General features: G+C 49.6%; 3 protein-coding genes across 4 annotated transcripts in view; 2 read left to right on the top strand and 1 right to left on the bottom strand.

Moving 5' to 3' along the window:
* Positions 1-3,085, top strand: part of FCHSD2 (FCH and double SH3 domains 2) — a 159,453-nt gene extending 156,368 nt beyond the window's left edge. Inside the window, exons 18-19 of the mRNA XM_010576632.1 lie at positions 48-130; positions 2,083-3,085. Coding sequence (XP_010574934.1) covers positions 48-130; positions 2,083-2,166 — 167 coding nt within the window. The 3' untranslated portion in view covers positions 2,167-3,085. The remainder of the gene's footprint in view (positions 1-47; positions 131-2,082) is intronic.
* A 21,006-nt stretch (positions 3,086-24,091) lies between these two features.
* Positions 24,092-30,409, top strand: RPS3 (ribosomal protein S3). Of its 2 annotated transcripts, none has more exons than XM_010576630.1 (7): positions 24,092-24,189; positions 25,077-25,207; positions 25,465-25,558; positions 26,735-26,829; positions 27,694-27,881; positions 29,155-29,351; positions 30,338-30,409. In XM_010576630.1, the coding sequence occupies exons 1-6, from the start codon at positions 24,160-24,162 to the stop codon at positions 29,346-29,348; spliced, it is 732 nt and encodes a 243-aa protein (XP_010574932.1). In that variant the 5' UTR covers positions 24,092-24,159; the 3' UTR covers positions 29,349-29,351; positions 30,338-30,409. The 2 variants fall into 2 exon arrangements, with proteins under 2 accessions (XP_010574932.1, XP_010574933.1); XM_010576631.1 differs by having other exon boundaries at positions 29,155-29,355; positions 30,338-30,401.
* Positions 30,410-35,627: 5,218 nt separating this feature from the next.
* Positions 35,628-38,023, bottom strand: SERPINH1 (serpin peptidase inhibitor, clade H (heat shock protein 47), member 1, (collagen binding protein 1)). Its single transcript, XM_010576629.1, has 4 exons — positions 37,406-38,023; positions 37,124-37,222; positions 36,477-36,709; positions 35,628-36,297 (listed from the first exon to the last, which is right to left on the bottom strand). The coding sequence occupies exons 1-4, from the start codon at positions 37,986-37,988 to the stop codon at positions 35,995-35,997; spliced, it is 1,218 nt and encodes a 405-aa protein (XP_010574931.1). The 5' UTR covers positions 37,989-38,023; the 3' UTR covers positions 35,628-35,994.
* Between the last annotated feature and the right edge of the window lie 31,273 nt (positions 38,024-69,296).

The following is a 69,296-nucleotide window of genomic DNA, read 5'->3' as shown; positions in this document are numbered from 1 at the left end:
CAATACTGAGTGGCTTGTTTGTGATGGGTTGTTGCTTACTCCTTCAGAAAACAGCTTCAGTTCAGAGTCCCCTGCATTCTCACAGCCTCCTCGAATTCCTCCGGAAACTTCATATGGCAAACTGCGACCTGTAAGTTAAAACCAAATGCTGCTGTTTTTATTGAAGCTACAAAGTCATAAGGCCAAGCCTAGGTAAATCAGGATAGATACATTCAAAGCAGGGTGGTGATAGAGCACCTGATGATTTGGCGCTCTGTGTTCTGCAAATCCAATTACTACGTATAAAAAAAAAAGCGGTATCTCAGATGAATGGCGCGGGGAAAGGTCTGTTTACTCTCCGCTTTGATAATACCATAGATGTGTCAAAAAGCTATAGAACGTGAGAGCTATTTGAGATTAAGTGAACACTAGAACAAAACAAAGCTGCACTTGTTTAAACAGTAAGTCACTTTGTTTAAAGATGACCTTGAATCTTATCCGTCCCCTATGCTTCATCTAACCTGCCCTCCTGTATCTGCCTTCATAGATGTAATACCTGCATGTCTCTGTGTGAGGCATATGAATCATGAAATCTAACCATGGGAGGCAATTACATCTATAATGATAGTAAAATAGATGTTAGTCAATAAACTTATACTGCCTTTTCAGGCACTGGGAGGTTTTTTCTGTTCTTGCCACATGTAATAACCCCTAAACAGAACTAAAAAAGAGGTGGTGAATAAATGCCAGAACAGTTTAATGATATGATTTGTACAACTGCTTCTTCTCCGCTGTGCTGGCAGACAAATCTGTTTGCCAGCAGTTTGACGAAATATGCAGTCCTTGGGACTGGGTTGCATTTAGTGTTACAGTTATTTCCAAACCCCTTGATATAAGAGTTTTGGATTAAAAGTTCTTGACAATAAGATCTATGTATTTGGTGATGTTTTTGCTGCCTAGAAAGAGGGATTTTGCCAGAAAAGGAAAGGAAGAATTTAATCACTTAGAACTTGCAAAATCCATCTCCTCAGATTAACTTTGAAATCAAGTTTTGGGGGTTTCAAAGTCCTAAACGAAATCATATTAAGATGTAACTTCTGTATTTTCCTGGCATTCTCAATGAATGAGGTTGCAGAAAAAGAGCATTTTTGGATATTCAGAAATTATATTCTGAATATTCCAGTAGTCAGTGAGTTAGCCTTATCCCTTGACATAGGCAAGGCAGAGGTAGTACTGCATCGTTGAGTATTTAAGTATTGAACAGAGAAGTTCCACATTGTCTTATTCCCATGTAAAACCACACTGATTCAGCTTTTCCATTTTGTAGATTTATGTTTTCTTCACGAGTTTCTTGCCATTTACTGTCTTTTCAAGATAATACTACAGTGTCAGGCCTTAATTGAAAGGATTTCTGTTAGCATTGCATTTTGAATACGCCTGGTTTGAAAATATCATGAAGTTTGTTATGGTATTGCTCCACAATTCATGTTTTCCATAGCAAGTCGCTCTGGTTTATTCTGAAATCATGTGATAAAAACCCTGCTTCATGAAATGCTGTTAGCGCTTAAGGTAATCTCTATCAGGAGCATGAATAACTTTACTGATGTGGCAGAGTGTAAAAATAGCATCAGATTCCAGCTGTATATTGTTCAGGTCAGTGATTGATTAAATACGAGTAAGCCACATAGATGCAACAAGGCGTTCTTGTAGTTTCCAGTCCACGTAAGTTCCAGGCAAGGGTGTCAGCAGATTTCAGCATTTGGTGTAAAGTCCAAAGTCTGTCCCAGGTTTACGTACTGGATTATCCACGGGTACAGGCAGAATAGATAAGTTATTTTACTCTGTGTGTTTGCCCCGTCATGACTGCTAGTCATCCTGGAGAAAAAATCACCTGAGAGTGGTGACAGGTTATAAGGAAGAGCCTTGATGGCTTAATTGGAGACTACTGGACCTGAATTCAGCTGGTTACTCATTGTAGTTCTGTTGATCTCAATATATTTGCATCATCTTGAGGTATGAGCCCAAAGTTGCAGTTTTAGTCTATACAAATTCTGAAATTTTGACAGTTTTCTGATAGTTACAGGCTGGTTCTGGCTGTTGCAGGTGCGAGCAGCTCCACCACCCCCTACACAGCATCATCGCCGGACAACAGAGAAGATAGAGGACGTGGAAATTACTCTGGTGTAATGATTGGACTAGTTAAGTAGTAGTGCTACAATCAAGACCAAACGCGGTATTTGGTCAATCTCGTTTTTAGGCACCTTTGCATGATGAAGACTTTTACTATAGAGCAAGAGATAGGGAGGATTTTATGTGACACTGACATGGTGGATTCCTTCCCACAGTCATGAATATTTTGTGCCTTTTTTTTGGTTTGATTTATATACATCATTCTTCCTCTCTTAGCACAAACCAAGACCGGCCAAACAGCGAGCAGAGGAATTGCCTTGGAGCAGGTTTCTCTCTTGGCTGAAGATGGTCAATTTTTGTACAGAGGCTGAGGAAAGAGCCTCATTCATGCAACTTAGTCATAGCATACTTCGATCACGTGCATTAGTACAGTATATTACTGTTGCCATAGGAATGTGTTAAAGATTGTCAATTCTTCAAGTAGCATTACTTGTCTGATTAGGTATTAATCAGATCTTGTGGAATGAAAAAGGGAACTGAAAAATAAGTATAAGGAGAGGCTGGCTCCTCTTTAATCCCCTTGCAGAAAGGAAGAAACCGGAAAATAATCTTATAGATAAGGAAAACTGATGCAGATCATATGGCGTTAATTACATTAATGCACACCTCTTCAATAATTAACAGTTAAACTGTTATGTTCTTTGTATTAATATTTATGCAGTACATTTAGTAATAGAGTATCTAATATGGAGGTGCTGAATTAGTAGTAACATCTTGTTCCATAGCATAAACCAACTGGTAGAAAAGTAAGTGAGATTTTGTCTAGATCTGGAAATTGAGCTTCATTTTTTTTCTTAGCAGATTTTGGGGGATTTTTTTTGGTTTTTTTTTTTAAAGTATTTGGGTCACTCTTATCCCAGTTATTGCCGTGTACTTTATTATCCAACATTAGCAGTGTATCTTTGTCATCAAAACATCTGGCTAGAGTTAGAAGTTACATTTAGAGTATTTACATGCATTATTTAGTTTTTGCATTGGATGGTCCTGTAGCATTTTCCCATGCGAAGCCCGTTAACTAGCCAAAGCCGGAGAGCCAGGAAAAGCTCTGGTTTCTGCGAAGCCTTCAGCCCGCCTTTGTGGCCAAGACTGTGGTCTCAAATTACTCTTAGGCAAGAAATAGAGAGTGAAGGAATTTCAAAACTAATTTTCAATCGGAGATCTCTGAAAAGGGAGATTTTTGTTGTTGTTGTTTCAAAGAAAAGGACAGAGGATATTCTGAGGTTTAACGTGGAGAGAAATGGTCAGAGGAAAGGGAAAAACTGGATGAAAACAGGTTTTTCTTTGTGTACTTAATAAATTATTTTCAGCAATCTCCGTCAGGTCAAAGTTTCAGTTAAAAGGCATCACAGGGTTGGTTTTTTTTGAGCTGTTATATGGGTTCTATTGAATGCGCTCTTATGTCGTCTTTTTTTTTTTTTCTAAGCCAGTAAGTTTTCTACTTTTAGTTTACTAACAAGGGCTATTTTTTGAGGCTGCATTTACAAAAAAAAAAAATAATCTAACAAGATTTTATCATAAACTTTGCACATACTTGTAAATCCCAACCCAAGCTGGGTCTCTGAGACATTTGTGTTTGCCAATCTCCTTTCCCAGTGGGATCTTTAACCAAGAGTGGGGCTGTTTGAAGAAAACAATTCATGGATCAGTTATGAAATTGGTGACTGTCCAATGAAGTCTTTTCCATATTTTTCATTCTTTTGCACCTCTTGTCCTGTTGATCTGTTTGAGGTCTTTTTATGTGTTTATCAAACTTATTCTTAAGTTTAAAAAAAAAAAGTTTTTAAAAAAGATTTAACTGTTTGCAAAAATTTTGAAAGCTTCACAATGCAGAAGAAAAGCAAGTATTGCCATAATGTTCATGTTCAATTTCTTTGGCCAGTTTTTCTGTGTCCTTCATACCTGGACTTTCAAAATTCAGAAAGTGTTATTTAAAGTCTCTTTAGTTGTATTTTAAAATATTTTCTGTAAGAGCTGCTAATTTTATTTAAAAAAAAAAAAAAGAAAAGTTGTAAAAATATGCCTCCTTTTTAACTATGATTTCTTCATACAGGGCATGTATTCGACGTATCATCGTGTACAGCGTCAGTACACTGAAAGCATAGGTGCAAATGCTTTCTTTATATTGGCTGTAAAAAGTTTGTATTTATTATGTATAAAAAGTTGAATAATAAAAAAGTGGAACTAAATCCATGATGTTATCTTGATATAGACACCGCTGCTATGCCTATGGCAAAATGTCGTTAGAAGATTTCGGCGTAGATCTGTGACTACAGGAGAACCTGGCATTTGGGGATAAAAATGTACATTTTCTTGGGTATCGTTTTTATGGTTTATGCTTTTACACAGAAATTTGAATCTCCTGCTCAGGAAAACACTTATGCCTGTACTTAAAGCGATCTTTAAATATCGCTTTAAGGTGGTATTTATATGAGGAACAAAACTATGCCAGAAATGAAGAGCCAGTAACAAAGCTCCAGTTATCAAAAGAATTGCTTAATAGCCTTTATGCAGTTAGGATAATTGCATAAAGAAAGCAAGGGAGAGTGATTGATAATAACTCTTCAGTGTGATTGTCCTTTAACAGGGTTGATTTGCCTAATTGTGTGAGGAGTATTTCCACTGCACCCCAAACCTCTCTAGCTTTAGGATCCCTGTTTGCTCTGGGTTTCCATGTTGTATTTTCTTACTGGCACTTGGAAGCCACCCTCTGGTGACCAGCTCCTCACTTGGCTAATTTCAGTTTCTCAAAGGCGAGTGCTTTTTACGTTAGGTGCTAAGTGATACGTGAGCTCTGCGTGCCGATTTCCTCCCGATTCTTGCTTTCAGCTGTTTGGAGTTGAGACTATTTTACCCTGTTTGAACACAGCTCGCTGCACGATCAGCCGCTGGGCATTGCCGCGGTGTTGGGTTAGATCTTTAATCTTTCATTTCCACTGTTCACACAGAACTGTTACACAGACTTTCATCAGTATGTTTTTTTCCCCTGAGCTCCTGCAGCCTCTTCCTTTGAGAAATCCCATCTTCCCCTGCTTTTTATACGCATTCACGGTGCTCCTCCAGAAATTATTGTCCTGGCTTGCTGCTTTGACCGCTTTGTCCTCTTAGCTTCTTGCTCGTTGCATGTCTTCTTTTCTCGCTGCATCACACACAAACGTCTTTGCTTGAGGTTCTTTTCACCGTCAGTATCGCTTATAAATGATGTTAATCCTTCAATCTACCAATGATGCCAGTTTTCATTTCTTCCATTTTTAACAGGCCGCCTTCATGCCTCTACTTTTTCTCCTTCCCCCTCCCTTAAAAGCTGTGCTGTGACAAAACAAACCAAGCAGATAATGCCCGTTCAGCAGGTGTGCTGTGATTGCATCATTCTTGCCATTAACATGAGCATAACTTATTTCCATGAAAATCTCTTCACCCTGAAGTGCTTTCCCAACTGAGTGGCGAGCCCCCGTTGCTGCCATTTGCCTGCAAGTGGGAGATGGCTGTGATTTTGATAGCACGCAGTGGCCATTTAGAGGCAAAAGTAAGGTGCTGAGGGAAAACAAAAGCTCCGTGGTTATATATTCTGCTTGGGATATTTAGAGAAAGCGGTATGGGGAACTTGCCCAGCGCAGAGGTTGAAATGTTGGTCTCTGGAAGCCGGCAGTGGGACCATCGCTGGCTCCGTTAGAGCCGGGGTTTCCTCTGATGGCTCTGGTTCCCAGATTGTCAAAAAGGATAACGAGACTGAGATTCGACAGAAGTGGAGGGGGTAAATGATGTAATGTACCTCACAACAAATTCATTGTGCTGGGCTTTCTTTTTGTTTCATTCATGGCAATATTAAAACAAACCCAGGCACGTGGGTGAGTTCTCTTTCCATATAGCACAAGCATCTCTCACTGTCAGTAATTAAAAAGGAGAACAAAACCCCCACCTTCTTCTCCAAATAAAGGATCTTTTGCTTCTCCGCCTGTAAGGTGGAGGACTGGCTGCTCTGCAACTTGCACTTTTTTCCTGCTTGCTCTTCCAGCAAGGTCCCTGTAATTAATAACCTGTAAATCTCAGCACAGCAGAGGCAGGAGGAGCAGGAAATCTGCCTTAATCAGCCTTTCCTTCCCTTCAGTCTCCCAGGAAGCTTGGGAGGGAAGATGCTGCTGCCATGGGAAGAGTCCTGTCTCCCCACATTTTCTCCGTTTGCAGATCTGCTGCCCTATGTATAAATGATGGGAGGGAGTACGCTTCCCCCTTCTAGCCTACATCTGGCCGGCTCTTTTCAAGAGGTGAGCCTGGGGATACTGAGACTTCAGTTCAAGGCGCAGGGGGAGGTTGGAGAAAGCGAGGGATAAAAGGGAAGAAAACTTAACTGAAGTCAGGGATGCAGCGAATGAGCCAATAAAAAATGCAGCTAGGAAAATGCTGACGTGCTTACTATACCAAGTAGTTTCCTCCTCCAGGCATTACCCAGGAGGATTGAGGATTACCGATCTCAGGAGGGATCACTATAGCAAGTGAGCCTCTGCATTGCAGGTCATTTCATCCAGAAAATAAAAGCACTGCAGTGATACTAGGGCTGGACTGGAGAAGGTAAGAAATCTCTGTGGTTAGTGGAGTTGAACACCAGACGTGCAGTGAATAACCACCCCTCTGTTGGCAGCAAGGAGAGGAGAATGATAACGGGTTTGCTTAAGTACAAGCGCAGTCGCTCACCATTTCAACACAGCAGCGTTTGTGTGCGGAGTCTGGGTACAATCATATTTCAGCTGTACTTTCTTACACAAGCTGAAGAAAAACTGCAGGCAGCAGAGGCAGCGTGTCGCCAGGCTGTCGTTTACCATGCTGGAATGTGTTCTATGTCCCGAGGGAAAACTCAGCCCTCCCCCCCTCAAAAATACACCCTGGAATTATTTTTATCTGTAGTAGACCATGATTTAGTTTATATCACATACAGCAGACCCAGCGGCGGATAAAATTGAGATGGGCTGAGTGAAAGAAGTATTTCCTAGTAAATTATTAAAACTATTTCTTGTATACAGCCATCACCAAGTTTTCTGTCTAAGTATATGGAGCTGCTTTGTTTGAAAGCTGATGAGATTGTTGTCTGGAAAAGGATCACAGAATCACAGCCTGGTTGAGGTCAGAAGGGACTTCTGGAGGTTGTCTGGTCCAACCCCCCATGCTCAAGCAGGGCCACCCAGAGCCGGTTGCCCAGGACCGTGCCCAGATGACTTTTGAATATCTCCAAGGATGGAGACTCCACAACCTCCCTGGGCAACCTGTGCCAGTGCTCGGTCACCCTCACAGTGAAAAAGTGTTTCCTGATGTTCAGAGGGACCCTCCTGTGTTTCGGTTTGTGCCCATGTCCTGGTCCTGGCACTGGGCACCGCTGAGAAGAGCCTGGCTCCGTCCTGTTCACATCCTCCCTTTGGGTATTTGTATACATTGATGAGATTCCCTGGAGCCTTCTCTTCTCCGGGCTGAAAACGCCTTTCTCTGTACTTCTCTGCATGCGCTCCCTGCAAAGAAGAACTTTTAAATCAGCCAGAAACCTTTCAGAAAGTAAGTGCTGTGGACTTGGTGTTGTCTGTGGATCCCAGTTTGCTGCTTCAGCTGGTCTGGAGTCTCCGAGGTCCGACACAGAGAAACTCTGCGTTGAACAGTGTGTTAGGTTGGGTGCTGTGCAGTTGCCACAAAGACTCAGAAATGGGATTACAGGATCGAGGCTTCAAATTGTACCTCCTTAACGGTCCACAAAACAAAATGTTCTGACATGGCCTTGTTTCTGTTCCCAAAAACACTTTGGAAAAAAACACATACTATAGAGACTGGCTGCTTTGTACATTGGAAATGGCTTGTGGAGGCTTTCAGATCCCGAGTCTGGACCACATCACCAGTGAATGAGGCATGTTGCGGTGTCTGCCAGATCAGTTTGCAGCCCCATCTTGTTCCTTTTCTTCCCCGTTTCAAGTTTGCTCCCTGCAATCAATTTTCCAGCCTATCGGCCTATCGCGAATGTGTTAAGCAGCGGTTCTTCCGCCACTTTGTTTAAAACCCTCTTTTGCTGTCTTCTGAATTTCACAGCCGGTATCTGAAGGGGACACGGTGGAGGAAGCAGGCCTGGCAATCTCCATCCAGCTCTATTGAGCAGGCATCGCCTCTCACGAAAACCGTCCCTGCTACTTGACAGCCTGGGCGGTGGCCAAGGATTAAATGCAACTTAGAGAAAGCTTTGGGTTCTCTTACATCATTTCACCCAACAAAAACGTAACCACATGAATGTCTTTTAAATGTTCTCCCGAGTCATCCAGTATTTGCTGTGAAGAACAGGAGACATGGGTAAGCTTGCCTTTTTATTCCACTCCCAAATTTTTACCTTTTTTTAATGGAGTGGGTTTTGGTTTAGATTTTTCATTTCTAATGCAGATTCAAGAGCAGTTGCTGTGAGGTGTGCTTCTGCTCTGGTGTAATTAGTTTTCTCTACTGTAATTGCTTCTCCTTTTTCCATTGTTTATTGAAAGACAAATGAATTTCCAGGTCTAGTTGCATTGGGAATGCTGACAGCAGCTTTTTAAAATCCCACAGCACAGCTATTTGTCTTTTTTACTGAGCTGAATCCTGCAGAGTGGGCCAAATTTGGCTTCACCTCTGTGTCCCGGGCAAATTACTGCACTAATTAATTTCTCTAAGACTGGGACCTCCTTCCTGTTTAACATTAGGGGAGTGATGAAGTGAGGGCACCGTCTGCAGGCATCAAGTGTGGATAGAAAACAGCAACAACTTGCTGAGTAAACTTGCATGAAGAGACGTGAGAGGCTGATCATTTAGAAGTAAGCTTACAGGATTTTTAAAAAATACATACTCCATTATTAATTTCTCATCCTCCTTCATAAGAATATCTTGGTTTCTGAGAAGTGAGGTATGATCCATTGCATTGTGTGGTTTTCTGTTTATGCTCCCTTGGTTTATTGCTGCAGGCATTGCTGTGGAGTGAGCAGAGTTTATTTTAGAACGGAAGAATTGGCATTTTTCTCAGGAATGAGGTGACAAACTATTGCTGCTCCTTAAAAAGGAGAAAGGGGTGCTCCGTATGGCAGCAAGAGAAGAGACAAAGAGGGGACTGTGGCTGAAGAACGTGCGTGGTTACTGAGAACATCAGTAACGGTGGGAGACAGCAAACCGAGTGGCAGAGAAGGGCTGCTCGGCAGCACCCAATCAGCCAACGCGTTCGGATGCCAGAAGAGAAAGACTTCGCAGAGGGAAGCTCCTTCGGGCAGAGCTTTGGAAGAAAGAGGGAAGCAGTGAGTGCTTGGACTTCCCAGGAACTTCAGTGAAAGGATCTGAGCACTCCTCTTGGGGGGCATGAGCCAGCAGAGCTGAGACTAAGCCAGATAATAATCACTTGTTAAGACGTGAAAGCGGCAGGAGGCTTTCTGAGGCCACGGTTCAGTGATAGAGTAAATCCAGCTTTAGGACACCTTGTGCTAATCCAAGAATGCCATGGCCCCATAAGATGGAGCGCTGGTCCAGATAAACTCCCTCTGCCAGCTCAGATGTGTCCAAAAGGCTTCAATAACTTAAGTTCTGTAGCAGCAGGCTGGGTTTTATCTGTCTATGTCGCTCTAATATGTCAAATCAGGTTTTGCACGTCCTCTTGCAGGCAGCGCGGCGAGGGAAAGCTGGCGTGAGTTCTGTGCTGTGGGTTGTAGCTGGTTCAGCAGAGACGAACTGGTGCCGGGGCTGGTTCCGCTTTGTCTTGGCGGACACTGGGACGGGTCTTGTTTCTGAAACGAAAAAGCAAACTGGGAAAAACATTAAATTTTTTTCTAATGAAGCAGATTTCGTTAGGAAATGCTGGTTTGGCAAAACCTTTTAAAGATTTGTAGCAGTAAATAAACAGAACACTTCACTGCTTCAGTCAGTTGTGTGGAAACTTGGGAGAGGACCACCCCAAAGCCTGGTGAGCGTTGCTGAAAAGCTTTGTCTCCTTGTGGATCTGAGGCTCACGAACCCCCGAGTCCCTGCCCACGCTCCAGTCCCCTTGGGGTCTCCCGGGTTTCCATTGAAGACAGGCCTCCCTACCAGGGTCAAGGAACATTGCAGCTGCAGACTGCCTGTGGGGAGCTGGAAGCCGATGAACAACACGTAGAGACAAGGACCGGCCGTGTACAGAGCCAAGAAGCTCTCAGTGCCTCGTGGGGCTTCCCTGCCAGTAACGGGGACCCTCTTTTGGGTCATGGCATCTGGGATTCACGGAATCTGCCTCCAGTTTTTCCAAAACAGGTGGGGTTTTTTTGCCAGAGTTTTGACAGAAATTTCATTCCAAGTCTTAAACTTCATAAATATCTATTTTTGACACGTTAGTTAAACTTCTGAGCAGAACAGACGTGCCACGTTTTGAGCATCCCCCTGGCAGTGAGCCTGCACAGGTCTGAAGTGGAAGCCCACTGCAATGCAGGACACAGCCCCAGGAGCTGCATGGTTGTAAGATTGAAAGAGGGAGTGCTGAATTCTTCGCTCGGAGTGACATTTGAGGGATTGCAGCAGAGGAGAGAGGTGGCTGGAACCGAGAGGTGCGTCGGTAAATCCGCTGTTGTGATCTCCTTTATCCCAGCTCTCATCTCTTGAACGTCTCGTACTAGTTGGCTTTTGATTGCCGTTGCCTTCACGAGGCCAAGTCTCCCTGCACCGTAAATCAGCGTAGCTTCCCTCGACCGGTGTTGCCGCATCCCGGCTCTTGCAGTAGAGAGCCACGCTGGGTATGAGAAGGCTACATGCCAGGCAGTTAATGTTCCTGGAAAGGAAACCCGCATCACAGCCGATTCTCAGGCTACCGCAAATTGTTGTCGAGGTCAGTGCAAATTGTTACCCAAGGACACTGGCAGAGTGTGATTGTTCTCGGATAACAAGGGGGATCTCATGTTAATTCAGCTGGCAGAGCTGTTACCACTAATAGCGGGGAACTGCTGCCGCTGCTTTCGAAATTATCCATCTGAGCTAATCCGAGGATGAGGAGACGATTTATTGATTTGAAGTCCTAGCCAGACATAGATAGAGATAATTCTAGGATGTTAGGGGTATTATTCCCACAGAAAAGCAAGCTTGGTAAATACTTTTCATTTATTTATTAGCCCCTGCAAAACAGTTGTGTTGTATTGCAGATTGAATGTTTTATTTAGAGATGTGAATAGCTGAGATACTGAAAATAAGAGCTTTCTGGATGGCAGTCATTTGATATTTTTGCTGAAACTGCTTGTTTCCTAAAGCAAATAGCCACTCAAACCACTAACACTGGTTCGAGCTCACCCTTTCTTTAAAGCTATTTTTAAAAGATAAAAAAAAAAAAAAAAGGTGTTAAGTTTGCAGCTCTGCTTTTGCATTCTGGTCAGGTGTCTTTTCGCTCTTCATGGGTCTCTTGCAAGCTGGCTTCTGAGGACTCGGGTTAATGTCCTAGAAAATAACCTTGTGCTTAGACTAACAGCCATTTTATCCCTGCTGCTCTCTTGCTGTCTCTTGGGGGTGGAGAACTGCCTGCGGGAGCAGGGCAAAGCGAGAACCAGGTTATTGCCAGGCTGCTCATCAACAGCTCCGGTTCTGCTGCCGCACCGTCGGTCCCGAGCCTGAAGCGTTCCTGGCTGACCCGGGGTTTTCACCGAGCTGGGCAGGCTGGCAAACCATGAGTTAGAGAGATCAGATGTACATATTGTGAAGGACGAGCTCGGACCCCGAGCCTCAGCTGGCGATGGGACCTCAGAGAGCGTTCTGCCCCATTAGTAGTCAGTCTGTCCTCTTGCCAGCGGCCGTTAGAAGGAACCGCAGGATGGAGGTCAGCCAGCGCTGGATCAGAAAGCCTCCCCGAGGAGCCCTCGTGTGGGATTACAAGTAAGGATGCCGCCTCTTTGATGCCTTCATCTTCGTTCTCTGCATTGCAAAGTAGTTTTGCTTCCCCTAGCCCAAACAGGGAGGCGACGCAGCTGAAATCTTTTGAGGCGCAGCTCTAGGACCAAAGGTCTGGGCGTCGAGACCTGCCCTTCCACTGACTCCTGCTGCAGCCCTACCAAGTCACTTCACCGGTACTTACCTCCAGTTCTCTTAAAATGTTTTGAAGGTGCCATCCTCCCAGATGGACGGCTCCATGCAGGAGTGCAGTGTCTCGGAGACAGAGCAAACGTTGCTGATTTCTGGCCCTTTTTAGCCTTGAGTGTTATTGCTCCCCACCTGGATTCTTTCACCTTCAGTTTTGCTTTCATTCACCCTATCGCAGTCAGGCTGGGATGAGCACTGCTCCTCTCTCATTCCCCCGAGTAGGGAAAATCCCACATTCTCCAAATCCCCAGACTCCCATAAAAACCCCCAAAATCTCTTATCGCTTTGCAGCATAACAGATTTCACGTTCTTAAGCGGCATGTCCTCTGGAAGGTGGCTGCATGCCTGCTCCAGAGATGAGGGCAGCATTGAGTGTAGGTGTTACATGTTTATAGAGAGACCGAACTGGCAGTTAAATTGAGTACGGCCAACTTAATGCCCCCCAGCCTCAGTGTCTGCTGTTTGATGGCCTCGTTATACACAGGCTGTTGATACGGCTGTAGTTTTATTCAGGGCGTCATCACTCAACCGTAATAGTGTGAAAATAAGGAATGTTTTTCTGAGTCTGTGGCCAGCGAGGACTTCACAAACGTGAGTGCAGTGCGGTGCCGATCTGCAGCCCTGGCCCGGCGGCTGCTGTAGAAGCTGCTGGCAGCGTTTGGCTGCCCGTGGAGGGCTGCAAGCTGCACCGGAGGAGATAAAAAGAGGGAATGTTTGGAACAGGCCCTATAGCACCTATAGCAGCGCTGCCGGGTCCACAGCGACTGATCGTGGCCACAGCTGGGGTTGCGTGAATGTCACCAAGGGGCGGCTATGCAGGAGGAAGCCTATGGATCCAGCGCTCCGCAGAGCTGTGCCAACTGCTCTGCTTTGCGCTAAAAAGAGAAAAAAGAAAAAAGAAAAAAAAAGAGGCCAGTTGAACCATTCAGAACCTGATACCGGGGCTCCCACCTGACACCTGCGGTAGCAATGGGGTTCAGGGCTCGGTGTGCGCGTTGGCTCGGACACCCCCGAGCCGCCCGCCGGTGCCACGCACCGAGCCCAGAACCGGGGCGGGCTCGTGATCATCCCCAAATGACGCAGCGCCGGCGTGGGATGTCAGCGGGCGTCCTGCGATTCTCCCATTGGAGCTGGGGCCAGTGCTGACATTTTCCATTACCAGAAGCATGGGCGGGGGAAGGTGTTTTAAGTGTATTTATAAACCTGTGCTCTTAATGCGCTGTTGTTTCCCAAACTTTGGGTGAAGAACGGCAGAGACAGGGATTCGTGTTGGGCCATATGGCTACTGGTGGTTAGGAACAACAGGAGCACGACTCCTGTTTGGGAGAAAAGGGGAGTAATACGGGCTGAGCTGATTGCAGTCGGTGACGGGGTGCACGTGGGGAGGCGTGGGGAACGAAGCACCGGTGCGGTGGACGAGGCACCTGTGTCCTCTCCTCCACTGAACCGCTGCAGCTCCGTGTGCGCTCTTCTCTTGCCTGTCCCCTTTCACAACTGTAAAATAAGTGACATTTCCATCGCAGGGGGGTACACGTGCACTAGGTAGGTGTGGAAAACACATGCCGCTCTCTGAGCCCAGGGCAGAGAGACCTGCGTGCCTGCAAGCACATCACAGCCAGACATTCTCCTCCACTCGCGTGCAAGAGGGAAAGCGTTTGTGTGCAACGCTCAGAGATCCCACCACGATGTTTGAGCCTCTGGACTGTTAGGAATGCTTGCTGGCAGGAGGAAAAGCTCCTCTGCAGTTAAGTCTCCGGTGTGGCACGACATCTTTGTGAAAAATATAAAAGGGGTGTGATTTTTCTGGCGCTGTATTTCTCCTGCTGTAATTACTGCTTTTAATCATCTCATTACCTAGCAGAGAAAGGAGCATAAGGCTGTAGGTAGCAGCGCAGTGGGGACAAGGCACATCGAGGTTTCAGGCTGTGTTTTTTCACTCTGTGCTTTGGGGCATTAGTATTACTTCCCTCGAGGACCAGCTTCCCAGCAGAAAATCAAAAGCTGCATGAAGAGGTAGCCCGAGAAACACAGCAGCAGCAGGGAAGAGCCCTCATCGTCTCGACGCTGCCACGGCTGAGATTGCCATCAGCTCGGGAGGTTTTGTCCAGACGAGCTAATGAGGCATGAACATCCCTGAGCGCTCCAGACCACGCTGCCGAGAGCAGGCACCACGTGCTGCCGTGGATTAGGGCAAAAAGCGGTGGCAGGAACCAAGGAGTCTAAAACTTGGTACCACGGCACTTTACCACTCTCCACTTTTTTCAGTCTAAAGCAGCAAAAATGCCTCCTGTGGGATCCATGCTGGCTGGGGGCGTAGCATACCTGTGCTGTTCCGTGCATGCTGGCCAGAGGAGCAAAAGCAAACCCTTCTCCCTTGATTTCTCCCCATTTTGTCCTCATATTGAGTGCATGCTCCGTGTATGCACACCCACATCCATCTCAACAGAGTCCTGGGCTCTCCACGTCCTCCTGTGTCATGTAACCACAGCAAGCAGTTAAACCATGAGCTGCCATTTCAGGGAGTGCACGGAAGAGCAGGTAACAGCCTTATCTCAGTGCCTCTGATACAGATGCACCCATAAATCATCGTAAAATGCAGCATGCAGGGGAGAGCAGCCACTTCCTGCCCTCTGCTTATTTCCTGGAGCTTGAAAGCTGATTAAGAACCACTTACTTAAGCTGATGGGTTTCAAGTGATACTACCAGGGCAAACTGCTCTCTTCAAAATGCCCATTAAAGTTTCAATTTACGTACCTCACACAGAGCCGTAAGGCCAGGGTGTGAGCTGCTGGAATGACCTCTGTTAGCAGCCAGTCGGTTCATTAAATAGTAAAGAGCCGAACAATTTCTAGCTAAATAGCACGCTGAGTGTCCTTATTTCATTTCCTGTTTTTAAAGGAAGTATAAATTATTTACTAATGTGCTTAAAGTCCTTTAAGTGAATCCAGGCAGCGAAGCAAAATCTTGTTTACCAGGGCAGATGCCCAAAGGAAAGTGTCAGAGTGATGGACCCATTTGTGAACAGCCATTAAAAAGCTGCCAACAATTTATCAGATTTAATGGAGGTAATGGGCCAGGATTATAGTCGAGTCAGGCTGGTGGGTAGGACTTCTGCGCTTCGGTAATGGTTTGGTGATTGCTGCAATTTGTGGATTAAGTCCAGAGAACTTCTGGTGCAAAACTTCTAAGTTTGCCCATTTGTAAGTTCAGGGGTGTTGATTTTCAAGCCTCCTCATTCAAAAGCTTTAACCACGTTCTCACACGTGTGAAGTCTCCTCCTGGAGATTCACGCACACTTTTCCAGAGCCGCATTTCGCTAGACCACAGTTACTCGTCCTTGGCATAGACCTGAGCAGTTTTCTGCCCCAGTTTCAATCCTGGCCTTGGATTCTTTTAGCCAGCTGCAGGGAAAGAGACAGGACTGGGGCAGCTGAATGCTGTCTCTGCCTGGAAACACGGTGCCCTTTCCCCTCTGTGTCCTGCAGGATCACGCCACCTTCCACTGCTGCCGGAAGGTTTGCTGGACTTATTCCCCCATGTTCTTGCCAAGCCAAGAAACAGTAAATCCTCCTGCATATGAAATGTTTACAAAATTTAGCCTGTGAACACGGCCCTGACTCCGGCTCCTCTCGGCCGTGTTTCCACTCCATCTCGCCCTGCTCCGACGGCTTCCTCGGGCTGCTCCATGTGGGAAGAGGCTCAACGGAGCAAGGCTTGGGCTCCCCATAAGGCAACCAGCTCCACGGGGGCAGGACACGTTTCTCAGGAGCTTTTCCAGAGCTGCCAGAGAGTTGTGAGTAACTTGGTGAGGGGATTTATAACAGACATGGCAATTCAACTCCAACAGTAGCAGCTGCTCCAACTGCAGCAATAAACTATAATACTGTGGCTGTTGCAATAAAACTCCCGTCTGAGTCAGACTTTACAAATGCTTTACAACTGGTGCTTGCAATTCATCATATCTCTACTTGAATTACTTTCCAGCACCAGTATCCATTCATTTAATGCAAACTATCTCATCTTGTCCATCTCTACCCTGGGTTTCATTTTCCACAGCCACTTGCTGGGAAAATTCATTAACTCTGTGGTGCGTCTGATGAAATTGCTGGTTGTAGGGATGGCGATTTGGATGTTTTTCTTTTCTAGGCCTCTGGCTCCTGTACAAAAAGGTGGTGCAATGTAGGCTTAACTTGGTGCATTGACCTTGGTCTTGTTTCTTGGTGTCACAGCAGGGCTCGGGAGCTTTGGATGGGGGTTAGGCTCTCGGGAGCGTGGGACAGGCAGCCTGTTCCTCTGAGGATGGTGATGGTGCAGTTTGGGGACCCCTCACAGGCCGTGTGAAGACAGCAGCATCCTACAGACACAAAGTTGGGTAGCTGCATCAAGCTCTTGGGTCTTGTGTCCTGCCCTGGCACCCAGCTCTTGCCCAGGCTGGGCAGAACTGACGGAAACAAGTCTGAATGATGTGTCTGAACAGATATTCATCCAAGTAGGTATTTCGGGTTGCTCGGCACCCTCCATTTGGGAGGTGAAGAGAGCTTCTGCCCTTGGCTTCTTGTGTATGTCATCCTGGTCCCCTCCTCTGGTCCTGGCAGCACTGGGCTGCCGTGATGCAGCTCCTGGCCCGCAGCGGGGCCTCGGCTTTGGCTGAGGTTTCTGCTCCGTCCTCCATTTCCCATAGCAGACGTTCTCCCCTGGGACCACCCCATTACAGGAGAGCTTCCTTGCCACTGAGAAATGTGGTTGGGAGCTGACTGGCGTAAATGCCTTTTTTTTTTTTTTTTTTCCTTCTTTATATGATTTAGTTATTCCTGTAATAGTAATCATCAGATTTCTTGCTGCTGGGGGCAGCTCTTTTCTTGCAGGGGCCATGTCGGTCTTCCACAGCTCCTCCTTGCCGTTCCCCAGGTGACTGGGGTCTGGTGAGCCCCGTACTGGTCCTCGGTCCAGGAGTCTCTGCCCCAACAGCATGGGGTTGTAGTACACCGTCCTGCTGGGGAACAGCCGGCCCTGGGGAGCCCGTCTGTTAGAGACAAATCTATTGGCCTCAGTCAGTAGATTTATATCCAGACAAATCCCTCCGAGCAGCCACCCTTTCCTTTAGGACCAGCTCCATCTCCTGCTGCCCACAGCTGCAAGGAGAAAAGCTCATCTGCTATGAAAGGGGTGATTTTAGAGGCAGGAGCGACATCCCTCCAACACCCCAAAAAGCTTTTTTGGGGAAGGTGGTGCGTCCTCAGAGCCAGAGCCCAGAAGAGAGCACGTAGTGAGGACTTGCTCTCGAGGGGCTCTTTCGGGGTCTGCCGTGAATGGAGACAAGGTCTCTGCTGAGGCTGTCGAAGTCCCCCCGTAGCATGGCCCCAAGGACTGTGCCACGGCTTGTTTTTGCAGGGAGAGAAATCAGAAGAAACTGGCTCCTGCAAGGGAGGTTTCTGAACTCCTCGGGCATATTCAGAGAGGTGACGGGCCCTGTCCCGTCCTGGATGGGGACCCAGCTCGTAACCCGAAATCCTGCAGGTGTCGGAGCTTGAGGGACCACAGGGCGGAGGTTTTACCTCACCTCCCTCCCTCTCATGAAATTCAGTTTGCATCTCGCTCTGTGAGCGCAGGTGGAAGAGGCTGGATCTGGCCGAGGCTGCCCCGTGTCTCTGGGGAATGGCTGCCTCGGCCACAGCAGGAAGGGACAGGCCCCGTGTTTCTGCCCGTATCAATTTGTCCGGGTGCGATTTTGATGACCCCCAGGCTGTTCCCTGATGCTTTCTTCCTTTGCAGAGCCAGCACGGTCCTTGCGTGCCTGCAGGATCTCTCTGCAAGCACTAGCATTTTATTGCCACGTGAAAGCAGCAGCAGCAGCAATGGCAGTCGGGGACCTTCCCAGGCAGGACTTTTGCTCCCAGTGCCACCTTTCGCTATCGCCCGGAGAAAGCAGGGGGTATCCCAAAATCCAGCATGCCTGCAAGCCGGAAAAGCTGCTGGCTGTCCTGGCCCCTTCACTGCAAAGGGCTGCCAGCCCCTCCTGGATGCTCTGAACAGGAGCCAGGTTCCTGGGGAGAAAACGCAGGGATGCCGGCTTAATTGAGCCTGTTCAATGGCCTTCGGCTGCCATAAACCATGTTGCTGTCTGGGCAATGAAAGGAGCTGGGAGGAGGCAGGAAAGCTCCCGATTCCCGAACCTGCTCTAAGCCGGCATCCCCCACAGCGAGGAAGCCTGCTGCTGACCCCCCAGCTCCTGCAAGGGGCCCTCGGCGGGGGCACAGGGGGGTCCCTGGTGCCACCAAATGCCACGGCCGGGGGTAGCGTCCCTCCCGTGCACCCCCTGTCTTTGCTCCTGCCCATGGCGGCGAAAGAGAACCTGTTTCGCAAGTGCAAGAGGAGATCCAAGTGCTGTGTGCCAAGAGTGGGGGCTTTTAATGCCAACTTGGGGGGCAGGTGGGATGTTAGGGGTGCCCATCCTGTGCCTGGGAGCCAGGCGGAGCGGTCATGACCGGAGCCGGAGCCGGTGCCGGTGGCTGCATCGTTGTGGCAGCCTACAGGGAGTAACCCCCGGTCCCGGGCAGTGGAGGGGGGCCAGGCTCTGCCGCAGAGCTGGGATCGCTGGCGCCTTCCTGACCACCCCAGTTTATCCCGCTCCTGGAGTATGGGGGAGCCCCGAGGCAATGCTCTGGGGATGCAGCCGGGGACCTGTTCCTTTTGCTGCCGCAACCCCAAGGGTTTTTTCCATCCACCCAGGGCCCTGGGGACAAAGGGAGCTCCTTTCCTTGGGGGGGGGGAGGCAGCCCCTGCCCTCTCACGGCTGGTTCCACGCAACAGTGGCAGGGAAAAGGGGGACAGCCGGGCTGCAGTCCCCAAGGGTGGCCGCCCCTTCCCCAGCTCCCTTCGGCCCCAGAAACCCGAGCAACAGCCGCTCCTGTCGTGGGGTTTACGGACAGTCCTTGGCCCGCTGCGGACCCAAGCCACCAACTGGCCTCACTGGGGCCGGGAAGCCACCAGGGCCCTTTTGCTTTGTTGGACCAGATTTGAGCTCTCCAAGGCGAGGGCTTGCGGGCACGTCGCAGCTTTTTCGGGATGCTGCCAGCCTCCGTTTCAGCAGGGATGGAGCGGAGATTAGTTCATCCCCATTTGGCTGCAAACAGCATCTCAGAGCATCACCACGTATCTCTGGGAGCTGCGCTGGCTGGCTTGGGCTGCAGATGGGGATGGCCGGAGCTGAGGGAGGAATCCCACGTTGCTATTTGTGGAAGGGACTGAAATGTTCCCGGCTGCGAAGGCCGCAGCTTGGAGCCCGCTGACTTAGCTGGGCCACGTCTGGGGGGAGAGGGGACATTCCCTTGCTGCCGAAAGCCACCGAGGCCCCTGCTTTGTACCAGGGTGCAGCTTGACCCCGACTCCGGTTGTGGATGCTGACCCTGAAATGCTGACACAACACATAGTTTCTCCTTAATAGGGCATGGAAAAGGCGATGCACGTCAGGGCCAGGCTTTTTGCTAATGTCGTGCCTTTCCCTGTCTTTATATGATCCAGAAATATATTGGTTGAGCCCCTCCTGGGTAAGCTCAGCCCCCCAAAAAAAGATGATCTTGGGCAGATACTTCCTGCTGTGGAAGTATCATGGTCCCAAGCTGGAAATCAGCAAACAGAGTGGGTTTTGTGCAGATTAGGAGGGTCTTAAAAATTGTTTGAGACCCTGGTTAATAGGGTCTTGGGCTCAGATCCCTGCACAGAGACATCTTCAGCTCCTGGCCACTTCTCCAAAGCCAGTGTCCGATGGTCTGGTGTTACCCTGGGGTGAGGACCTCAAATGCAGATGTGCCCTCAACTTGGCACAGTACTGGGACCGTGGGTTCCCCAAGTGCCACCCCGAACCTGACCACCTTTGTGGTCTTTTGAGCAAGATGTTCTTGCCTGGCCTCATCCCCCTGCCGCAATTTGCTGCCCTCTCCTTGGTGCCCACAAGCTGCTGTGGAGCTGGGCTGGAGCAGGGAAACGAGCAGGGCTTTAAATAACCTCCTCCAAAATATATGTGTGTTTGTGTTGGATCGTTTCTGGGAGCTGGTTGACAGCCGGGCTCCAGAAACAGCAGGATGGGCCAGGGAAGGGGGGAGGAAGGGGCAGGGGTGAGGGAAGAAAGATGGGAGCTCCTCTAAGCCTCTTCACTGCCAGGGAAAATGCGATACTGCACCATGCTGGAAGAAAAAAGGAAAGCTTTCCTTGGAGCTGAGATTTCTCCTGCTCATCTCCTGTCTCAGTGATGGGCTGGAGAAAGGTCACATGTGCACTCAGGCTTGTTTGTATCCAGTGGAGAAACGCTGTGTTCGTCAGTCCTGTGGTCCATCCAAATGGATGAGGGATGTTCGAGGTACATCCCTGGCCTGGTGGCTTTAGTATCTCCTCATGAGGTGGCTACCCTATCCCCTTTTCCTACCTGCTTTAAATCCTGGGCACCCTCCTGAACTCCCCTGCAGCTCTGCCACAGCTCCGTGCAGCCCAACGGCCCCAGCTCCTCCAGAGGATGAGGCTCAGCGGGTCCCTCTGAGGGGTCAGTTCAGAAAGCACGGTGAGGAGCAACCTGCAGGCTTAAATGGGGGGGACAGAAATTAGGGTACCTTACACCCAGGCCAATTTGTTGCAGGTATAGGCTTGGATGGAGTGTATGTGGTGATTTATACAGCACTAGGAAGGGATCAGCACCTCTTTTGCCATCTGGATGGGAGCTGGCTTTGTCTCATTGTGTCCCCAGGGATGCAGATGGAGAAGAGCACCAGGAGCTCACCGAGTGCCTAAGCAGGTATTTCTGTCCACACTACGTCAGCCCAGTCTGAGCCCTGGTCCCTCACTGCCCCTCAAATCCATCCGTGGTCAACCTGGCTCCATCCTGGCCACAGCCTCAGCCCCTGGGGGAGAGATCAGGAAGAGATTGGTGGAGCTGTGGCTCCTAATTTTGGCAAAGACGAAGTCCCCGTTGAGGACAGCGCTGCTGGAGTCCGTGGACAGTAACTGGCACTTGAGGAGCACGGAGATGAAACCAGAGGAGGACCGGGCTGCCAGAGAGCCCGCTGAGGTCAGCATGTTTTGGCAGCCCAAGAGCGGGGAAAGGGGGATGGGGGCGAGGGACGGTGTCGCCTGCTGAGTCCCTTCTCTCTGGAGAGATCATAGCTCTCTGCAGAGAGTGGGGGGAGAAGTCGAAGGGTGGAGGGTGAAGGACAGCTAAGCTTGGACAGGCTGAGAGAGAGGGGAAGGAGTTGGCTGAGGGCAGGGTGTGATGGTTGGACACAGCAGGAGTGAAAGAAAAAGGTATTTGGTGACAAGAGGCGACACAAGTGCCTCACCGGCAGCTGCCCTTGCAAAGTGGACCGTGGGCTGCTCCAGACAGGCTCTGTCTCACGATGTCTCTGTCATCCCTCAAATTCTGGACGACTGAACCCCCGGGAAAGGGGGAAGAGGGAGGAGAGGCACGAAGCTTTTCCCACTCTAGAAACCGTCTCCACTGACATCTAGTGGCAAAATAGTCCTTTCCCTGGTAAAGAGGAGAGCTGGCTCTTCCAGGTGCTGCTGCTTCCCCGCTGCTCCCCACGGGCGATGCTGGCGTGGGTGTTTGAAGCAGGGGTGTTTTACCAGCGCTGCACTGGTCATACTGGTAGTCCCTGCACGGTTTGCCCGGCTACGTCTCAATGAGGCAGCAAAGCGGTGCCAAAAAGAGACGGGCCTCAAAACACCGTCATCGGCGCAGTGACGCTGTTCACGGGGCCCTGGCGGGGTTTGGCCCAGGAGTTAGCAGGTGCCAAACCGCAACAGGGGTCTAGATGTGGCCACCCTGTTTGGGAGAGAGCTTAAACAGCCGGAGGAGGGCTGGGCCACGTCAGACACCCTCACCCACGCTCCCGGGTGGATTCGGTGTGGGTGGCAGAGGTCCCACTCCACTCTCTGTCCTCCCTTTCAGGGTTGGTACCACTCCAGAGCAGAGATGTTTTCTCCACCTCACTGTTTCCAGAGTGATGCTGATTGCTGCCCAGCACATTTATGGGGACTACTCTTTGCTCATCAACTTTGCACGATCTAAGCGGTCCAGCCCAAAAGCAGAGGCAGCGTGGAGGTGGCTGCCAGGCAGACCAGCCGGTGGCAATGCCTCTTGGTGGGGACACGGGGTCATCAACTGTCTAATTGCGAACCACCGCTGGCCCTAACCAGCAATCCGCTACTGTCAGCTACCTACAAACAAGAAAGCAGCCATGCTGGCTCAGAAGAAATCTAGTCCAGCGTTTCCTTCTGTAGCCAAAAGCCCAAAGAAAACTGAAAATATGACAAACCTGTTTGCAGCAACCACCCAGCTCCCACTGCCTTCATCTGCTCTTCGTGGGAGAACCGCGAATAGTCAGACCCTGCCTGTCCTCTCAAAGCTTGTGTGGGTTGGTAGATTTCAACCACATTTTATCTTTCCCAGGTTGAGTCCCAACCTGCACAGCTCACTTCACGCAGAGGTGCTGCCAGACCTGTAAGCATCCCTGCTGCCCTGCTCTGATTCTCTCCTGAGTCTCATTTACCCTTTTGGAGACACAGGATCAGATGTACCCAGTGGGCACACCACAGAATTATTTACAGAGCCATGAAATGATGGTCTCCCATTTCTTCTTTCTTTTTTGATAATTCTGACGTTTCATTTCTTCTTTTGTTGCACAGACCCCTGCAGCATGTAAGCTCCATGTAAGGAGCAGAGTTGTGCAATGCCCCTGCCTTTGCCCATGGCCACTCAGTTTCTGTAAAACCTCTGGCAAGACTTTCCAAGAGAAGCCTTACAGAAAGCCAAGCCGCTCATTTCAACCTTTTTGCCCTTATCCCCTATCCTCTGGCTCCCTTCTGGGAGGTTTGCAAGGCAGGGCTTCCCTTTGCTGACTCTTCCCAAACAGACCATATTTACACGGGTATTTTCATGTATCGATTCTGCCCATTATTATTATTTCTAATAGAAATGGCACAAACAAACCCTTGTAATCCCCTACGATCCCTAAACCACTTCCAAAAAAAAAATTGCCACTTTCCCCATCTTTGGCAGAAGTTTCAAGCGAGAAATCTCATCCTGCTGTTACTAATTTAACCCAATGCTTGGACTGGTGAGGTGATGATACCATCATAGGAGTCAAAAAAACCCACAGAAGATCTGCCCTGGAGCCACAACTGTCCTGTTTATTGAATCATTTGTCTTGCAGCGAGGCATAGGGACTATAGCCCTGCTGCTCACGATGTTGCACACAGAGTAGGGAGGACCTGCAATAGCTTTAAGTTTACAGTTAGCGATCATCCTTATTTACAGTTAACAATAAATAGTTAATAGCTACTGTTAAAATTTACATAAAGCAGCAAGTGAATGGATAACAGTGCAGCATCCTTTGGCAGCAAAGACTCTTGATGTTTCCCTGGAAATAACCAAACAGCCTGTCTGTGATTTTCAACCCTTTTTCCTGATGGGCCTTTCCTTCCTCTGTGACTGCCTAAAAAAAAGGTTAAAACGACAGAAGCAGCAGCCTGTTAGATGGGCTGGCCCTCGAGCTGCGCTCCCCTCACACCTGGGGCAGCCAGCCGCAGTGCCATGAGGGGAGGGCATCTCTACCGCCAGAGCGGGCCTCCAAGTAGCAAATCGGGGTGAATGATCTTGCTGCCAGCTCCTGTGCCCGTTTATGCCGGTTTTATAACAGTTTTAATGGAGACCGTGGACGTTCACAGCAACCTGACAGGTTGGAAAACCCCACTGACAGCGGTAGGGTTCAGCCTCCCCAACATGGCGGCGCGCCAAGGCACGGGGAAGACTACATTTCCCATCGCCCCCCGCCCGCCGGCCCACGTGATCTCGTCGGCCCAATGGGAAGCGGCGGAAGGCAGATATAGCCCTTCCTCTAGGGTCCGCTCCCTCCTTTCCGCCGGGCGGCGCGGCTCAAGATGGCGGTGCAGATCTCCAAGAAGCGCAAGGTGAGGGCGGCGGCCCGGCTCGCCGGGGCCGCGGGGCACCTCCATATCGGTGGATTCGCGCCGGGGGCGGCCCCGAGCGTCGCCTGGGCGGGGCGGCGGTGAGGGGATGGCGGCGGATGCGGGAGGATGGCGACGGATGCGGTTCGGCGGACCGGCGGGGAACATGGCGGCAGCGGCGGGAGGCCCGGGTGAGGGAGGGCGCGGAGGGCCTTGCGCGGGACCCGGCGGAGGGAAGCCATGATCCACCCCCCCAGCCCTGCTTGGGGCTTGCACGGAGCTCCGGGCTTGCGTGCAGAAGGGAGGCAGGCGGGGGTTGTGCTGAGGGCCGCGGAGCGGTGCTGGAAGCTGATGAACTTGCTTGGTTTTCCTTGTGGGCTTTTTTTTTTCTTTAGTGGGAAGAGTTTGAGTTTAGTGATTCCCTGGTTCTGTGGGTCAGAGGGGGCGGGAAGGTGCAGGGCTCTGCCTGTCGTGGAGAGGGAGGGAGGGAGGCTTGGGGCCTGTGCGCTGTCAGGGTGGGAGTGGGAGCCCTAGCAGCAGGCCCCTGTGGGGATGGTAAAGGGATGGGACACCCCCCTCGTAATTATTTTATATAAAATCATACCGAATCAAAGTGCCACGGCAAGGTGTAGCAGCGAGCTATGATTTCAGCATGGAAATGTGGCTGTAGTGAGGTGTGGATCAGGCAGTGGGGTAGGCTCCTGCTAGAAGTGAATTGTCTCTGGGAACTTCAGGGGAGATGCTTTTATTTCTCGCCACTGCTGCTTCCTCTCCTTGGGGGGAGAGACTGTCAGTCTGCAGGGTGGATTGCACCCAAACTCAGAATGTGAAAATCTTGTGTTCAGGCTGAGCACTTGAACAGAGCTTGACTTGGTCCGTTTGTTTTTTAGTTTGTCGCTGACGGTATCTTCAAAGCTGAGCTGAATGAGTTTCTGACTCGTGAACTGGCTGAAGATGGGTACTCCGGAGTAGAAGTCCGGGTCACTCCAACCAGGACTGAGATTATCATACTTGCCACCAGGTAACTGAGATGCTGTTGTTGACTCACAGGTGCTGTGCACGGCTGTAAGGGATGCTGCTGCAGGCTGAAGCTTAAAGTGGTCCATATTAGGGGAAACTACTTGAGAAAGAGATCTTGAAGTGATCTTTAGTGATACAGCACTGTTACAACCCCTCAACTAAGTTAGATGCTCGGGCTGGAATCTCTTTGGGATGGTTACAGGCTCAGACCTGGAGACACTTTTCTAAGGCGTACTGTGCTTTTTTTTTTCTTTCCAGAACTCAGAATGTCCTGGGCGAAAAGGGACGCCGCATCCGGGAACTGACAGCTGTCGTGCAGAAGAGGTTTGGCTTCCCTGAGGGAAGCGTTGAGGTAAAAGTGTCTTGGTTAAAACAGTAAGTAGTAAGTGGGTTGTGCAGTTAGCTTTGTGCACTGTCTGGGTGGTGTCAGCTGAAAGGCGGTTTGACTTGAAGATAACTTGGGGCCTGTTTTACCTATTCTCACAAAACACTCTTGTACTGAAATACAAAATGCTTTGCTGTGTGTGGTATTTTGAGCACTGTCACTTTGGCTCGTTTCCTCTGATGACCCAACAAGGAGGATGCAGATAAAACTTTTTAAACGTACCTGTAATGTTTTGTAGAGAATGTCGCTGTCCCGATATTGAGGTAAGAAGCTAGTGTAACAGCATACTGTTTGGTATTCGTGCGTTGCCATTACCCTTATTGTATTCAAAATACTTCTGTCCTTACAAAGAAATTCTTTCGGTGCAGAAGGATCTTTGAGATTTTTGAGTATGATATTGTAATGAAATAGACAGTGTAAGTGACACACCAGTTATTTTTGGTCTTTTAATGTTTGAAATCTGTACCCTTACTAGTACTTTCCTCTAAAACAAATTGGGGGGGATGGGGAATGTGTGGTCTGGGGTGGTGCTTGCATTGATTCTTGCTTGGCCAGTGTTGCTGGATCCCATTAAACAGTGAAGATTGCCGATTATCTCCAGCAAATGCTTAAACATACTGAATGGCACAAATGCTCACAGAGCGCATCATGATTTGTCAGCTCTAGGAATATCATGTGCATGGTTTTGAATGCCTGGTTCTTCTGAAGTATCAGACTTTGGTCTCTTGGAGATGTTAGATTTAATACACCTCACTCTCCTAGCTTTCAAAAATCAAACCTTTTCTTAGGTTTGATTTTAATACTTAAGCAGACTTAATGTAACTGATGTGTTGTAAAAACTGTGTCTCAAGCGAAGTTTTTGTGATCGTCTGGATACCTCTCCCCAGTGATACTTAATGTTCTGGGGCTGTTTGAAGCAGCAGCTCTTTGAGACTGCAGCATGGATGTTTTAATAGTCTCCTGACTTTCACTGGAGTGTCATCACTGTGTCTCAGCTCTGCCTGGAGTAGGAGACAGGCGCTGAAGGACTTAAGGGAGCGTAGTGTCCGAGGAAAAAACTTCTGCATGTGAATGGGGAAGGACTAACTGAAAACTGTCTTGAAATACAGCTCTGTTTCTGAGTTTACTTCCTCTCCTTTGTAGCTCTATGCTGAGAAGGTGGCCACGAGAGGTCTGTGCGCAATCGCTCAGGCAGAGTCCCTGCGGTACAAGCTTCTGGGAGGTTTAGCAGTGCGTCGGTGAGTAGAGCAAGTTGAGTGTGGTGGCACACTAAGGAAGTGTGGGATTCAAATACCATTTCAAAAAACCTCCTTGCCAGCTCATCTTTAGTTTGAAAATTTAACCTAGTAATGCTGCACTTGGAGAGGGCAGTTTATATTGATAATTCTACCGTATGGAAGCTTTTTGTTTAGTACCCAGTTACTTTTGATAGTAGTTGTTAGAATGTATTTCAGACATGAAAGTTGTAGTCTTAGAGTAGATCAGATTACAAGTTGTCTGACTGATGTGCTTAAAGCTTGCATTTATTTCTTTGTGAATAAATTGGTGGAGGAGTGAAATACAATTTCACGCCTTCTGGCTGAATTGTAGTTCAGGTGACAGTGGCCTTGCTTCTCAGATCCCTTCGGTGATGATAAGATGACGAGTCAGAAGTGGGTGGCTCTTGTTGCGGTACCTCTGCAGCGTCATGTTCTGTGATGCTGTGTGTGGTTCTTCAGCAGGAGCATCCTGTCATCATTGAATGATTTAGAGGCATTTGTCTGAGAAGGGATGGGGAGCTGCACTCCTGACGTGGGTGTGTTGGCCACCTTCAGCTGTGGAGCTGCTTTTGTGTCACAATGTGTGCTTGTCACTGTTCCCACAACCTTACAAGGACCATAAGTCACAAGAGTTTTCTTAGGCTGGGTTTGACTGCTAAACGGTGTGAAGATTTTTGCTGCTTTGCATAGCATTGACAGGGTGTGCGTTCGGAAGGCTTCTTACAAACAGAACTTGAAGTGTGATTGTCTGTGCTTGAAATTGGTGTAAAATGCCTCCACGGAGCCACGTGGATTTGGCAGAGTGGGAGTAACGCTGTGGCTGTTGCTGCTCTCTCCCTGCAGAGCCTGCTATGGTGTCCTCCGCTTCATCATGGAGAGCGGTGCCAAGGGTTGCGAGGTGGTTGTGTCCGGCAAACTCAGAGGTCAGCGTGCCAAGTCCATGAAGTTTGTGGATGGCTTGATGATCCACAGTGGAGACCCAGTGAATTACTACGTTGACACAGCTGTGCGTCACGTCCTTCTCCGACAGGGTGAGTGGCTGGGATGCAGATCCCTTTGCAGCTCTGTTGGTTCCTTCTATCAGTGCTTCAGAGCCAGATCTCAACTCCTGGCATCCTGTGCCTGCAGGTTGGAGGTTTCCCTCTGTCACCTGGGATGGTAATTCACATGATTTTGATGCACCCCTGATCTTGCAAAGTGGTTCAGTTGTGCTACCAGTAGTTCTGACTCTGAAAATCTCTTGTTCTCTTGGGCTTTTGCAACTAAGCTCTCGCTGTGGAGTTTGCACATTACATCTGAAGTAGAACTTTATTTGCATTTGTGTTATGTGAATGGGAAATGGAGAAGGGGCCATCAGCAGACAGCAGAATTTTGGTCATCCCAGGTCATCCACTTTTCTAGTGGTGGGGATTGCATGTTTCCAGTTGAGAATGTGGCTTTACATTTTCCAGATACTGTCACTTGTGTCCTGTGGCCTCTGAGGTTGGGTAGCAAACAACTTGAAATGCATATTGATGGAGTTTAAGAGCTGCTGGCAGTTTGGATTCTTGGCTCCCAGGGGTAGGCAGACAGAACACGGGTGCTACAAGACCCACGAAAAAGCAAGTGTCAGACAGTTTTCCCCCATAGCTGTGACCTGGCAAATCTTCCCAGCTAAACTAGCCAAGCCTGCTGACACTTGTCCTTCCCCCTGGTAAAACACAAATGACTTCTGCATCTTAATTGGCTTTGGGTTACTTAATTGCAGAACACCTGATGTAGGGATACTAGCATAGACAAAGCTATTCTCCGCCCTCCCTTCGGTGATGATACGATGACGAGTCAGAAGGGATGTCCTTGTGTCATTGCAGCCTGTTCAGTGCCATGTTCTGTGGTGCTGTGCTAAGGCTGCCTTGGGCAGGATGTCCTACTCATTGGATGATTTAGAGGCATTTGTCTGAGAAGGGATGCAAAAAACCCAGTGCAATTTCCTAGGAAAGTGAGCTGAGTTATCTCAGGAAGGACAGGGTTTAAAACCAGGCTTAGCATGATTTAAGGATATAGCATGTTTTCATTGTAGTCCCAGGCTGCAGTTAACAAAGGCAATGAATTGGATAAAGGTAAACACGCTGATGTAAATTCACGGTAATTAGATTTTTAAGCTATAGCCCGTTTGTGTCAATCAGTTTGCATCTTCAGTGTTGTCAGGAGGTGGTTTTGGTGCAGATAGCATATTTTGTGACCTTGGGGCTTGTCCCTACTGAACGTGTACTTGATGTTCTGTGTTTAATGAGCGTGTCTGTGTTACCCTGTCACTCTTCGCAGGAGTACTGGGCATCAAAGTAAAGATTATGTTGCCCTGGGACCCGAGCGGAAAGATTGGCCCCAAAAAGCCTCTGCCAGACCACGTCAGCATTGTGGAACCCAAAGAAGAGATCTTGCCCACCACCCCCATTTCAGAGCAGAAAGGTGGCAAACCAGAACAGCCAGCCATGCCTCAGCCGGTTCCCACTGCCTGAGGGGTAAGTGCCTGCGTGTGGTGGGAGGATCCATGTGGAAAAGGTGTCATGTCACCAAAAAAGCTGTACAGTAGCTGGGATACTGGAAGGAAAAGCTGCTGCATTGTACCAGGCGCAGTGATCAGCTGGGTTGGGTTTAGAGTATTGCCCTGGATGAAGGGGGCATGGTTTAAGGTACGCTGCAAACTGGCTAAGCACACCCTTCAGTGAAGATGAGATGACAAATCTGAAAGGGAATATGCTTGTCCAAGTGCCCTATTCTGTGTTGTGTTCTACAGCATGGATTTGGGGACCTTGGGTCACAATTTGAGTGACTTAGAGGCATTTGTCTGAGAAGGGTACAGTGCCTTGGATGTTTTCACATTGTACCACCTGCTACCAGCGTGCAGTTGACAGCACAGGGTATATATTCCTCATATACCCCACCCTCCATGGGATCCAGTTTGGGATAGATTTAGAAGCCAGTAACGTTGAGCACAATGTGTAGGCTAGTTTCATAAGTAAATAATAAAGGTTTGAAATCCTGTCTCCCTGAAGGAGTAGCTTCTAAGAGAGAAATTGATAGCTTGAAATTGTCTGAGACCTGCTCTGGGTTGTTCCCAGTGAAAATGTGCAACTTGCTGCTTTTAAAAGTTTTGCTCACTTTCCCCAGTTAGAGCAGCAGGAGCCATAGGGCCTAAGGCCTCTTCCAGAAGACTTCCTTAGCTTCCAGTGAGAGCCCGGCTGTGGTGTTCTCTGACTGAAGCTGGCCTTGTGTGAACAGGGAGAGTTCAGGGAGTTTGCAGGGCCACAGTGAAAGAAGGGAATCTGACTAGCAAGGTCTCTTCCTGTGGGCAAAAGGGGTATCATTGGCTAAAATGCAAGACGTGAGAGATGCCATTTAATTTGAAAATTTGGAGCCTGTTTGTTCATTTAGTGTTTTGGGTAGGAGAATGGTTATGGGAAATGGTTTGCCACCATCTCACTCAGTATTTTGTTTTTTGTTGTAGGGTTTGTAACATCTGCAACCAGAAGCTTGACTGTCCTGAAAACATCTCTTAATAAAATCACAAAAGACAGTGTTTGTGGAGGTGCTTTTTTTTGCAAGATGTATTCCAGGAAAGCCTTGCTCCCACTTTTGGTATGGAAGAAATTCTGTTGCATTTCTTCCAGCTTGTGTTACCCTTTTGGAGTGAACATACCAGATCCTGATCTAAACAAAGTGGGGACAAAATGCTGATTTCTAGGTAGAGCTGGAGCAGCAATCCGGTGTTTAGAGGGTCATGAATAACACCCCATGAACTGGAGTAGTACTGGTAACTTTTCACTTGCATACCAGTCCCTTTCTCCGAGGTTTCCAGAAGGGGGAGCTTTTTTAGCAATATCCGAAGCAGTTGCAGTAGTTTATACCTTTCTGGCTTCAACTGAAATATTACTATGTTCTACTAAATACTTTTTTCACCTCTGTGCATCCATGTCCCTTGTCACTGAAAAGACATTCACTATGTGACTTTCAAGGCTATAGACCATATAGGAACATTATAGCTCCTGTTAGAGTCAGGTAACCTTAGTTGGTGAACGTGTGGGTTGAGACAAACTTCTGAGTAGGTATTTACAGATTGCTGGTCGTGGGGAAGTGTACACTCTGGATTTCAAACCATCTGTCCTAAGATTTGAGATGGTAATATATTTAAGCGATTGGGGGAAAAAAACTTCCCTTCTTTTGAGGCTTGAGTAGACAGTCCATTAATTTGTCACTGTATTAATAATTGGCTTTAATGAGCTTTATGATAACACAGGTAGATCCTGAAGTTGATAATAGATGACAAGGCTACTTAAGCTATTGAAATGCGTAGTCTGTAGGTGGGATGTGTTTTCACTTCTGTTCCGTTGCTGTATGAATTACTTTTGATGCTCTTGTCTGCTGCGGTCAAACTAAAGCCTCATAGCTGAAGCAGTGAGATTGAGCATTTGGTTAAGTTTCAGGCAGAGATTCTAGTTCTGCCAGCTCCTTTCCCAGTGTGTTTTTCAAAGTCTGATGCATAATGGGAAGAGACTGTTACACACATCGTAGGAGATCATGTGCACAGGATCAAGGCTTTGTTTTGTTTGGATTTTGAGAAATTCAGAACCTGTTCGTTACATTAACAAAAATTGTACAAATCTGCAAAATTTGTTGCTTAGGAATAGCTTTTACATCCAGATTTCCATTTGCAGGAGACTTCTTTGCAGGAGCTAGGCAGGCAGTGTACGAACTGGAATTTCAAACTGACGGTGTCAGGAACTGGTCTGTCTGGCAGCATGTGTGGATGTGTCAGCCTCAGCCTTCCTGTTCCCAGCTTCTCTGGCAGGCCTCCTGGAAACCCAGCCTGGCAGGGTGCTGGCTGGGAAGCTGGTTAAGTCTGTGAGAAACAGATGTGCCTTCTCAGGGTGTCAGAGAGTGAGTCTGATTTCAGGTTTCTGTGCACATCTTTCAGTGGAAAGCTTTAAAAAAAAGTTATTACATGTTAAGTGTTAGAGTAAGTAATACCAACATTCATTTTTTATTTTTTTAAATATAAATTTGAATTTGGAATAAAAAAAGTGACAGGCCAGCTTTGCCACTTTATAGGAGCAGGAAACGTGTGAAAGCTGGCAGGCCTGAAGCAATGTAAGAGTGACACACAGTGCAAGGCCTTGCACACTGTGTCTAAATTCTTAAAATGTCCCAATATAGACAATGATCAGCTAGAAACTTTTCCTGCAGTCCTCCAGTGAGGGCTGGCTTTCCTGTAGGTGGCTCAGTTTCCTTCTGGTTTAAAGCCTTCCAACCTGGTCCATCAGCCTATTAATCTCACAGTGCCAATTACTGATAGAATCAAGAGGTGTTTATAGTTTGCTTGTGTGTAAGATCAAGAGATGTGCAAGCAGTGTGTTTAAGAGTGGTATTGCTGTACCTCTCTTCTTGCTAGATCCATCATGTTGTGAGAAGTTGAGGACAACATCAAGGATTACCACTCTGGTGAGACCCTGCCTGCGGTTCTGCGTCCAGCTCTGGAGTCCTCAGCACAGGAGAGACATGGACCTGTTGGAGCGGGTCCAGAGGAGGCCACAAAATGATCCGAGGGCTGGAACACCTCTGCTATGAGGACAGGCTGAAAGAGTTGGGGTTGTTCAGCCTGGAGAAGAGAAGGCTCCGGGGAGACCTTACTGCGGCCTCCAGTACTTAAAGGGGCTTGTAAGAAAGATGGGTACAGACTTTGTAGTAGGGCCTGTAGTGATAGGACAAGGAGTGATGGTTTTAAACTAAAAGAGGAAAGATTCAGACTAGATAAAAGGAAATTTTTTTACACTGAGGTTGGTGAAACCCTGGCCCAGGTTGCCCAAAGAGGTGGTTGATGCCCCATTCCTGGAAACATTCAAGGTCAGGTTGGACGGGGCTCTGAACAACGTGATCTGGTTGAAGATGTCCCTGCCCATGGCAGGGGGGTTGGACTAGACGACCTTGAAAGGTCCCTTCCAACCCAAACCATTCTGTGATTGTCCCAAAATGGTGAAGGTTGGTACATGTGAACCGAATACCTTTCTAGCATGCATTGGTTGGAATATGCCACCACCATGAGCTGTTAGAAGAAGCTGCTAAAGGAGGGGTAGGGGGCTCATTCAGTTCCCTGTGTCTTGAGGGTGCTGTCTTCCCTAGGATGAAAAACATGAGTATTTAAAGCTGCTTGCAAGATGAGCTGGGGGTAGGATGAGCTCAGGAGCTCTGGAAAGCTTTTAACTTGCAGTATTGCTATTCTAGGTTGATGGTGTTCCTGGGCTGCTATGGTTAGTGCTGGAGATGGCTTCTGTAATTTTGTGCAGTGAAAGACTGTGATCCAGCAAGCAGCTGGTGCTTTTTCAGTCTGTGAGGAGCTCCACATGGATGTGGGTGCCTGTCCTTCCCAGACGTGCTATTTTGGCTCAGGGAAAAGGGGAGATGAGATGTCTGTGGCTTTACTTTTGCTTGTGACTGAGTGGCAGAAAGTTAATCCCTTCCCAGAAGTGGAAGGACACGGGCCAGCAGGGTCTGACACTGCTGGATTTTCCAACTGTGGAAGTCATATTTAGCTGTATGGCCATAGCGATGGTGCAGGTTCTTGCAGTTCCTTTTCCTCCTCTATTTCCTTCAATTGGATCCCAGCTAGAGAAGCTTTTGAGTTGTAGGGTCAGGAAGGCTGGTCCCTGCAGCTAACAGCTTGCCGTTTCTTCCTACGCTGCCATATTTTAACAGCCATTTGCTGTTCTGTTAAATGTCAGAGGAGGGCAGGGCAGTAAGTAGGTCCTTTACCTGTGAAGCATTAAAGATGCTGGATACTTGCAGTTTCAGAAAAATTTTAAAGTGAAGTGAAAAGCTGACCTGCTAATAGCGACAGACATGTCATGAGAACCCATCTGTTGTGTATTAAGTAATTTTTGTCCATAATTAACAGATTAAGAGAGGTGTATTGGATTTAAAGATGGCAAGGAACCTCCCTAAGCTCTTAAGAGTATTTTGTCTCTACCCAAACCCTGCAAGTGACTGGCTGCCGGAGGTTCATTGAAAAAGTTTTATTGCAAAATTATACAACTGTCTTTGTGTGGTACAAGAACAGACAATAAAAGCCATCAGACGCCTGCATCCACATGATGCAAATTATTCACAATATCCCACAGTGTGTTCTTGCCTTGCCCACCCCTTTTACCCACCCACCCCCCATAATGTGCTACAGCGTGTGGGTTTCAGTGTGCTGATTCAGCGGATAGTGTCTTCGCATACACACTGGGCTTTAGGCGTCCTGTGCATTTGGGTACATCCTTGTGGATTGCCTCCTACGTCCCAACACAGTGGGGAAAGCACCTGGGAATATGATCTGGGAAGAGGCTTAAGGACAAGAATCTCCCATTCCGGCTGGCTTGGATAGGAATTAGGGCAGATGAGCTTTTCTGTGATTGTGTAACCTTGCAAACCTGGAGAAGGCATGGTCAGGTCAAGCTGCTGTATTTTTGACTATAGGAGACACCTAATAAGAGACTTTGTACTTGTAACTTAATAAATAAGTGGAAATAGTCCTGTGTATGGTCTGAAAAAATGCAGTATTGGGCTTCTATGTAGCAACCTGACATGAAGCACATTAGCAGGGAAATAAAAACAAACAAAAGCAATGCAGTGACTGTCCTTACTGATTTCAAATAACTGGCGCTTAGACTGTGATGCACAGATTTCTCCCATTTCAATAATCTTGTCATTACTTGCTTTACGATGTCTCTCAGTGCATAGCAAGGCTTACCTGACGCATGCTTCAATGCTCATGGGATCATATCGGTTACTTCTTTGAATAGTACTAACCTGATGATATCCCTTAAAGAGAAGATGGCATTAGCCTCCAAGTCTAGGCTGGAGCAGGCTGTGAAACTTACTAATTATCAGACATAAATACGAGTATAACTATAAATACATTTGTTTTTCCGCACGCCCTTATCCAGGTCAGCCAACAGGGAGCTAAAGTATCGTGGAGGAGAGGAGCTTCAGAAAAGGGTCGTTAGGAAGTCAGGTAACGGCAGCTCTAAAGCTTTGTATTTAAACAAGAAAGTGGAAGTGAACCTGATCCACCTCCCCGTGAGAAGCCCGCAGGAGTCCCTTGGCCTGCTACGGGAGCTGACGGGTACCAGCCCTAGTCAATAATTGGGAGACCCTTCACAGTGGTAACTGTCTCTTTCCCAGCCCTATGTGCTGATGCAGAAGCACCAAGAGTAGTGGAGTCCCTCTGCCTAGTACAGGGTCTTTAATTCCAGATGTTGGCCCAAAAGCCCCCTTTGTGATCCCGAGGGCCATTTCTGTCATGCAGGAGTGCTGAAGGGACCTCAGGTTTATCTTTCTAGAAGCCCATCTGCTCTTTAGCCTCTCTGTTGACACCCCTAAGCCACTTCTCTGTGAAGTGTTGAGCAAAGCTGCGCTTGGCTTTGCAGCGAGTGTTCTACCTAAGGAGCTGATGACCTGTTGCAGCTGAAGCATCTAACGGTCATGCAGAGCAGGGTTAGGCAGGACAGAAAGGCACAACTCCACGCAGTCTCTGTACTTACATGCTGTCACGGTTCTGCTCTGCTCCCAGGACCATAGAGTGGGCTGGACTGCAGGATTGGCCCTTCGTGCTCTGTTATACACCGCTGAAGAGAGAAGCAAGGAACAACTGCAAAGCGACCAGAGCAGCTCTGGTGTGGTGCCGCATAGCGTCAAAGGGGGAGAAAAGTAAGTGGCAGAGCTAAATGTGCAGAAGCGTTTGAGATGGAAGGGTGGAGGGCTTGTGCCTTTGCAGGGCTGATGGTAGCAGCAAGGTACTTAGCAGGAGGCTTAACTCTAGTGTAGGGAGGAGCTAGGCATCAGCCTGAACATCTCAGCTGAGAATGCCAGTAGCTGAGACAGTGCATGCCAGTTCCCTTCCACTCCTGGTGACCCTCTTGTGCCAAGCTTCCCTGTTCCTCTCTGGAGGTGGGTTTGTGCAATAAGTATTTTGGGGTGAGGTAAAGTGTATGCTGGTTTCTCATCACAATGCACCCTGGTCTGAATAGCACCCATAGTTCGAGAAGGATACAAAATAGTGTTTCCCCTTTTTTGAAATCCCCCACTAAAAAACACACAAACCAAAGCTCTGGGAAAAAAAAAACCTAACTACAACTCATCACGCATCTTGTCCCCTTTGGGCCTCACGAGCCTGCCAATGAAGAGAATGGAGTTGGTTTTACTGTCCTTGATCATGAAGATGAAGGGGTGGTCAGCATAGAAGAGCCTGGGGTTCCTCATCTCCTCTCGGCCGTAGATGTCAGCATCGTAGGGGTTCCCTTCCGTGTCCCATTCAAGGGCAGCAGCGTGGAAGACGTTGGACAGGTAAAGGTCTTTCTTGCCAGAGATCTTTGACAAGTCAGCCTTGGTTTTGTCAATGGCTTCTGTCAGGCCCAGATCAGCCAAATGTTTCTAGGAGGAGAAAAGAGGTCAGCAACCCTCCCAGAGATGACACAGTGCAATCCTTTCCAGCCATGGTTAGGCTAGCCACTGGAAAAAGGATTACAGGCACAGAAAAATCTTCCCACTATCTTCTCTCCCACCCCAAAGAACTGCAAGGCCCAAGTGTTTTCCTTAAGGACCAACTTTACCTGAAGGTCGTGGCTGACTTCCAGGACGACCTTAGGCAGCGAGATGGCCACTGATCTCTTCTTCATCTTGCCAGCCCAGACCTTTAGCTGCTCCCTGTTCAGCAGTTTCTCAATCCTCTCCAGAGGCTCCACATGGTTTGGCATGATAAAGATCATGCTGGAGAGCTTGTGAGCAAGTGGCATCTCTACCACCTGGAGCTTCTCTGTCTCATCATCATAGTAATTGTAGAGACCTTAAAATCAGAAGCAGGAAATGGTAAGATGAGGGGCAGAGGCAAAGCTACCCACAGCCTTGTTGTGAATTCACCCTGGGCTTTCCCTGACCAGCAAGGGAAGCGGGTCTGAACGCTGTTTTGGGAACTGGCCCAGCGCTACTGGAGTTGGCAGCAACTCAAAACTGCGGCTTTCATTTGCGTGATAAGCTAGGATTTATTCCTAACAGCCAAGCACCCAATAGGAAACATGGATTCTCTCGGCTCATAGAGAGATTGAATCAGCAGAACAAGCGCACCCTGCTTTGTTCTCTCTCACTTAATGCCCGTCAGGCAAAACAATCTTGGAAGCAGTTGGTGGAAAACTGGGTAATGGAGCAGCAGCAAGCATAACTCCGGTTGGTCTTGACGTGGGGCAGGAGGTTTGCAACTTACCTGTGCGATGCATCATAGGAACTCCCACAGTGTAGGAACGGGTCACCATGAAGCCACGGTTGTCCACCATCTTATGGTGGAACTTCTCATCCCAGTGAGCTGCAGGAGAGAGAAATTCAGCTTGTAAGAAAAGGGAATGGGTGGTAATCTCATGCACAGTTCCTAACTACTCGCTCTGAAAAAGAGCGGACCCAGGGTTTGTTCACCTTCCCATTTGGGCTGTTGTACTGGCTCAGGCTAGGTTTTGGGTCACTTGTATCAAGAACTGAAGGTAGAACTTACGCTTGAAGAACATGGCATTGACAATGAGGGCCCCATCGGTTTTCTCAACATCTTTCGTGACCTCTGGGAGTTTCCCATCCGTGGTCTGGGCTGCCCACTCGTTAATGGATTTCAGGGCGCTCCTCTTGTCTCGGAAGTTGATCTTGGAGTGCTCGTAGTTGTAGTGTTTCTTGCTGTTCTTCACAAAGTCATCGGCGAAGTTGATGGAGGCAGGGCCGTACAAGCGGTTGCCGATCTTCCAGGTGACGTTGCGGGCTGTGCTGTTGCTGACCTCGTTCAGGAGCTCGGACAACCCGCTGTGCATGTAGTCATCATTCAGTTTGTCCGCGCTGAGCACTGCCTTGGCTTGGGAGGCGGTTGTGGCTTTGCCCCCGAGGGACACGAGGCCGAGGGAAGAGGCCACGACCACGGGGGACAGCAGGATGTTCTCCATGTTCTTGTCCTTCGCCATGGCATGGTAGAGGTTGAAGGCCAGCGTTGTGCTGCGGTCAGCCAGCGTTGTTGCCTTGTCGCTCAGCTTTCTGTCCTCCGATGGCACGGCTGCAGCGAGGCCGCAGAGAGCGAGCACCAGAGTAATCCACATGGCTTCAGCGGCACCCAACACCTCTGAGGACCTGCTGGGCAAGAATTGCTCACCGTCAGCACGATTGACGCCCTTCCTGGAGCATTCAGAGACCCCGGGGGCTCTTCCAGTGAAACCCACTCCTAGGCTCCAGTGATAGCCAGAGCATCTGCATCAATGCTTCGCTTGGGGTGCAGTGATCCCAAGTCCACACTGGGCTTTCCCCTGAGCAACAGTTAATCTTCAAGAGTCCAGGCTGCACTCTGGCACGCAGAGCCTGTGCATTTCGAATGAATGCTTCCTTTTTAAGCAATTTTACTATATTACCGTATGTTCACGTACAGTAAATGACTTAAGGAGGGGCCAGGGAATGGAAGCAACAGATATTTCTGTCCCCAGAGTAGCAGGTCAAACCTCTGCCGTGGTGGGGAAAAGCTAAAAGTAGGATGTTTCTGTTGCCCAAGGGCCATGTAGCACAGTGCTGCCTGTCGATCTAGGGCTACTGGGGTCAGTGTACGACAGGGATCGTCCTCTCTGGGGACCCCAGCTCGGTACCCAAATGCTCGGCTTTCTAGACACTAGATGGAGCACAGGAGCTTCCACCAAGCTAAGTCAGAGGGGCCCCTTGAGAAGATCCAGCACTGTCTGGTCAGCTTTGTCCGACTTAAGTTTTGTCTGTACAGCCCTACCAGGGAGATACCGGGGCAGAGGAAGGTGGTGGACCCCTCCTTTCCCCGAGCAGAGCCCCCTCCCAATACGTTCGTGCATTAGGTAGATGCATCTCTTTACAACGTAGGTGCACCCATCCCCAGCGAGGGCTCTGAGCTACTAGCTTTGATAAATCTGCAGACTGACCAGTCCTAAATGCCGTGCCTGAAAGCTCTTCGGAGCTCATCCCGCCTGCCTCGGAGGCTGTAACCTGTCCCCGGACCTTCCCTCCCTCCCGACTTCACGCTGCTCACAGCAAACCTTCCTGACGGCAGATCCTCAGGGCTTAAATTCCACCCTCATGCACAAAGCGAGCTTTTGGGCGAGCTTTTCCTCGACAAGCTGCATCACGCCTAAGGCTACCGTGAAGTTCTGTTCCTTGGTCCTCTCCTCCCACCCTGCTCCTGGCCAGCCTCAGAGGCTGCTTCTCGCATGCGGCGACAAGAAGGGGCTGCAACGGGGCAGCTTCAGGGTTAAAGCCAACAGAGGAGGAAGCGAAGGGCCCGCTGGGATTACATATGGAAGGAAACACGCACATAGCCCGAAGCGAAGAGAGTGCGCAGTTGCACTAGGGACCCTTTGCCAGACTGGGAATTACGTAGCCTCAGAGAGGGAGGCAGCTTGTATCCTAAAATGCCTTTGGGAGCAAGCCTTCCGTTGAAGGGAAGAGCCATCCTGGCTACCTAAGAGCACAGACTTGTGCAACGGGCTCAAAACTGCCCTTGATGCACTTTTAAGGTGCAGACAGCATCGGGTGTGGCAAGCATTTAAAATTTGAGGGGTTTTCTTTTGGTTTTTTTCTTCCCTTTTATTTCTAAAGATACCTTGAAACTGTTTCATAGTGAGGTCAACGTTTGCCTTTTTCATTCTGAAAGAAAACAGATACATGGAGTAATTCTCTTGCGAGCAACGGGCAGCCCACACCTCTTACATCCTCAGCTTAAAAAAAGTTCATTACTTCAGAGACTGGTGAGAAATTTGTCTGGGTGCCCTGGGCTGCGACGAGTGACGCAGCCTGCGGCGGCGAGACAGAGAAATTTTGCCCATCCTTGGAGTAGGGCTGAGATTACCGGTGAATTCATAACCCAGGGTGAAAATAGAGGGAATGTAGGGGAATGTGCAGCCGATAACATCCTCTCCGGCGTTTGTACGGCCCAGCCCTGCAAGGGGACGCCCTGTGCCAACGTGGCATTCCGCAGACCTCCGCGGGGCCGCTGAGGACCCGCTCTCCTGGCAGGATTTGGAGGTCCCATCGCCCACGACAGCCAGCCAGAGGCACGCACCCCTTCGAGGACTGTATTTCTCCCAGGACCGAGACAAAGCCCCGGGACGGAGGCATGCAAGCAAAAGGCTATTTTCCACGTCAGCAGAGGGACGTGACACTTTGTTAAGGCAGGCAGAAGGACAGGGTTAGTCAGTCTTGTCGGGGGGAGCCTGTAGTGAGACCCCCCCCTCCTGCGCTGGGCTGGTGCCCAGGGTCCCGCAGGCTCCCAGGCTGGGCAGCAGCCGGGGCTGGAGGCTTTTTTCTCCAACCAGGGCTGCTCCAGGACCACTTGGACCAAGTTGGTGCTTCCCTTATCCCCCCCCCGCTCTTTTCTTTCTTCACCCCCTTAAAGTTTCTCCTGGGTGTAAAACCAGGGTGCGGCTTCACTGCAAGGCGGGGGGGGGGCGGATCTTTTAAAGTCTTTTCTCAAAAAACACAGCCGGCTTGTGGGGCAGCCTGTACCCGACCCCACTTCAACCCACCCCAACGCAACCGCCTTTTCCCCATGCAATATCCCCCCCCCCCCCCGCCTTCCCTGCCCCGTGGGGTCAGCCACGAACACGCAGGGACCCCCCCAAACCAACACGCAGCCCGCTGCAATCTCAGCTTGGCCACATCCCTGCCTGGCAGCGCTCCTGCGAACCCGGGCTGCCCCCGTTTCCCCCTCCCACCACCCCTTTATTTTTATATTTTATTTTATTTTTTTTTTACCTGCGGGGCTGGGGTGCTGCTTTGCTCGGCTCCCCTGTGCACCTCACGGTCCGGCGGAGGGGGTATATAAGGGGCCGGGGAGAAACTTCTGGAAAGTTGGGAAAAACCTCGCAAAAAAAACTCCTGGGGAGGGAGAGGAAGGGGAGGATCCGATGAAGCTCTCCCTGCCTCTCGCCAATAGCAGGGAGCGCCCGGCCCCGCTGCTGCAGAGCGGAGGGGGGGTCCGGCGGGGCCGGGGGGGGGGACACGCGTGGTCCCTCCTTCTGCCGCCAGGCCTTGCAGGAGGGCTCGGGGGGGGGGCTTTCCTAAGCCCAACCGGGGCTTTTTGCATTTTTACGGGGCTCTGGACCTTCTTATTACCGCCCCGGCACCTCCTGGGGCTGGGTGGTTGTTGGTGCGTGAGGCGGGTGATTTCTTTCTTTCTTTTTTTTTTTTCCGGGGGGTCACCCTCCCTGAAGTTAGGGGTGTTGGAAAGGGTTTCAGGCAGGAGTTTTTAACATCTGCACCTGGTTCAGGCCACGTCTTGCCTTTCCAGCACCTCAAGGAGGCCTAGAAGAAAGCTGGAGAAGGACTTTTTACAAGGGCATGTAGTGATAGGACAAAGGGTAATGGCTTTAAACTGAAATAGGGCAGGTTTAGATTAGATATTGGGAAGAAATTCTTTACTGTGAGGGTGGTGAGGCACTAGCACAGGTTGCCCAGAGAGGTTGTGGCTGCCCCATCCCTGGCAGTGTTCAAGGCCAGGTTGGATGGGGCTTTGAGCAACCAGGTCTAGTGGAAGGTGTCCCTGCCCATGTTCTATGATTCTATGTTCTTAAATGCCCCCCAGTTCGGTGATACCCAAGAGGACCTGTATTTGCTTTGCGGGGACCTGATGGCCAAGTTCCAGGCAGTGGGAGAGCTTCCTCATATTGCTGTATCCCACAGAGACTGGTTTTCCATCCATCTCCCCCCCCTCTATACTAACACCCCCTCTTTTCCCCCCACAGCTGGGATGCTGAAGTGGTGAACAGCACATCTTCCATACTTCCAAACCTCCCCTGCACCCTAGGCGTGAGAGCAGCAGGTCGGTTGGGGTCTGTTCTTCATTGTAGTGTAACACCGTGGCAAAATCCTCATGTCTGGCAAACTTAGGCAGTTTAGAAAGGCATTATGGCTGCAAATATCCGCAGCCCCAAAGTAATGTCGAAGGAGTTAAACGCTCATGCCGCCCTGTGCCAGGCTGCCTGGCTGACAGCGCTTGCAGCAAAGTATGTGCTGTAGAGAAGTTTCTGCGCTGAGTCACAAGTATTGAGCACCACTCGGTTTCAACCCTGTCACATTTTAAGCAGGCATGGGATTTTTTTTTAATGGCAAACTGGGATATAGTGATGTGCTAGGTACCACCCCGTAACTAAGCACCATCCTCATTGGTGGTTGCCCCATTAGCAGAAGGATGCTGCATCACTGTGTTGTTTAACTGATGTCTATGTCTGCCCTTGCTTCTAATCACCATATAATTTCATTTCCCCCCCCCCCGGTTTTGGCTCTGCAAGTTTCTCTGCTTCCCTCGGAAGACAGGAGTCTTCGCAGGTTGCTGCCTCTTGTTGCTATAGTAGAAAACAGCATCTGATTTTTGTCTTCTGGCTTTGACTATTCTGCCCTCAGACCTGAGTTGTTGTTTTGCAAGCACCTTGCATTCCCTGCACAACATCGGTCTACCGATTCTAGAAGATGGCATCAAAAAGTGACGTTTTTCTTCTGTCTAAACCGTTCAGATGATGCCATGTGTGCAGATACTCCACACCTCAAATGAGGGGAGGTCTTTGAGACCTCCCTGTACAAAATTTTCCACTAGCTGCAATAAACCAGCTCTAATAGCAAAACAAACTGTGTGTTTCTACGATGATTTCGCTCACAGCACCGTTTGCAGCAACAAGACCTTGATAACAGTGGTAGCAGATAACAGGAGGTTTGTTCTGGTCACTGGGTGTTTGCTTCTGGCTGTGAGAAAGATTGTCCCGTTCGTCCATTCCCAGTAGCCTTTATTATGGCTGAATTGATCCATGCGGTGTCATTTGCACAAAAGCTGTTATAGGGGAAAAGTGCCAAGGGGTCTCACTCACTGGGTGACCTTTTGGGTGCCAAGCATAGAGTCATTTCAGATGCCTGAAGGCTCCTGGCCTTTTAATTTTTATTTTTATTATTTCAGTGGTGTGTGTGGAGAAAGAAATACCTGAACAAAACATATCTCCAGCTGACATCTTCCCTGCGCATTTTGCATCCTAGCAGGTACCTTACGCTGCGGTCTTTAATGATAACGTGCCTAAATGGTCCTAATGGCTTCACAATGTGATGTTCAGAAATCAGTTTCCTTCTGGGAAGGGAGGGCTTCAGTGGAGGAGAGAGGTTTGAAGTACCTTGAGCATCATATTTTTGTGCACCCTCGTGTATGTTTGGAGTAGTTTTCTTGGCTTTGTGTCTGCATAAATGATCAGGATGTGGCCCCAGGGTTTTTATAGCACAATCTCTGCTTTATTACTACGTTGCCATAGTAAAAAATGAATTTGCTGATTGCAAACGATCAATACACAGGTGAAATGTTACTGGTTTGTACCAGCAGCACGTACCAATTGATAAATGAGAAAAGCTCCTTTAAACTTCCAGTGTCAGCTGGTTTTCTCTGCCAAGCCCTGCATTGCTCCACCTTCGAACCCTTCTGTGTAATTACTTCCCATGTAAGATTTTCTTTTTCTTCCTAGTGAAATTTAAAATAAACTCTAAAACTTTTAATCTTGGTCTCTTCCAATGCCTCCCAGCACCAAACTCCTTTGACACAAGTGCAGGGCTCTGTGCTTCAGTCCTTTTAAATGGCTCTGCCTCAATAACGGGTATTTGGAGTTGAATAAAAATAATTCTTTGTGTTTGAGGACAGGCAGCCCAGCGTAAAGCTATTTCAAATTTTTGACTGTATATTCCAAGCTATTCCTGCTATCGCCAGCTGCCCCACGCTACTAATTCATCCCCCCAGACAACACAATCCCGAGTGCATTGCTGTAAGACAGCCACATTAAATCTGCAGGGCTTTAGGATGTGAATGTGCAGAAAATGAGTAAATTCTACCAAAATGTCATCAAACAGCTTAATCTTGGCCGTGAACATTTTTGTCCAGGGCAAAAGTGCTAGGAATCGGGCTGATCTGCGTCGCAGGGGGAGATTTTTGTTGCCATCGAGTGATTTCCAAGTGCAACTGGACTTTGCAGGCGCTGTGGCCAGCGCTCCCTGCCCCCACAGTGCCACGTAGGAGATCCTACAGCAGTGGGATGCGGGGAGAGGACCGGGAAGGGGGAGCGATACTGGGAGTTGCCTTCTTCCGTCTTCTCTGCTCCTTTAATGAGAGGGCCCAGCTGCCAAAAGACACATCCACTTCTCCAGCACAACTCCTCCCCCCAGCCGCCCAACTTTAAAACACACTTGCGCGTAGGGCAAAACTTGCGTTTCTTTTGTTGCGAGTTATTTCAAGTGCGGTTATCCTCCTTGGGGAGCCTTTGGATTTAGGGGGCTGCAAATCTACTGAGCTATAACATACTTTAATTAAAAAAATCCCAAGCCATTTGTGATATGGGTCTGATCCTACACACCCCCACAAACCAGACGGAGATTTGCAGCCTGTTGTCGCAGTGCCTGGGCCGGGTGCGGGGGAGCTGCTGGGGTGGAGAACAGTGAAATCCGACTGGTACCACGAGTCCTACACCCAGCTCTGCGGTAAAAACCGATGCCCAGCTGTAAAACATCTGGACTGATGCTGTCGTGGTCATTTGGCTTGTCTTATTTAAAGCAGTGTTACTAATTCACTTGATTATATATTAAAGGAGTACTTTACTTCTACAAAAGCAAACGAAAGCAAACACTGCACTCTAACAGGCTCTTTGGACAGAACTTTTTAAATATAAACTCCAGCAGCTTTGCACATTCCCCGTTTCCTGCAGGCTGCAGTGACCTGGGAGACTGACCCTTGTTTTCTTCTATCAGTGACAGAGTCTGGCATCTTCTAAGCTGCCGTGAAGCAGCGCTGGTGCAGGATTTCTGCTTTCCAGGATCAAGCATGGTCTGTAGCAAGGATAGCAATGAAGGCAATTTGTAGGGCAGAGATACTTAGTCCCTTCTTGTAACTCTCAGCTTTAATGGGGGGGGGTCCCACAGTTAAGAGCATGGAGCTAGGTAGAAGCTACCAGGAGATCATTTTAAAACAGATCCCAGGGAGTCCTTTTACGTGCAGTTGCATCCACAGGAGGCAGATGGGATCCAATCTAAAAGTATTAGACAAATTAGACTAATTAGTTCCAGAAGTAGATACTAATGGGGGTGTATACTGAACATCCCTAATCCAGAAGGTTTGGGTGCTGAGGTGGCACAAGTGCAATGGACCACAAGCAAGCTGGAACCAGTTGCTTGCTTTTAAGGTGCTTGCCTCTCCCATGGTTGCTGGTGGAGCGGAGATAGATGACCCACGCTGGCCTAGTGGGACATTTTGCATGTCCTTACGAGCCTCAGAGTTTATGAGCCTTACCTCCCGTTGTGGGTAACTCAGTTACCGCTGGGGTTTCTCTGTGCTGCAGATGAGGAAGGCAGGGATGCTCAGAGCCAGCATGGGTCTGGCACTGAAGAGCAGCTGAGAAGCCATCATGGTGCTGAACGTCTCACAGCACATGGCAGGATTAGGTCTCGGAGGATTAAAAACCACGGGATCTGCAAAGATCACGGTGGAGGCAGCAAAAGTGATACTGATCCTCTTTGCAGCCTCCACCTTGAATGCATCTAGTCTTCCTGCAGAGGATGCAGTCAGCCTGGGACACTCCCTGATACAGTCAAATTCCCAAATTTGCACGTCCCCCTTGTGTCCCCCATCCTGGTGACAGCGTTATCTCACCTGCCTGCAAGGGTGAGACAAAGGCAGCACTGGTGTGAATGCTCCCCTGCCTCTGCACCGCTGCTTGCTTCTCCTGCCCGCATCTGCTGGGCATCATTTTCTCACCTAATGACAGACAAGGTGAACCAGCCTTAAAGAAACCCTCCCTCGGTCAGCTCAAACCTTGTCAAATCAGTTCAATCCTCCCCAGACCATTTCTCAGAGCTTCCCGGGCAGGCCCAGGAGCGGTGTTATCACGGATCTGTCTGGGATGGCTGAGGAGCTTGCACGTGTCTCAGTTTCACCAGCCAAATCTCTTCCCCAAACTATAGCAAAACGGGTCTGGATGGAGCCTGGAAGCAGCCATGGCCGATGGAGGGATCCAGCCTGCGGTCATCTCCCAGAGCCATGTGAGGAGCCATGAATGGTGGCAGCCAGCATGACTCCAGTCTCAGGTGAATTCCCAGTAGCACTCAAAACACCACGGCCTCACCTCCAGGCAAATCAAGCATGTGTTGGGTGAGGGAATCCCTCCCTATCCAGAGCTAGTCAGAGCTCGCCTGGTTCTCTGGGTACGCACATACAAAGGCTTTGGGGGGATTCTGCTTCTCTGCTCAGCTCAAGGGCAAGTTCAGGATCGGTGCTTTAATTTTCCCCTTGCAACATCCTCCTTTGCCGCTCTGAACTCATTCGCGCATCTCCAGGCATCACGGAGCGATGGCTTTGCAGGTAGCGATGTCTTGGACTCCGGCAGAATCAGAGCCCTTTTCCCCCTCTCTGGCTTGTGGCCGTGCCCAGGTCCCAGTTTGGCTGGAGCTGGAAGGGACCAGCTTTATCTGAATAGACGGCACACAAAGGACGGCAGTGAAGCTGAAAGGCTGAGCATCCCGTGGATCTGTGCCCTGGCCTGTCTGGTCTGCAGCAGCGACGAGCCAAACTCGTCTCTGCTAGCCTGCTGTGCCCAGAGCTGGGGATGCCAGCCCCTGGCTTTCTGGGAGGTCACCGGGTGAGTTTATATGCCCTGAAGTTGCAAATTCAGCCTCTGGATGCACGCATCCTCTGCAAAGCACTGGTCAGCTTTTGCCTCTTCAGCAGATGTGATGGAGGAGAAAAAGGCAGAGGAAAAAGAACTGTGATTGCCCTGGAGGGGGGCGAATTCTCCATCCGTGGTATCACGCAGGTATGCCGTGATGCACGAACAGGGAAGGACAGGCAAGCGAGGCCACAGCTCCAGCTTTCCCACAGGGCACAGAGGAGAGAGACTCCCTTGATCCCGCTTTGTAATCCCTGTTTAATACTCCCGGAGAAAAGTTCAAAATCCACAGGGTCTCCTGCCAACACATCGAGGCGGGGGGAAATTCCTCTGGTGCTTTTGGGTGGAAAGAATGACATCTGCGAGGCCTCGGCGGAGGTCCAGCGCGGGTGACGGCAGGTCGGATTGCAAACCCCTGCATCCCGTACCTTCCCGGGAGCCGGGCTACGGGGGGAGGAGATGGGGTCCCTGTGGACAGCCACAGCTCTGGGGCAGGAGTTTGCCATCCCTGGGTGGCAAGCTGGGAGGACGCACGTGGTTTGCAGGTCCCGTGCTCTTTCTACACTGATACAGGAGCTCTGGCTTGGGATCGTGGCAAACCAACAAGACGCGGGACTCGGGGGTACGCTCTCCAGGCTGGCTGGATGTGCTGCCTTGGACTGGTGATATTCAGCCCTCACCCCCGCCCTTCTGCCTCGTAGTGACTGGGACCGTCTGGATCCACCCGAAAATTAACCGAAAGTAAAAGAAAGTGGTTAGTTTTTCAGCCACGTCAGCCCCGCGAACGCCAGGGCCATCTCAAGGGCAGGCTGCGAGAGCGGGGCCAGACCGGTGATTTGGGACGCCGTAGCTTCAGTTTCCCCACTGTGAGGAGGCTGAGGCAGGCAGCAAGGAATGCGCCATTTCCAGTTTTTGACCCTTTATTACAAAATACGAGCAAAGAAGGCCCAGGACCAGGGTGGTCCGTCTGCTCAGTCATGCACAGAGTGGGGCTGCAAAGGGGAATCTCTGACGTCTCGTTAAAAAGCTGAATTCCCGTCCGCTGGGATGTTAAAGCTCTTCCTGGCTGCCTGTTTTCAAGAAGCATATGGGAACTTCAAAGTTTTGAGCTCTCTGCCTCTCCTTTAAATTTGGTTGAAGCTGTCAGAAAGCTGAGAGGAGGCGCAGACCCACATGCCCCCCCTCCCCTGCAGCGCAGCGATTTTTCAGGCCTCTTCTGAGGAAACAGGATGTAAAAGGAAACCATTTATTCTGGAGCCAGCCGATGGAGCAGAAACGCCCCTAAAACCGACCCTTGCTTGGAAAGAGATCCTCCGCCAGCCAATCTTCTGCTTCCAGCACATCGCTGCTCTGGGGCGGGCAGCGGGGCGGGTTCAGCGTGTGCACGCGTGTGCACGCGTGTGCACGCCCGCTTGTGTGTAGGCACCCAAGTTACACAACTGCCTGCCTCGCCAATCTTGCCGATGTCCCTCAAAGTGGCTTGGTTGTTGGAAATCAGGTCCCCAGCAAGCCAAGCTGCAAAACTCTGCTACTGGTGATGCTGGTGGGGCTGGGGGGGTCGAATGCAGGAGAGGGCTGTGGGGTTTGCTGCGTTGTGGACTTCGGGGTGCTTGATGCACCAGTTTTAAGGCAGGAAAGGAGGAGGGGAGAGATGAATCTGAGGAAAGACACGCTGGGCTCGGCACCCCCCCTGCACCAGGCAGCGGTCCAGCAGGAGTAAATGGCGTGTACATTTCTCATCACCCACGTGTTGCGGATATATAAGCAAAGGGATGCTTAGGAAGGGGCTTGGCAGCCTCTTCGTCTCTTCTGCTCTTACAGAAGCAGCAGAAAAGCTGCCCAGAGAGATACAACAGGAGAAGGGGCTTCATCCTTCCCCGGGTCCAGGGACCAGAGGCTCTTGGTTGCCCCAGCCCTGGTGACCTTGTTGTGCTGATCTGGTGGGACCAAACCAGTTTGTGTCTAGATCTGAGCTGCTGCGTCTTTGCTTGGGTTGACAGAATGCACCCCCATGGGAGGCAAATGTCACGCCGGTCGGGTCCCTTCACATAGGTCCAAACTGGGTCAGGAAGCATAACCCTTGTGGCAGTTTAGGACGTATCTGCAAAAGGCCAAGACCAGTCTCCAAGGCAAGGGGACCGGCTGGTGGGGGACTGAGCGTGCGTTGATGAGAACAGAGGTAAGGCATCTGAGAGTTTCTTTGCTCTCTGTGTCGTAAAAGTGGTTGAGCTCAAGTGAGAGTTACCCATTTGAACTTACTTTGGCCTTTCCAAGCTTTTTAGTGCTTTTTGCAACTTTAATGCCACTTCTGATGTCGTTCTGCAGTGCATGATAGATGCATAGTGTCACAGGTAATGTTTAATAAATTTCACCATGTATTTCTCTCTGTCTGAAGTTTCCTATGTCCCAGAATACTGGTTCTGCATGTGGGACCCTTAGCAAAAAGGGACGTCTTTCATATGTCCTGGCATCAAAAACCACATACTATGCTTAGTCTAAATACTCCTGCCTGTTTAAAATATGCCAGCAGAGAATTTCAGTGTGTATTTCCTAGCTACTGTATAGATTTTCAGTGAAAACTTGGCAGGGAAGAGGTGGTAGGCAGGATTTCTGGAAAATTCAAGGAGCCCACATGATGCAACCCTGATGCATTCTTGCAGAGCGACGCCTGCTAGTGTAATCTTTAGAAGGGGCCGCTAGCATTTTGCTCCAGATGTCAATGGGCTGCATCCACACATTAAAGACTTTTCCAGGATCAGATCTTGGTCCTGCCAGAGTGCCAGGGTTTGTGCTGTTGGTATTGCAGAGCTGCATTCTTGTGTCAGGGAGAATTATGTTAATTTTAGAAGCGAAAGCCACTGTTAGATTTCCATTTTCCTTCTTTTATAACATGCAGGGAGGAAAGTTGTTGATCGGCCAATGAACTTTTCTCTATTTCCCATTTTAGAATTAACCACAGCTGCTGCAGTCTTCACTGAAAGCACAAAAAAATCCATCCAGCCATTGCAAATGTTTCTTCTTCGCTTCTTCCTCACAAATGACCCTCTGGCCATTGGACACAGCAAGTCTTGCAGGGTTTGAGCGTGCATGTGTCTGAGTCTTGTAATGCTCAGCTGGTGTCCTGGCCACTGGGAACCTGAGGCTTTGAGAGGTAACTGGGATGGGACAGAGCAGGTCGAAATGCCTTTTGGCTGTCCCTATAGTTAAATTAGCTACTGTGGGCATTGGCAGCAGCTTGGCCACTGCAGGCAAATATACCCTGGCCTTTGTCTCTCTCTTACATCATTGCATAGACCAGAGGTTATATTCATTCATAACATGCTGATGAAGATGTTGTGATGACCCCTGTGTTGCTAACAGAAATGTTTAATCTAGAAAGGTCTTTTTCCTGGTCTTCCCAAATGGGTCTAGAAACTCACAGAAGTATTGAGTCGTGGGAATAGTCAGGCACTCAGGAGGCATCTGTGGCTGTGTTGCTACAGTAAAAATAGCAAATACAGATCCTGGAGCAGAGGAAGCTCTGTAGCTGTTCAGTGGGAGATGGTCACGGTGATGCAGGACTCAGCATCTGTGAGCTGAGTCACACAAGGGAAGATCTGACTCATCACAGAAGATCTGCATCTGCAGATGTCCAAACATTCTATGAAGTTGGGCAAAGCTGATTGTCCTGGGTTAAGACTTGGGGAAACTGAGGCACAGAGAGCAAGTGTGGGGCAGAACCAGAGCCAGGCATCCTGCACCACTGGTTTGTCCTGCTTTCCTTCTCCGAAAGGATGCCGAGCACTTTACAGGGAGTCACAGAGGCATCTTCTCACTCCCTGGACAGATAGTCTGCCCGGAGGGCTGGTACCGCAGGATGCTGAGCTGCTCTTTGCCAGCTGTACCTACGCAGGGCAGAGCCCCTGTGATTACCCAGCTCAAATCTCATCCAGCAGAGATGGATCGCATGGCCAGGCAGGCTACATGGTCCTCACAGCCACAGAGCACCCCTCTGTATCCTTGTCTTCTCTCCCACCTTCTGGTCAGTCTGTCACAAACCCCAGGCAGGAACAGGCTCTTGCTTTGTGTTTTTGCAGCCCCTAGCACCACAGGACCATGATCGATGACCCTTCTCCAGTATGGATGCCCAAATTTTGCTCTAAGCAAGGAGCTGTCTGTTTCCCACAGTGGGAGGAGATGCACGAACTGCTTCTCTTTTCACCTCCAGCTACTGGGCTGCCCAAAGGCAGCACCGTTCATGCTCTTGGCCCAACACACAGCAAATTAAACATTTCTTGCATAGCACCCGGGGTTTGACAGGCTGTTTGCAACACTGGAGGAGGCATCGGTGCTGATGAATTTGGTTTTGCACACAAGGTCTCTTGTTCAGCGTGGGGCAGAGGTGGTTGGGCATGCGTGGGAGAGGTGGGGTAGGAGGATTAGATGAATGAGGACTGTTGTTTCACTCCTGATTACTTTCAGGGGGATGCTGGATGTTTACCAGCCATGCACAAGCAGCTTGGATTCAGTCTTTAAAACCATTTGCACTTCTGGACTCTGTCAGGTTTGATGACAAGACCTGTATCCCCCTGTGATCACTCCTGGTTTGGTACCCGGGGGGATGCTGTGGTTAGGAAGACATGTGTGAATTAAAGCCTCTTACAGGCGCCCTTCTCCTCTCTTGCATGGATCTGGCTCAGCCCCATCCAGATGAGATTTATTTCAAGCTCATTTGCTGCCCGAACATAGAGAAGAAGCAGCAAAGAATGAAAAGCAGCTCCTGAGCTTTGAATAGTTCAGGACGTGAATCAAGGGCTGCAGTTTAGTTAAAGGGAAACGCTTATCCTAAACTTCCAAGGGCACAGGTATGTGTTGGATACAGTAATACCCAGCTGTGGTTATTGTTGACTGCAGTTTCCAATGGCAAAGCTGTGTGCTGGACACACAAAATTGTGGAGAAACTGGAATTCGTACATTGTACAATTTGTAAACAAGCCAAATTTGCCCCCCCGGTGGAGACAGTTGCAAGATCTTCAGATCCAAAATCCCAGTTTCTGTTCAAGCCCATGTTTCCTGCCCCAGCAGCCTCCTTTAGTGCTGTGTCTGTGAGCTGTAACCCACCTAACGAGCACTCCCTTTGTGGTCCTTTTCTAGGAGAACTCCCTGGCACCTCTTCAGAGACACAGCATCCACATGGGAAATCGCAGTGGCACAGGAATCTGTTTTCTCAGTGAATGCACTTGTGATGAGGCATAAAATGCAGAATGTTTGGTGTCTCCTGTTCACCTTGATTCATGAATACCCTCCAATACCACATTTCCAGGTTTGATTTCACATTTTTTCAGGAAACCCCCATGAGCATCTCTTTGTCTCCATTTTTTATTCCTGTTTGGTTTTATTTTTCAACTTTTAATTTTTTTTTTAACCCTTTCCCATTGTCTGTCTGGACACAGTGGCAGGAGTTAGAGAAAAGCTATTTCTCCATCTCCTCTATGGACCCCGTGCCTCTGCTTTGAGCATGTGTCTGTAGTGGGACCCCTAGTACAAACTTCCCACATAGCAACTAGCAGGGGAGCTAAAAGAGGCCTGAGAGCTGGTGCTTCACATTTCCAGTCTACTCTTGCCGCATTGGTGGAAAGCTCTTAGCCCAGCTCCATTAAAACAAAGGCGAACTGATGTGTGCAGCACCCACATGTCCGGGAAGCCACCGATGTGGTCACCAAGGTCACAAAATCAGGTCCCCTGGGATAGGGTCAGCCCCATCTCTGGGCATGCAGAGAGCTGGACCCATGTGGGGGTTGCTGGGGGCTACTCACTGGTCTGGAGCAAGGGTCTGATGAGTGATGAGCAGCCAGATGTTGGCAGGTATTGGGTGCTGGGTATGGATGAAGCTGTTTTCTCCTCCCTTCTCTGCAAACCAGGGAGACACCCCAGTGCAGTAAGTTTTAGTGGCCTCAGTGGTGGTGGAATTATCTGTAGGACATCATGACCCTACACCACTCAGGTGGCTTTCAAAATGAAACGTTAGATGTTTCCTATGTGCCCACGGTGGGAAGAATTACTTGCTAGAAATGGCAGTTGGTTGATGATGGAGGAGATGTACAAACCATCTCTGATGTTACAGGCACAGCTTTGGGAGGAGTAGAGTTTTTGTCCCAAGAATCACTCCAGGAGATCAAATTCATTGTTCTTTTGGGACAAATGAAGTCAGAAGGGGCAATTTTCTAGCCAAAAGAGAAATCCACAACACTTAATTTTAAGGAAACGTTTTGGTTTTTATTTCAGTATTGTTCCAAAGTAAAAAAGGGCTTAATGTAGCCTCAAATATCATTTTCAGGCAAAGAAAATGAAAACATTTAAAGACATCAAAACAAACTGCTTAGTTGATTTTCCCCCATTTTTGTCTTCATTTTTCAAACACACCCCAAAATTCAGAAATGTCTTCAGTCACTGTGACAGTGCCTGTCTTGATGAATTAACTATTTAACAATTATTTTCTCCCTAATTCCAGCTAATAGAATAATTGGACCTGCTGGAGGCAAGTTCATAAAATGTGGGATGCATAACGAATCCACTCTGGGCTCTGCCACTGAGTCACCACGTACCTTTGAATCAAGCAATTCACCGCTGCCTCGAGCTTTCCTGATGGCAGGTCGAGCCACAGCGTTTGCAGGAGGGTCCGTGGTCGCTGCATGGAAGGGGCTATGAAGTGGCAGGTGGGTCACCAGGCGACAGAGTGGGGAGACACCTGAAAAGCCCTGCAGGAATCATCTTGGGCACCACAGGACTGATGTAGAGTTGGTGCAAATAAATTCTCGTGGACATGAGGTTTCAGAGAAGCGCTAGACATCATGGCACGATGTTTTCCAGCAGGTCCCGTAGGACCTCGTCACCCGTGTTTTCCCATTAGCTGGAGAACCTCAGCGCTCTTGCTTCAGATGAACAGAAAATTGTGCGCCTTGATGTCATCCATGCATCCCTGGATGGGCACGATCGCTATCCTCAGGGGTAAGATCAAGGCGAAAACCTCCCCCAGCCTTGACTGCGACCAGGGTTTCTCTTGCTTGTCCCAGCCCCAGTCCCACGCTCTGAATCCTGCACTGGGAATACAGTTCTGTCTGCATGTGGCCGTGGCCGACAGCTTCCCATGCTTCAAAAAGTGCCATAAAACCACAAGAAACAGCACGATCCCTGTGCTGCTGTCTCTGGGCTCTATCTGATCCCTGGTCGAGCTGATGCCTGCACTTGGGAGAACAATTATATTTAGGAGGACTTTTGGGGCTGTAAGTGTCAGCGAAGCATATGGAAAAGACTGATCCAAGGCAAGAGAGACCATTGGAAAAAGATGGAATTATCATTCCGCAGCGGGGACAATATTGCTCCCACCCGTGGCTTTCTGCCTCGGCTCCCGGCCGGGGGCTGCCTGCAGATTCCGGAGGGAGCAGCTCCTGCTCTCTGACCACTCTGGTCCCTGGGTGAGCCACCAGGGACCTGGCACGAAGCGTTCACAGACCTGACGAAGGTCTTGCACGGGCTCCTTCTTCTCTGGTATGGGTGCTGTAGCCCAGGAAAAGCAGCATTGCCACTGCTAGGGCCGGGTTGCCGGCTTTGTGCTGGGTTTGTAGGACCGCAGGAATGGGGTTTGCTAGTCCTGCTTTGTCTTAACTTGTCTCGAGCTGCCTGAAGCTTAGTTTTTTCCTTGATTTAGTTGTAACTGCTTTTTTTTTTCATAACCAAGTGGCTATGACTGATTTGTTTTACTTCTGCTTGTCTTTGTCTGGTGTAACCAAAGTTTCATATAGACATTAGGAACAAGCAGTTTATCTGTGCAGAGTGAAATATTTATGCCTCTCCTGTACTGGTGCAGGGTGGAAGGACAGAGGCACGATGTGACAGCGGAGGTTCTGAGCAGGGGGACGCAGGATGAGAAGGGCCACAGGCTGGTGCAGGAGCTCCTGGGGTTGTTTCTAGGGCCAGGGATACCATAAGGGATGTGTATCTCTGAGCCAGGCGAGGTAACAAGGCTGGCTGGGGCCAGGAAGGAAAAAATGAAGCAAAGATGGATGCAGACACCACATTTCACAGGGAATATTTTCTTTTTGTTACTTCTTGATGGGACCATCTTCTCTCCCATCCTCTGCCCTGCATCCTTGTCTTGGCTTTCTCCTTTCCAGCTGATTCCTGAAGCTCGGGTCGGCTCACTGCTCATTGCATTGGCTCTGCAAATGCTTGCGGGCTCCCGGTGATGGAAGAGAGCTCTCAGCATCCCTGGGGTAGCTAGCCCAGTTCTAAATTATTCTTGGTGGTAAAAACTGCTCGTGGAATCTACATAGTTGTCAGCAGATGATTCTGCTGACATTGGAGAGGAGCCTGGCAGGAAGAGGAACAGGCACTGATTTTGCAGGGACCTGGCTTTGCCTGCATGGAAACACCATTCCCATTTAACAGTGTGGGATTGCTGTGCCCTCTGCAGATTAATCTCCCAGGCGCGCTTATAGCACCCACGACACTCCCCCATGACTCCCTGATGTGCTGCTCGGTTGGTGCAGGGTGTTGTGTAGTCAAGGGAACATTTTGGGGACAACGCACACTGCTGGCCTTCCCAGGAGGGGGCAGCCAGATCTGTGATCCCCCCAAAACAAGGGATGCTAAAGCAAACTGGGCACTCACCCAGCCTCTACCCGCTCTGGCAGGGTGACACAATCACGGGCAACCGTGGCCCTGAAGGGCTGATGCTGCTCCGATGCAACAGGTTTGGGGGGGCAGAACAGGGGGGCTGCAGTCCTTCCCCTTGCAAGCGCTGGCCCCGAGCTGATGGGAACTTGTGAGGGTATTTTCCCCCGGCGGCGTTAAGTCTTCTGCTGCAAATTTTGATATATCTTGGGCACTTTCAGAGCCCACCCCGAGCTGTAAGCAGAGAGTAATCCTCCTGGCTGCAATACCCCTGGCTCTAATATCAGTTTATTTTGGGGGTAATGGGGTGGATTTCTGTGAATTGGGGTTACTTCTGCCCAGCATCTAGCAGAGGGGAGCACAGATGTGAGTGATGCCTTGGGGACCTGCATGCGTCTTCTCTCCTGGTTCATCCTTCTAAGACACTCAGGCTCTGCAAAGTATTATTTAAAATCTGATTTATTAGAAAGAAGACGATGATAGCATAGATAATCCCATGCCCCTTCAGATGCTGAGGACCCAAATTGGGCAGCATCGAATGGGTGCCCGACCAGCACGCAGCACGCTGCGAGATCCCATATGTCTTTTCAGGTTTCGTTTTAAAAGCTCGGTCAATGCTGCTGTTCTGCTAGAGGGCAGAGAGAGGGAGTCCTTCTCCTTCTTTCTGAAGTACCTGCAGGATCCTTTTCTCTTGAAAGGATTCCACAGACTGCCCAAATCCCGGTTGCCACGAGGACTCTCTGAACCGTTCACCTCTTTCCCATGCAGGGAGGGAAAGAGAGGCAGGGAGCAGCCGGGATCTGCAGGAAAAACTTCCAGGAAGAGCGTAGGACAGGAGGGAATTAGAGCAGCGCTCTCATATAAAATCATAGAATCATAAAGTCACAGGATGGTTTGGGTTGGAAGGGACCTTAAAGACCATCTAGTTCCAACCCCCTGCCATGGGCAGGGACACCTTCCACTAGACCAGGTTGCTCAAAGCCCCATCCAGCCTGGCTTTGAAGGGGAACTTAACTCATGTCCTCCGTCCTTGACCACTATCAAAACCACAGAGGCTTCGTGCCGGGTCCCTGGTGGCTCAGCCACCGGCGCGGGTGACACAGCTCCGCGGGCGAGCCCGGTGCCACCGCCAGCCGTGGGGCATCCCAGAATCGGGGCGAGGGAGCCCAACTTGTCCTCCTTGGTGCCAGGGTCCCGATCCATCTTTTTCTGATGGTCCCTCTCTTCCCCCCTCGCAGCCCTTTTCTGTAAGCTTTGCCGGTGGAAGAACCCCCCCCCCCAGAAGCCAGGGGCAGCCCCTCAGGGAGCTGCGGGGCCAATCCTGCAGTCACAGAACCCTTTTAGCACCCAGCGTTGGAGCCAATGTGGAGCTCAGAGCATTTCTGAATGATGCAAAGAGAAGAAAAGGCCACGTCCCACCACGTACCGTGTCACGGGTGGCTCAGGCTATGTGCAATTTAAGCCCTGGTGTCAGGAGGATGGTGTTGGTAGTATTTGCCAGGCACTGTTTTTTTCCCTATTCTGGATTGTCAGTCCTTTTGGGTGGAAAAAAATCAAAGTACAGGCATCTTCTGGGTATCCCAATGTGCTTCAAAATTAGTGGGTATATTGAGAAGAGGGACGTGCTGCCCTCCCTTGCTGTAGCTGTTAGTCACTACTCCACGAGGTGCCAGATCTCCTGCTTCTGGGGCACATCCATGTGTCCTTGAAGGATGTGCCAGGGTGCACAGCCCAACCCAAGCAGCAAGCAATATCTTTAGCAGGGGATGGGAAGGGCTGGCTTCCCACAGGGCACTAGCAACTGGAAAAAAAAAAAGGGCTGGAGCCATCAGAGGGGGCTTGCAGCAATACGCTTATGGTCTCCCACTCAGGTCTGATCCAAAACTGCAGCCTCACATCAAACACCAACCAGAAAGGGAGGTTTTGGCTTGTAGGGAAGTGTTTTATTTTCTTTAATTAGTTCGATCTGAACTGGATGGAGACCAAACATTTTCTCAGTCACCAGCGAGCCCTGAGCCATGCAGTGCATGATCGGAGCTGACAGCCTCAGTGGTGTCGGTACTAATGCCAGCAAAACCTACCGATCGACCTGAAAAACCCCTACAGATCTGACATGAAACATTTCATGCTCAGGCAATGGACATTTTAAATGAAACATTAGGAGCAGTTCCTGCTCAGATCCCCTCCTCTCCTGACTTTGCAATTGCTAGCAGTTAGGAAAATCCCTGCAGAGTAACTCAGACCTGCTCTAACAGCCCCTTGCATTGGAATAACCAACGGAAGCAATAAGTTTTACCCTATATATATAGCCAGGACAGAGCAATTAGAGCCTGTCATGATTATTACAGCCTGTCTGTGGTGATTTACCAGGCATCTGAGTGCCTATGCACACATTTCCAGGTGCCTTATGTCGCCTTTATTAAGGATAGGATGCCTCCCACAGGGATCTACTGAATGAAGGGGGAATTAAAGGCAAATGTTTTCACTGACACAGTTCATCAACAAGCCAGCTTCCCAAGGAGCAGCAGCTCAGGGTCTTGCCTTTGAGGGAGGATCTGCTTTATCATGGCGTGGCAGCTCGCCCAGCTAAAGCCGATGTTGCACCCTGCCTCGGAGACAGCTGTGATTTATTCCGGAGCTGGATTTCTGCTCCTGTGCAACAGGCTGGTGAGATGTGGGGTCGGAGAGATGAGCCAGGCTGCCTCAAGGAGCACTTGATGATCACTCTTCCAGCATCCCTCTTGTAACCACTTCGATATTGCATCCCCAACCTGGAAGGCAGGTCCCAGCCCCACTGGCACTTTGCCTTTCTGAAGGAACCAGTGCTTTTCTCCCGGTGCCCAGAACTCATTGCACAGCACAGCCCTACCCCTGACCTCTGCGCAGAAGACTGACCAGATGCACGCAGGGATGTTCGGTCAGCTCCATTTCATGCCTGGATATGTACTTGCTAACCAGCCTACAAACCTCTCTGCAAGTGCAGCCCGTTTCCTCTGCAGAGTCTTGTTCCACCTCTAAACCCTATGGCCTTTTGCTTGCAAACACTTTATTTCCATCCTCTTGGCTCCCATCTCTGTCCTATAAACGGAAAGGCTTAGACAGACACTGCTGCACATTTAGGGCTGTGTGACCATGAGATTTACTGAAGCAAACCCAGTCAGCTGATCTATCCCAGCACATTCATTAAAGGAATTATTTTCCACTGACATTCAATCTGTGTCTGCACAGGGTGGGGGAAAAAAAGGGTGAGCTGGTATGTTTTGCATAGCTGGTGAATGAAAAGCACGCCAGCCAGTGTCCCAGGAGATGGGGGCACATCTCTGCCATACCTGTATCACTGTCTGCTATACTCTTTATCAGAGAGTGTAGTGATAGGATGAGGGGTAATGGTTATAAACCGAAAGAGGGTAGATTTAGATATTACATATAAGGAAGAATTTCTTTACAGTGAGGGTGGTGAGGCACTGGCAGAGGTTGCCCAGAGAAGCTGTGGATGCCCCATCCCTGGCAGTGTTCAAGGCCAGGTTGGATGGGTCTGTGAGCAACCTGGTCTAGTGGAAGGTGTCCCCGTCCGTGGTAGAGGGGGTCAAATTAGATGATTTAAGGTCCCTTCCAACACAAACCATTCTGCGATTCTACCTGCAGCCTTTTCTCCTGGGTAGAGTCGGATGGGCTGGGACTACAAAGACCTCTTTTTATTCCCATAGGAAATTCTCTTCTGAGCAGCCAGTGTGAGCACTGTAGAGAGAAAGCTTCTCAAAGCAGATCTGAGGATCGGTACCGTGATGGAGGGAGGCCCTACCCCATGCTGCGTAATACTTTCTAATGTTTCAACAGCTTTTCCCTCTAGGAGACCAAAGGACTTGTTATACCTGAACAGGGTTTGCATAGGATGCAACCAGCTCTGGGGTGCGGCGCAGCCCCCGGCACCAGTTGTGATGATGGGAAGGGATGACACGAGCCTGGGAGGCACTGGGAGAGCAGAGGAGGCCATGCCCTTGTCCACCAGGGTTAGACGCCATTGAGGGCTAGAGTAATGTACTTGCCAGTGTGCATGTCCCATGCTGGGGGATGGACACCAGCCCCGTCACTTCTGAGCTCGTCTGGAGGACATGAGGAGGAGGAGACAGTGGGGGGACTCTGGCTGATCACAAGTGTGTGATGCTGCACGAGCAAAGGCAAATGAGATCCCCAGATACATCTGGAAGGGTGTTTTCAGCAGATCAGGGAAGGGTTTGGGCCGCAACACAGATCCTTTGGGATACCTCCTCCTGCACAGCCACTTTGCTGGAAGCACAGAAAGACCAGCCCAAATCCTTGGAGCGACCAAAGTCCTGCTGCTCCCAGTGGCTGTCAGAGACTGATTTGCACATCCAGGGAGTCTGACAGAGCAGGAATGTAAATTCAAGCATCCAATACCCAATCTAGTGCTCTAAATGCTCAGCCATCCTCTCCCCTGATCTGCCAGTCCCACGCTGTCCCTACAGAGCTCTCTGCCAGCAGTACTGCCCGTGAAGGTTTGGAGAAGGGCCATTCATCTATCACTTGCTGGACACCAGGCAAAGAAGATGGTGTTGATGTAAAAAACAAAAGGACAGCATTGTCCTGGGCTGCATGTCCTGCAAACAGTCTACCTGCAGTCGTGTGCCTTGGGGAGCCTTTGGCTGTTGAACTGTATGCAGCCTGGTGCGGATATCAAAACAGGTAGGACCAAAGAGAGACTTGGAAAAAAATTATGGGAGAGACTGGCAATCAGGAAAATGCAGTTTCTGGGCAAAGATGAATTGAAATGGGATCTTTAGCCAGAAGAAACCAAGTGGAGACATAAAATGGCCTTCAAATACATAGAAAAAGCTGGTACAAAGAGCAAAGGCATAAACTTTTCCATGCCCAGGATGCATAGGAGGAGACGTTACAGCCTTACATCCTACCAATTAAGGTCAGATATTAGGCAAAAATTATACGGACAAAGAGAGATAAGGCTGGGGAGGGCTTGCAGTTCCCATCGCTGGAGGTCTTAAAGCACATGGCAGATAAACACATGCCATAGCTACGCCTGCCTGGGGCAAGGGATGTCTCAGTGGCTTTTTGAGTGCTCTGTGATTCCAAGTGAAAATTATTTGTTTAGTCCAGGAAAACAAAGGATGAGACATCACTGTCTATAAATATGTACGGAGTCTGGAGAGGGAAGGGGTGGTAAACACACTGGAGAGAAAAAAAGTGACTTTGAAACAACTTTGGGACAGTGTGGACTAGCCTGGGTGATGGCTAGGCAGGTGGAGGGCTCTGAGCATCAGAATGTCCCCGTTCATGGCAGCAAAGATCTTCTCCGCCTCCCAAAATGGGGAACTGAGAAATTTGACTCAGTCAGGGAAGAGCTCAGCAGTCTCTGGGTGAGGTTACAGGCTGGGGTGCAACTGAGGACTGCACCCAGGTTTCTAAATTCCTGTTGAGCCCTTAAAGAAGCTCAGTGCAAACACCTGATGAAACCATGGAAGGCCCTGAATTTTGTATGGTTTCAACATAGGATTATGGTTTCAACATTGCTCAGGCTTGCTGTGACGGGGGAAGCTGTCTCCTAGCGAGCGTATCCCTCGAGCATTAAGTCAAACACATCCCAACCAGCACAACCCATGACTGGGGCTGCAAACATCTGGCCCAGCTCAGACAGGACAGTCCTGCTGCAGGTGGCTGCTGTGTCCCCGTACGCTGGTGACCTCTCTGGTGTTTTGCTGCAAATGAGGTCCACATCTGGACTCTTTCCTTCTACCTTCAGCTTTCCAAGGTCTCCTTTCAAGTTCTGCACCACACGCTCCCCTGGAGAAATCAAGGCTTGCCCCCGAGGCTACCCTAAACCTACATCAGCACTGCAAATCATGCCGGGTTGGATTTATTGCTGTTGTGTGGTGAACTGAATTAAGGTCTTGTATCACATTAGCAGCTGCTGCAGCATCGGTACTGGCAGCTCCTACTGACGGGGGCTGCAGGATCAGGGTGTGCTCTGTGGCCACAGCAAGAGGCAGGTTCTGCTCTTCTGGGTTCGCTGCTTATCTTGAAGGAGAAATGGAAGCAGCGGGTGAGTGACTGCAGCTCACCCAGGTGAGGGATGTGGTTATCTCATGAGTCACGGGCTACCTGGCAGCGTGGTCATCCCGGGATGTCTCCTTCTTAGCACATGGCTGGACCTGTTGTCTGTGCACATGGGGCTAATCTGAGCTTGCAAATAGACCTGAGGCTTCCTGGGAGGGTTGAGATCCCTCACCGTGCCTTGCCCAGCCCTGGGGACCACGAAAGCCCTGGCTGCACCTAGGGACCATCACCGGGACAATTCCCACATGAGATGTCTGTCTCTTGATGTCCAGTCCTCCAACCCTCGTGGCGGGGCAGCTCGCCCCAGTCTTGCAGAATTTCACCTCTCCTCCTTTCCAAAACACGCATTTGCCAGCTGGGAGGGAGCGAGGACTGCGGGGGCCTCTCGGACACATCCCTGCACAGCTGCGGACAGTTGGGGCCAGGGAAGGTCTTTGCTTTTTGGCTGCTCTTGACAGCCGCCTTCACCCCCTGTGACTCCTCATTGTTGCTTTCCGGGGGATGGCTGAAAAATCTCCGGACGGAGAGAGGGGCTGGATTGCTCCCACGGAGGGGACAGGGTGAGATAGAAATTCCTGCCGGGGATGAGTCAGGCTCCGCGTGCACAACTCCGCCTGGAAAAAGCAACCACTGGCAACTGCTTCCCATCCTGCTGCGGTGCTGGGGGGGCAGAAGGGCTCGCCGGTTCCTTTGGGATCACTTTTTTTATTTTTTGGTTTGCTTTTGTTTTAATGGGGATTCGTGGCAGGGCTGAGCATTTGCTGGGAGGCTGCAACCCCTTCTCCCGTGCCTTTGCCCCGGCATCACATCAAAGTGCCCGGTGGTGTTTACACTGTGGGATTGGGAGAAGGAAAGAGGGAAAGGATCTCTTCGGGGGAGCTGGGCTGGTATAAGATTGCTTCTTCAAGCAGGAGGATTCCTGCTGTGCTCAGTGCATTTCAAAGCCCACAGGGAACCTCAGCCTCCCCGGTCCCTGGTTTAGGGGTAGGACTGTTGCATGGGAGCGAGCTGTCGGTGAGCTGTGCTGCGGAAGCTGCTGTGTACATGTTCCCAGATATTTCTAGTCTAAACACAGAAGTGAGGGGGAGCCACCAACATGGTTGTTTTTTGGTGGTTTTTTTTGTTGTTGTTGTTGTTGTTTTTTTTCAAAATGGTTTTCTTCGGAAAAATGCTTCAGTTGAACTTGCCCTTGCATGCACATCTGTGAACCTGCATGGTGCTTACCAGGCTTCAACACATTTCCATTAGGAACAGGCTTTATATCTTTTCTGCTCTAAGATAAATTAGGCTGGAGTTTCACCCAGAATGGGGAGGAGCAGCAGAGCCGGGAATCAAATCCCAAATGACTGCCCAATTCCCAGCTAGTAAGGCAAAAACCCTTTGTGTGCTTTTTTTTTTTAATCCCACCCCTTGTTTTTTTTTTTTTTTTTTTTTTTTTTGGTCCCAGAACAACTGCACAAGTGCCAAAACCCCAGCACTTCACAGGATGCAAAAAAAACATTTTCCTTCCAAGCCCCTGGAGAGACACTACCCCATTTTATAGACACAGCACCCAAACTGTTTGCTTACAGCCGCTGATAGTCAGGCACAAAGGTTTATCTGTGCTGCCGGGTCTGGGAGCATCCTCAGAGCCTGGATGCAGCATGCGGTGCTATGTGGTACCAGCGCTATAACAGAGCAAGGTCTGGAGCCGCACCAAACCCCTCTGCCTCCTTACCCCTGCAGTGACCACCTCTCCGAGCCTCTGGGCTTTTCCCTATCAGCTTTTCCTCCATTTCACATTGACTTTTGTAGCGTTTTGCCTCGAGATCAAGCAAAACGCACCATCCACCTCCCCGTGTTTCTGTTGTTATTGCCGACAGTGGGAGGCAATCATACCACTGCATTTATTTCTGGTTCCCGCTCTGTTTAGCATTAAATTTTCTGCAAGATCCTCCTGCACAAGGGTCTCTTTCTGAGCAACAAACCATTGCATGCTCTTGTAGGAAAAATTCCCTGTTTGTGCCTCTCCACCAAAGTCAAAACACTCCTGCCGAAAAACCTATTTGTCAATCAGGCAATACCGGAGATGGTTTAGGCAGACAGGGAGCAGCATTAAACCACCTTTGAGCGTGGGTTTTGGTTCTGTGATGGAGCTGCAGAGCGTAATCCATGCTGAACTTTGCTGGGGTGCAGGATTCATGCACTGGGAGAATAATAAACCGCCCCCTGGGCTGAATCTCTGGCTGATGGCTGCAATGTGAGGAAATCCTGTGAGTTTCTAATCTTAGGCTGCTTTTCCTGGGTAGTTTATTCCTTTAAATAGAAAGGCTTAAATGGGATTGACTCCTGCAATCCTTCTGCTCTGGACTAGCCTGTAATCTTTAGTGGCCAGCAACGGGCATGGGGGCTGCACTGCACATCTTTTCTGCTTCTGCTGTGGAAAACAAGGCTTAGGTGGGCTCACTTTCTGCTTCTTTGTCCCATCCAAGCCACTTTTGGAGCCGATTTCAGACACACTCGATAGGCAGTAGCAGCCTGCAAGCTTTAGGAAACTGAGCAGGCAGAGAGAAGTTATAAAAGACCCATGGGGGAAAGGCTTGAATACAAGCACAACTATTTATGAGACACTAGAGAGTCTACATGGCAGAAAGCCTCTACGGCCACAGCCTGTCCTGGGTTTGACTCAGTTGTACCATGTGCCCAGAACATTCCTCCCTCTAAAACTAGTCCAAGGACATCTAAAACACAATGTGCTACTGAACCCACGGTGGCAGAAGAATGCCCCAGAGATGCTGTTGAAAGGATGGTCATACATGGGTAAATCTGGAGGCTTCACCTCCAAGTAAGACACTCTGGAGTTCCTAATTGGGTCGTTAATTCAGAAGACCATAATTAACAGAGTATTTAACTAGGCATGAAAGCCAAAGGCAGAAAGGTTGCTACGTGGCTAGAAATCACCCTGCTGAAGAAATCCCACCAGGCCAGCTGGTGTTGACAGCCCAGGTTTGGTGCTGAGAGGATAATGTGGTGGTACCTCCTGGAGATGTGTCCCAGCTCCAGGCCTGCCCTCTCAAAGCGGCAGGGAAAGGACTCTTCTGTCTGCTGCTGCACGTATCCCAGCCTCTCTTAGGTTTCTCCTGGGCTGTTGGAAGCCCATGTGAGATGGAGAAGGAGGGAGTGGATGGCAAGAGTGGTTTATGGAGGAGAAGAAGGGTGATGGACCCATCGCTGCAACTGCTCCGTGGCCCCAAGCCATGCACAGCCAACTGCCAGACCATTGCCCAGGACTAGTGGAGCAGAAAAGCCAAATGTGATGTAAATGAATGAGATACAGCCCTGGCCCTGGGAAACTTGAGACTGGGGTCATCTCTCTGAGATGTGGCAGGGCTGGTCATAGCCCGCAAGAAGTGTGGCAGTTACCTGGATCACAACTGCACAAAGCCCTCATCAAGGGATCTTTTGGGTGAAATACCTGGGATGGTTTCTAAAGCTTATTTGTTCAGTCAGGAAGGGAACATCTTGTTCATCTGCTCAGACTCACATACGAAACAGGTCAGAGAACATTGTCGCCCATAACTTGCAATGGCATGAGGCAATATCTTTTTTAGGATGACCAATTATATATCTGGATGACCACTTACATTGCAGATCTCCAGGAGAGCAGTCTACCTCATCGCTTGTGAGCGAATGCAGGTTTCTCCTTAATTTTCCAGTAGGATTTGCAGTGGGTGGTCACAGACTCGAGAGCTTGGCAGCCTTTTCAGTGGTGCTGTTTGCTGCAGAAACCACTTATTTTTATCCTTGTATGGAATAATCATCTCCCAGTGTCTGTGCTGAAATCTGTGATTTGTGTAGCCAAGCTCCCTGACTTTATGAAGGTCTGTGCCACCACCCTTTGCAGGCCCCAAAGCAAGACACCAACCCTGGCTTTACCCATCCTCTTCCTCACCTCTGCAAATCCTTCTTCCTAAACCTATTGCTGGTCCTTCTCCTTAGCCAGAAGAGCATGTCCTGGAGGGCAGGTCCCACTGCGTGTCAGCTGATGGTTGGCAACCCGTTCCCATGCTGGGCAACAACTCCCAGACCAGATGACCGTATCTATCTCTGTACATCCCTGTCCAGAAGAGTCCTTGCGCTGCCCCAGCCTGCCTCAGTTTCCCCACCCTGCTGATGTGTTTGCAATGCCCTCTGATGTGTCCTCAAGGCACAGGGGAGGGCGAATGGAGCATTTTCCTCCTCCCACCACCCTGTCTTGGAGCGCGTGGGAAGTCCGACACTGCTGGGAGATCGATGAGTCAGTGTTCGCATGTGCTGAGTCACTGCAGGGAGATGCCAGAGAGAAGGGGAGGATGCCCAGCCTCGTTGGGGGTGTAGATGTCCCAAGAAGATCTGTCTGAAAATAAATTCCTATTAATGAAACCCATTGAGCTGTCAAGGACAACCTTGTAGGGTTGCTTCTAGTAGGGCCACCATGGACCAGAAGTGTCACCCCCATGAGGAAAGGTTATTGCCTGGCCCTGCCTCTGCCTGAATCCTTTCAGATGGCCCACAGCTCATCATTCGGGAGGTGTGCTGCATCCCTAACCCATGGCTGCTCTTGCAGACCTGTCCTGGGATGTGCCAAGGGATGCCTCTTGGTAGCTCCATCACACCAAGTTTGGGGAACCATGCCGTCCAACATGCCATACTGGCAGGGAGGCTGTGGAGGAATGACTGGCAAGTCCACAAAGCAGGGCTTTTGGGATGTCTTTTGAATATAACTAATTCCCAGTCCCCCCACTGATGCAGTTTGTATCATTGTTTGGGTTTTTTAGGTGAAGATGCTCCTGAGCACATGTGATAGCATCAGGTGTGGATTAGCTCAGGACTTACCCCTGGTGCTCAAAGTAGGTTTAAGATTTTAGGGTAAGAGTTGCAGCATGGGCAGGTCCTCCATGCTGGAAACCCTTGCTGACACCCTACAGACACCCGAATATCATCGGTCCCTCGATGAACAGCACAGAGTGCACCAATGCTTTAAATATACGTCCCCAAATCACCCTCTCTCTTGCCAAGCACTTGCTGGCCGTAGGGATGCTCCTCACAGCCAGCCTGAAGGAGTCCTGGTTATTTTTATCAAGACTTTGATTTCCTCTCTCCTTTCTTCCAGCTATAAAATGGGAAAAAACCAAGCCCCTAGGATGATGACAGGTTCAGGAGGGACAGTGAGGGGGATCTTTCCCTCCACAGGTACGGTGGGAGCTCATCCACACCACGGCAGAGCCAGATCTTCCTTCAGATCTTCCTCCCTTCGTCCTACCTGGGAGTTAACCTATTTAGTTTCTCGTATGTGGCTTGCTTTCTCTTCACCCTCTCCTCCTCCTGAAAAGCAGGCCACGAATGCATGATGGATACAAAGCCCAAAGAGATTTAGACTGACTTTTTTGCTCTTGTCAAAATTCAATACTCCTTTCAGGTTTCCTGTTCTGGCTAAGTTCAGTAATAGAGTGAGGTAGTCCTGCCTTTAGATTTTCACCTCCACTTCCAGCTTGAATGGGATAAATTTCCAGGTCAAGAAGAGCTGGAAGAACCACCCCAGGAGTTTTTGGTCTCAGGGTCTCTGCTAAGCCCTGCCTTTAACATGAAATGAATTTTCTGTGCTTGCTCAGAGCAGAGGCCAAACAGGGAGTGAGGCCAGAACAACAGGGGGTCATGTTGGAGTTTCTTTTTTTCTTCACTTAACTCTGAAATAAAAATATATCTCAAGCTTGTTTGGGGATTAACAAGAAAAAAATTCGTCTTGATGGGAACCATCTGTGGCCGGGAGATGCCGGCTGCTCTCTGCTTTCCACCCAGCACGCAGATGCTGTTATTTGGGGTGTGTTCCTCTCCCAAATATTATTCCTCTCATCCCTATGCTGGTCGGAGGAATCCCAACTATTTAAGGAGGCTTTTCTCTCTGGATGGCCCCAGCATTAAAAAGCAGCAGCAGCTCATTACACCTATATAACATAATATTTGCTTTCCTCATTACAACACTGCTGCCCGGCACAGCTTGCTGGTGGCTGCTGGTCTCGCTAGCATAAATACTGGAAGCGTCTTTGTTGTAACCTTTCTACCCCAGACGTTACCTCATGTTCAAAGCAAATATCTCATAGCCTCTCCGACCTGTCCTGCAAACCAGGAGGGGAAATCTGCCCCAAGGAGCGGAGATGCCCTTGCTCGTCATCTGCTGTGCTGCTGAAAATGAGCGTATTTGCACCGGTCCCCCCCATGGTGTAGAGGACTGCAGTGATTGCTGGGGTGGCTGCTAACCCCACATGGGGCTTGGGGTGTCTGCCAGTGGAATGCAACCACTTCTGGGTTGGAGGATTGGCGATGGGAGGATAAAGAGGTGTATTTACAGCATCAGAAATGCCCGAGAGCATTTGGAGCAGGAAAAAGCCTCCTAGACCAGGAAGAAGAGGGGAAACTCAAGATGAAACCAGCTGAAGACAGGGCAGGTCTGGTCCCGGGAGGAAAGGAGGAGAGGCTGATTATGTTTCTCTGCTCTCACCATGCTTCCAGCAGATGAGGAGGCTGGGATCGGCTCTTGGCAGGTTGAGCAGGAAGCTGGAAGCAAGACGAGACCAACAGGTTCTCCATGCGAGAGCCACTTGGACGGCAGCTACGTACCCAACCTGGGATCCACCCTCTGCCAAAGAGCGAGGTGCTGAGCTGAGCTAGCTAGGCATGAAATGGGCCAAAATGTGCACTTTAGGGGCTTCTACAAACCTGGTTCGAAGAAGGATTTTTGCGTGGGCCTTACTAGCCATGATGTCTTTAGCTTGAGTCCAGACCTTGCTTGGGAGATGGTTTGGACTCATTTGCACAAGTGATGGCAGGATGCGTAGGTCTTGCCTACAGTGCCCTTCTGCTTGTCCCTCGAGGACAACCTGCTCCATTGAACATGGGGACCCCCGACTTATTTTAATCTACCAGGACTGACTTTGCTCACTTCTCCTCCACGGAGCTCAGCCTGAGCTGGTTGGAGAGAAGGATGCTGCTCCCACATCACTACCTCCTTCCCACTGGGACCGGCACAACGTGTCCCAGTGTCATGGGCACTGATGGATTTTTGCAGTCCAGGGGATGAAGGCAAAATGCCTTCCATCTTTGAGGCTAGCAAAATCCATCCAGAAGACACTGCCTTGCCCCACAGCCGGGGGTGCAGCCCGTGCTCCCGCCTCAGGAATGCAGGATGCTCTGACGCTGCTTTGCCCAACCCTGCTCTGACCACGGGCTGGGAATAGTCGTTGCTGTTCTCCTCGGCCAGGCAGCCAGCCCTACCCATCCTGCCTGTCTTGCATCCCTAGGGATTTGTATGATAATTGCTGAAACTCCCTTGGGTTTCATCCTGCCCTGGCACCGCAGGACCCCAGGGACGAGGAGCCCTTGCAGCTAAGTGCTGGCTCAGCCCTGGCCCAACCAGTGCTCCCAGTTCAATGGGACTGTTTCGCTGCTGGTGACCATGAGGAGGTAGCGGGAGCTCTGCCAGCACAGCTTGGGTTGCAGAAGTGAAATCCTTGCTGTGTCCAGGCCCTTTGCCTCCTCCTGCTATTTCACACCCGGCTTTGATTTCATCTAGGAGAGCACAGACGCTGCCTAAGGACTCTGGGCTTGAACACAGAGATAAACTCATGTAGTAGTGAGCGTGGCACGTTCATGACGCAAACAGAGCAGCGAGGCACCGGGAAGAGCTGTGTGATCTCAGCTCTTAACGTGGCACTAGAAATCTCCCAGGAAAGGTCTTCGTGGGGGATTTGGGGCCAGAGATCTTGAGCTGCTCCAGGAAAGGACGGGCAGCACACAGGCAATTCTGCCCTTTGACTCACCTCCAGCTATTTTAAGGTGCTCACGCTCTCTCCATGGGCATGTCCTCCCGGGCGGCTGCACACAGGGTCTCGCTCACTCTTACTCCTGAATCACCGCTTGTCCAGTTCCCACCACGCCAGCTCTGAATCCTCCCTGGCTCTGACACAC

Source organism: Haliaeetus leucocephalus, unplaced genomic scaffold (assembly GCF_000737465.1).
Source record: "Haliaeetus leucocephalus isolate CR32 unplaced genomic scaffold, Haliaeetus_leucocephalus-4.0 Scaffold536, whole genome shotgun sequence".
NCBI lineage: Eukaryota > Metazoa > Chordata > Aves > Accipitriformes > Accipitridae > Haliaeetus > Haliaeetus leucocephalus.
This window is presented reverse-complemented; position numbering and strand designations above follow the sequence as displayed.

Excerpts from the sequence above, each read along its gene's own strand:
- SERPINH1 (XM_010576629.1), bottom strand. The coding sequence starts at position 37,988 with ATGTGGATTACTCTGGTGCTCGCTCTCTGCGGCCTCGCTGCAGCCGTG. Across the intron at positions 36,710-37,123 it reads TCCTATGATGCATCGCACAG|GTCTCTACAATTACTATGAT; the intron begins GTAAGTTGCAAA and ends TCTGATTTTAAG. Across the intron at positions 36,298-36,476 it reads AAGTCAGCCACGACCTTCAG|AAACATTTGGCTGATCTGGG; the intron begins GTAAAGTTGGTC and ends TTCTCCTCCTAG.
- RPS3 (XM_010576630.1), top strand. The coding sequence starts at position 24,160 with ATGGCGGTGCAGATCTCCAAGAAGCGCAAG. Across the intron at positions 25,208-25,464 it reads ATTATCATACTTGCCACCAG|AACTCAGAATGTCCTGGGCG; the intron begins GTAACTGAGATG and ends TTTTCTTTCCAG. Across the intron at positions 27,882-29,154 it reads TCACGTCCTTCTCCGACAGG|GAGTACTGGGCATCAAAGTA; the intron begins GTGAGTGGCTGG and ends CACTCTTCGCAG.